At 42.5% G+C, this 71,340-nt stretch overlaps 2 protein-coding genes across 2 annotated transcripts; both read left to right on the forward strand.

Annotated features, from left to right (window-relative positions):
- Positions 1–488: 488 nt before the first annotated feature.
- On the forward strand, positions 489–8,587 carry C13H5orf47 (chromosome 13 C5orf47 homolog). Its single transcript, XM_030459404.1, has 5 exons — positions 489–765; positions 1,701–1,789; positions 3,241–3,343; positions 7,038–7,121; positions 8,454–8,587. Exons 1-5 carry the CDS (start codon positions 489–491, stop codon positions 8,585–8,587), a joined length of 687 nt encoding a protein of 228 aa, XP_030315264.1.
- A 7,076-nt stretch (positions 8,588–15,663) lies between these two features.
- Positions 15,664–52,317, forward strand: NSG2 (neuronal vesicle trafficking associated 2). The gene is made up of 5 exons (XM_030459034.1): positions 15,664–15,704; positions 16,224–16,374; positions 30,489–30,608; positions 50,436–50,546; positions 51,850–52,317. Exons 2-5 carry the CDS (start codon positions 16,246–16,248, stop codon positions 52,039–52,041), a joined length of 552 nt encoding a protein of 183 aa, XP_030314894.1. The 5' UTR covers positions 15,664–15,704; positions 16,224–16,245; the 3' UTR covers positions 52,042–52,317.
- The last annotated feature ends 19,023 nt before the right edge of the window (positions 52,318–71,340 follow it).

Here is a 71,340-nt window from a genome sequence, read left to right on the forward strand (position 1 = left end):
TCATTCCGTGGCTACAAGGAACTGCATCAAAGAGATGCTACCTGTTCCTCTGCTGTAAATTGCAGCAGAGATGAACAGTCTGGCACTGCCTTCAGACTGAGGTCATGTAAGCAATTCGTAATAACTTGTATGAAATGTATAAATGTGTGACTTTGGGCAGCATATGTTGTGCTAAACCCCAGTTCTGGCCCAAAACAATCCTGTGGAGCAGGTTACAACCATGTGTGTGAGACACCTGTTCCTCATGAAGCTCCTTCTTCCTTCTCAGGAAATGGTTATTTCTCCCATCCAGCCCAGGAGCACTCAAATGGGATGAAGCAGATCAAATGGGACGATCTGGGGGAGATTGCAGGTTCCCCCAGACCATACCTGCCCAGAGGACGGGGCTGCCGGGGCTCTGCACCCCACAGAGTGGTGTTCCCGCCATCTTCCCCCTCTCCTCAGCCCCAGCCCTTGGTGGTGCCTCACCGCCCTCCTGCTCTTCCAAAATGGAGCCGGCCCGCAGCATGGGGAGGCCTCCTCTCCAAATGGTTTATGTCAACTGCTTCGGGTCCCATCGCTGTGGTTCTGTCATCCGCTATAGCAGGGGTGGTTGGCAGCCTGAGGTGGGCCGGGCCGGATCTTCTCCTTCCCAGCCAAGCCCCATGAGGGAGGCCTGGGGGCTGAGGGCAGCACCCAGGGACAAGGCTGAGCCACCCAGTGCTGGTGGCAGGGTGCAGGTGGTGGGGATCTGTGGCGTGGCAAAGCCTGTCAGATGCCACCAAGGTATGTGTCACTGAGACCCGGGGACCTTCTCTGTGCTTGGGAGTGAGAGAGCATGGGGCTGAGCCTCCACCATGATGCTCTCCTGTGGTGTTCTTCATCCTGGCACACCAGGATCTTCCCTCTCAATCAGTCTGTGCACACTCAGGGGTGAATGCAGCACAATTTTATTTTTTTTTCTTAATGTGCTCAGTAGAGTCAAAGTGGGTATTTAGGCAGAAGGTGGAAGATGGTGAAAAATTTTTTTTCCCAAACTCTTACACTGTTGAGGTGCATTCTCCACCCTGTCAGGTCTGCAGTGCAGCCTTCCCTGTCCCTTCGTGTGATAGCAATAAGGCCAAAAATAATCTGTGTTCAACAGGGCTGCTCTGTTACACACCAAACCTCTGGGTCCTTTTTGTCTCATCTGGGGAGATTCCTGCCTAACCCGAGAGCCACTGCACTGCTGGCTCCCACATTGCTGTGACAGCCCAAGAATGTTTCTTAATTTTCTTTAAAATGTGTTTGGGACCAAAGAAAGTTGGGGTGGGTGGGGGTGCCTTTTTTATAAAAGCAATCAAAAAAGATTAGGCAGTTTTCCATTGTTTGTGATCTGTTACGAAATACAGCTCTGCTGCACAAGATGAAATTCAGGGAAAATAGAAAACATGACCTGGCTTCTGAAAAAGAAGATGGGTGTGAGCTGGAAATTATGGGTGACAGTGATAGGGTGGTCCTGAATTTTACTGACTCATTGCTCTTAAGATATTTCCACTTTATGGTATTTTTTCCTCTTCTTTAAAAACATTTTTCTAAAGATAACAAAGTGAAATGTTACATGGGTCTGTAATTAAAGGCACCAATAATAGTAAGTATCCCTCTGGAAGATGGGGTACCTGAACCTTCCTCAGGAATATATTGTAAACCCTTGGAATGTGCTTTCTGAACTTTCTTCTTAGGTCATCTTCGAGAGGATAAGGCTGATACCTTTGACTTTCCCTTCCCTTCAAGAAAGGTTGATAAAGTAATTAAACGGAAGAAGCAAAAGGTATTAATGTGGGTGCTGAATTAGCTGCCTTTGCATTTGAGAAAATTGCTTTCTTTTTGTTCTGTATATGTCTATGTGAGAGCATGAGGGAGATTAAAAGATGAAATTGGTAGTCTATAACTGAAAACCTTACGTACAGAAAAGAAAAATGGTATTATTTTCCCTCTTTGAAGACTTTTAAGATTCTGGCTCTCATTCAATAAAGCACTTAAGTGTGTGTGTACCTTGAAAAATGAGAGCATGCTATTGACTTAAAGCCTCCCCTGAAATGCTGTGCTGGATTGGGGCCAGGGAGCCACACACCTCAGTGGGTGAAACCTGGCAAGTAAAAGCTCTGCAGCTCCTCTAACTCTTATATTTTAAGCAAAGAAATCACACATCTTATAAATAAACAAATGCAATAATCAGATGTTTTAACACCATTGTATCATCAGCAATATGAAATTACTTTCTGTTTCACAAATGTGTATTTGTTCCTGTTCAGTAGTTCAACAAATGCTTGAAATTTTAAAAGGCACATTTATTAAAGCAATAACTCATTATGAGGTTTTGTAGTGTGTGAAGTACAAGTAATCAGGTAGACTATAATATAGTAATGTGACAGATACTTGATTTAAGACCAGCAAAATACTTCTGACTTCAGAGAAACAGCTAATAATATATTGTTCTTCTAGTACAGTAAATGGTCTTGAGAAATAATAAGGAATATGTATTATGCTTTAGCCATAAATGTCCATGAGAAAGGAATTATCTTTAGGTTTAAACTACTTTCACAGATGGGGTCCAACAAAAGTCATACCATTAGCACATTAACAGCCATTTATATTTCTTAGTCTGCCCCTCTGTCTGAATGCCTTTCTCAACAGGTCCAAGTCAATATTTTCACTGCACAAGTTTGAAATGTGCCCACTATAGCTGGAGTTTTATGCCTCAAAAATAAAGGTCTTCAAAATCTGTAAATAAGACTAATATGAATATGATATGAAGAATGAAAGGACATTGCTATGCTGAAATCGGAGCATGGAAGTCTCAATTATGTTGCTGCTCAGGGATTAGATGAGAGATTTTACTCCTGGAAAAAATCAGCAATCTTCTATTCTCATTTTTTCCCTATTTTCCCTATTTTGGATGACTTTGAAGAGAGTTTAATGGCTTTACACAAGTTTTCACAGTTCCTGGATAAGTAAGAATTCTAGGAAAAAAATGGAAGAGGGTATCTTGTGGAACACTGTGGAGTCATTAATGTGGTTTTAATTTTTAAATAGAGGTAATTCTTCCACTATGTAGCAAATATATATCCCTCCTCCACATCTCCTCCTCTCCAATCCTCAACAAAAGAACAATTGGACTTTATATTCATGCTGGAGAATTCAAAGTTCTCTCCTATAGGTGCTTATTTTAATGCAAACTTTTTTTATGTTTCATCTAGAAAGTTCAATTTTGTCTTTCAGTCCAAAGTCTGGCATAAAGTCTGGAAAGTCATTTCAAAAATGCTCGAAGAAAATGAGAACTACAGAAGTCGCCTCTTGACTTGCAGTCGCTTTGATGGAGCAGGTAGGTAATGAACTAATGTTTTGTTTTACTAGAGAAAGCAGATTATTAGTTCAAGTGCTTTGACTGAAGATCCTTAGGCTTAGGGTCTATTCAGCTGTTTGATAGGTTTTACAGTTCACAAATTATGGAACTGCCTACTTTAGACACTCCTAGTAATATTTTAAAAACCCTTGTATTTCATTGAGGGTATGATGTGTATTAACTTGAAAGCAAGTTGGCAGAGTGCTTGCTGCAGTCTAACATCAAAAACATGAACTTATAGGCACATGTTTATGTTACATTTCTGAACATGTAAAATATATAAATAAACTAATATTGACTTAGACTAATATTAAATCTCTCTATATAAGTGACTAATTTTGTCTATAGATAATAAACTAGTATTAGACTTGGTCTAAGGTAGTACTTCCATGAAACATAATTATATTTTTTTCACATAGGAAAAGTTGTTTGTTTCACACGGACAATAAATAAACTGGATGCTCCCCAAACGTAGCTGTAACACAATTTAACATAACCATCAACTGTTCTCACACTGTGCACTGAACACAGCTATTTCATTACTGGAAAATGACTTGGGAATTAAAACTGGTGCTCTGCATTGAAGCAACTTCAATTAGAGACATTGTAGTAGCTGCACAATTTAAGATGATACAGTGTATGCTTACAAATTTAATTGGAATTTCTGGCTGCACGGTCTCATGAGTTTTTAGGAAAAAGAATATACTAAACTATGAGTTAGTAGGCAAGTTTAAAAATGGTATATTCACCCGCAGCACTTCTGCTTAGCTTACATTTGTGTTGATGGAAGTTTTCCACACACAGGCATGTCAGGGTATATACCAAAATCTCTTGTTGCCAATATCTTATTTTTGTAAAACGCTGCATGTTGCAGTATGGATAAGATTTCCACACAGAGAACAAGAAAATACTCCCTCAGAATTTTTCAAAACAGAAATATGTCCACCCCAATGAATGTCTCCTGTGACCTACCATGGGTGTTATTGCAATAGGTAGAGATTTCACAATATGCTGCAGCAACATATTCCACAGTTATTCTATATATATATTCTACATTATGTGGAAAAGCACTTTTTCTGTTTGTTTTAAAACCAATTCCTGACTAAGTCTGGATTATGCAATGTTGAGTATTGGTTATGTGCTATTCATAGTCTTTATACCAATTAAGATTCCATTGGCCTTGGTCATATTTCTATGCTGAGATGTTCCAGTCTTCTAAATTTCTTCTCAAATAGAAACTTTTTCCTCTCTCTGATAATCCTCATCCTCTTTCCTTTGTGGCCAGTTAAAATGCTGTCTGCTTCACTGTAGGGCTCCTCCATGTTATTCCTCATTTGTTTGCAGAAGTGACAAGAGAATTATTTGCAACTCTAACACATATCTGACTTACACCTGTAAGACAGAAAAAATCCACAGGGCAGAGCATGGGTACCCTTCCTCCTGAACATATTTGTCCCTGCTGGCCAGGAGAGGTTGGGTGGAGGGGGGTTGTGTGTCCTTTGGATCTGTGATGTCTCAGGGCTTTTTCTCCTATAACACCTGTTGCAGAAGCCACTGTAACACTGTGCTGCTCTGCCTCATCTAAAGGCTCTGATCTTGCAGCTACTTAATACCTTCTCCTACAGCTGAGCTCATGGCAGAAGTTTTTTTACACAGCTACTCATGTATGTGTTGGTGCTACCCAATTAATCCTTGGAATGCTGCAATAAAGATTCAGTTCAGTGTGACTGAAAATAATGATGTCCCTCCATGTAATGTTCTCCCACAGGCAACGATCTGAACCAAAGCTCACAGAATGTGGCATCCTACTTGGACAGGGTATGTATGTAGCTAAGTAACTGCTAAGCAAGCTTAGATGCTGAAATAAACAAATTATCATGTAAAAAAGACACACATAGTATTTGCTATTTCAAAGTACTGAATGTATACTTCAGTACAGCTGACATTGGGCTCAAATGTTTTTCAAGATTTCAGTTATGCCTGGGAAGCAGAATAGCTCTGTCCCCAGCAGCAAGGGCTGTGTGTGTTGCCAAGGCTAGGGGGTGGATTTTGCCTGTTTATGGAGCTGAATCCTTCTGTGGTGCTCTAAAGTAAATGGGAAGATTGTGAGCAGTCTTTATTTGTCACACTTTGTGTCTGACTTTTTCATATTAAAGGGAATGTGGCACTTCTCTTTTATCATCTTCTTTTTTTCTCCAGGAAGAAGCCTTCTCTGGCTGTGTATAACCAGAAAACAAAGCAAAATTCAGTTCAAAAGGATATATGAAAGTAGTGGAAGTTTTTATTTTCATCTAGGTTCTTACTGAAGGCAGTGGAAAGACTGCAAGTGATTTCAGTCAACACAGGTTGTCTGTTATTTGTTTGGTGTGTGTGCTTCTACTGTTTAATGGTTTGTTTTTACAGTGGCTTAAATAGCTCTGTTGCAAGATATTTATTTCAAGACACTAAGTCTTGTGTTTCACTAAGCTATTGGTTTTCGAAAACTATTTAATGAGCATATTATTGTGACAGTTTGCTTGCAAAAGAATAGAGATATACATTTAGTGTTGAGCCTGTATTTATATCTATTTTTTTAAATTGTCAGAATCATAAGTAAATTCTGTAAGGCAGAACTCCACACAAGACATAAAGAAACACTTTTTTTTTTACTTGTTTGAATAAATTTGACATTATTATATGAAAATAATACACAATTACCCTTCTGTTCATTCATCCATTTATACATGAATCTCAGCAAGTATTTTGAGTATGAAACCAGGTGAATGTTTTCTGTCTGTTCATAGTGAAGCAGATGATAATGATATCATCATAATCAGCAGCTATTGTTTATCTAGCTGACTTCAATACCATGATATGATTTTCTTCTGTTATGAAGTTTCATATTTGAACTCTTGACTGACTGTTAAACCCTTTTAAACTAGCAAATTGTCTAAATAGAGCAAAAAGACTGCATTAAACTAACAGCTATATGGAGTTTTAAAAAAGCCATTCACCTGTCATAATTAGACATCATTGGTTTACATAAAAGGATTGTTTCCTCGTTGCATAATGTCTTAATGTTTTCAGACATAATGACTGGAATGCCAGTGTTGAGCTTTAGTAACCTGCTAGTGATTGTGTCATTAGGCTGCAAAGCATCTGGAGGGGTTTAATCTCTGTCTTCTTGAGGGTAAAACTGCAAGTACACAACTGGAATGTGCTTTTGGTATCAACTCTGACATCAAGGCTCTTTTGTGATTTGTGGTTGAGCAATATTCTGATTTTACTTAAAATTGTTGACATTTCAGCTTGGAAAAGGAAGTGAGAAACAAAGTATTCAATCAAGGTATGATCATTTTTCTGGCAGAGCAAAAATGTCATAGTTCTTTGGTATTTTCAAAATACATGTTTGAAGTCACACTTTTTCATTCCCCTCCTCCCCTCTCCCCCATTGAGTACACCTCTACTGATGAAATGTTTTTGTGGGGAGTATGTAATTTGGAATACTGGATTGTAAACTGTAGAACTGTTGCTGAAGTTTCTTTCCTTGTAAACTACAGCTGCAGTTGGTATCTTTACTGGCACAGATTGAAGGAGCCCTGGAAATCAAGCTTTTCTTTCAGAGGTAATTTGAAGGGGGACCTGTTTAGCCCCTATCCAACATCCCTCTGTTCTGCTTTTGCCTTGCTTCCAGCTCACTCCAGAGTGCAGTTCATGTTCAGAGCAGAGGCTGGTGGTAGCTGTGCCTTCTCGGCCTGCAATGGATGTGAAACTGCAAGTAAGAGCCACTGTGGTGGGGATGATGTAATTAACTGGTTGGGATATACTGCTAGAAAAAACCTTCCAGTTGGCAGTGCTTTGAAGGGACCAGATCAGCTGGTACACACACCACTACCTTCTACTCACAGTCCTGAGTAATACAGTCCTTCCTCTTTTTTTTTTTTTTTCTTTTACTTAATTCATATGATCATTTAAGTGTAAACTGCAGAAGATTAAGTAATTGTAGTGTTGCATTAAAATATGCTGTATGTTTCAAGTAAGTAACAAGAAAAAAAGAGGGTTGGTTTATACAGGAACAACTTTATTTAAACCCTCTATCTAAAAGGAGTCAGAAATAAGGGAACCTCAGAGCACTAGATCACATACTTGAGATTCAAGAAACAACTGATCCTCCTCTCAACTCCTTAAATTATCACTGGAGAACCAAAAGCCAAGTGTCATACTGTCCTGCTGTGCTTCCTGGGAAGCAATGTTGTTCTTTCACATTCTTCAGAATGCAGATCAGTTACCTGAAGTTTTTAATAGCAAATCTCACTTGGAGTGTGAACCAAAGCAGATGTGCAAATATAGAGGTCATACTTTGTCTTTGTTTTACCTTGTTCTCAGTACATAATTTACCTTCCTACACAGAACAGAATCCCTAGTTTATTCTAATAGTTGGAAATTTTTTCATCTCAACCCTGTGAACAGTTGCCAAGAGATCTGAGGAGGTACCTTGTGGTGTAGAGGTGAGAGGGAGCAGCCAGAGCACACAGAGTAGCTAAAAGCCTTGCAGCTGAAATTGTGTTATCTGTAAATAATAGTCAGCCACTCACCTCAAGCTCTTACAATGGGTCTGAAGAAGTCTTCTTTTGCACTGTGTTTCATAAACACACATGACTCTGTAATGAAGGTAAGCAGTGGAGGTTAAGGCCTTTCAGTTTTCACATTGCAGTTCCATGCTAGTTAGAGATTTATTGGTAGAACAAAGTTTAGCTAGAAATAGCACATCTGTTAGGCCTGAAACACTTTTCTTGAAGTTATCCTGTTTGGTGAGTTCTTGCCAAAGTTCCTGGTTCCTGGAGCACTTCTTGGCAGGTCAGCCCAGGCACTGCAGCCTCCTCTGTCTTGGAGTAGTCTGTCCAATGGCACCAAGGGGGATTGAGAGTTTGAAACTTCAGCCAACAGTCTTGGGCTACAACTTCCAACCTTCTGTGAAGCTACAAGCAAGAAAGTCCCGGGAGCTTGAAGTTCACTTTTATTTCCATGTCTGGATGTGCTAAGAGGCTTGGCTGAAGCAGGACTGCTGGAGCTCCTGCACTCCCTGATGAAGAGCTGTGCCTCTGGGCAGGCATCCTGGGGTCATCCAGCATCAAGGCTGTACTGGTGCCTGAGGTTCTTGGGAGCTCCCACAGCTACTTTGTGGAGCTGGCATTCACAGATGCTGCTGCTATTGCCAGAGACTCTGTCACTGAGCAGTCATAAGCTTGGGAACTTGGGAAATGTATTTTGGAAGTGTTTCAGTGTTTCTGAAATGACCTTTCTAGAAATTTCCAGTTTGTGGGCATTTTCAAAAGAGATTGTTCCTGCTTAATTTGGACCAAAGCCACCAATTCAGGTAAAACCTCATTTGCTGCAAACTGGATTCTTGGCTTACTGGGCAGCTCATCTGCTCATGCCCCATCTACTCTGATGTGATGAATCAGATTCCTCCGTCCTAGCAGCAAAGGTTCTGCAGGTCCTTTGCTGCAGGTTCAGCAAAGGTTCTCATGGCCTGTGAGGTTATCATAACTTGGTCATTACAATGTAATCAGTTTCCAGGATTAATAATATTTCATTAATGATCTGGGAAAAGATTTCAGCTCTTAAGCAAAACTTGAGAACAGGATGTGGAGTTTCTGATGTGGTCAGATTTCAGGAAAGTTAAAAGATAACCTTTGTCATTACTTCCAGTAAATGTCTTTGTCTTTAAGGCCTTCTATGGCAGTCATTGTGCATGTTTTAACTTCAAAGCTTCTCATACAATTTTGCATGGACTCTGACTAAGGAACTGTCTTCAGCAAGGAGTTCAATTCTGGGGTTGTTTTTTTGGGGGGAAAGTGACTGAAAGCAAATCTCTGTGACATTTTGTGTGTGCAGTAGGTCCTTAAATATAAAACATAAGAGAATGCAACTTGGATTTATAGCTTTTAAATAACTCTCAGGGATATAGGCTCGTTTGTGTATTATGTGTATTTTCATTGTGTAAGCACTTATGTAACCATGAAGATAGGACTTGGGATGAAAACAAAGCAGTTATACTTTGACAGGTATACAATTTGCTGGACAGGCTGTCCAGCAAACTGAAGTAGCAGGGGAAGCTATTGCTTAAGTAGATACTTTATGAGAAAAAGAGCAAAAATTGTTGAAGCATACTGAGGCCATAGTGAATGTTTAATAAAATATTCACAGGAAGTTGCTAATCAGAAAAAAAATCATATTTGAAAATCTCTCCTTGCCTTGTAGTTAGTGAAAATCGATGTGTGTGGCTGCAGTTTCATTTTGAGAGAAGCAAGACATGGAGGTCTCTAAGGAAAAAGGGAATATGTCTTGCTCCAGAAAGAGGTTGAATACCTCCTGGAAGATGCTGAGTTCTTTCACCTCCCACTGACTGTGGCCCCACTTAGAATGGGCTCTGTTGCATCCTTCTGTGTGCTATGTATGGAGCAGGTTAATGAGAAGATCTCCTCTTTAAATTGTGATCCCCCATGTGTATCTCAAGGAAGTGGTTCAGCTGAGCTGTGGATGTTGTTTGGCTTCTCCTGAATGTCTGATTTGTGTAGTCTCCCAGAAATGGTGACAAGAACACATTCATGCTGTGAACATGTGACATTTATTGCACGCCTGGAATTCCTGCAATAGACAGGGAATGGAGGCAGACTGAAAGAGCTGTACAGGAAGGTTCACTAAGGCACTGACAAATGTTCTTCCTCTTCCAGAATCTTTGTAATCTCTTGTATTTTGAAATTAATAATGAATTAACATGTTGGGGTTTCCCCCCATTTTAGCTGTATGGTTGTTTTCTTGTTCCTAATGTATGTGTGACAGGAGGCACCAATGGATATATATGTACCCCCACAGCAATGAATACAAGTAATTCACCCCAACTTAAAATGTACATGATCACTTTTTACACCCCTTGGTATTTTAAATTCCTTCAACTACATAGAAGGGAAAAATTCTTGACCATGGTACTAATTTCTCTGTGAAGCTCTCTCTCAAGAAAAAGAACATAAATGCCCTTCTTGCTGGACTCTGTTGTCCTAGATGGAGCAAAAACCACAGAAGATGAGCAGTGAGGAGCAGTTGGGGGGCATGGGCAGGGAACAGAATTGTTCTTTTATAACCTCTACAGGCCTGCAGTTCCCTCAGACAAGCATTTTAGTGGTTAATAGTCCCATGTTTTGGGTTTAGGTTGAGGGTGTGGTGTGATTTCTTCCCATGCTGATGTGCTTTAAGTTACTCTTTGTCCACATCAGGGTGTTTTCTCCAGGAAAAAAGCAGATCTGAATTCTCATAGTATATTTTTGTTACATCACAGGATTCAGATCAGGGCTGAGTTTGTCTCAGACTGTTTCTGGAACTTGTGTGCTGGTTTTCATAGATTTTTTAGACAAATTTTGAAATGGATTAACCTTGATGTTTGAGAAACAAATATGGTCTTTTGCTAAAAGAGTCTGAGGTTGAGCTGTTACTCCTAGGACTGCCATATCTTGATGGCTTTGCATAGTCTGGCTTCCTGAGACTTTGCCCTTACTTTGTTCCTTCAAATTTTGTAGTTCCTCTTCTTAGTAATTCCTATTGCCTGTTTACAATCACTTTAATTAAAACTCTGATCCCAGTTTTTCAAGGTCTGAAAACAGACAAAAATCATGATACTTACAAAAATCAGCAAGAATGCTATAGGAGAAAAGGCATGGTGTGTAGAAAGTGTATCTTATGGAGAGAGACAATGAGCATAAGAATTTCATAGGCCAAGTAACAAGTAAGTAAAATAATATCAATTAATATGTAAGTTTATATGTCCAGGCTTAGAGAGGGTAGAGGCTGAACTATTTGTGGCTGACATTTTGTTTACAAATTGCAGAATTTACAATACAGTGAAATGTTCTACCCAAATGCTACTACAAATATTATGCCCCTTAATAACTGCAAATTATCTTCATTGTAAGCTGATAATGAAGACAGTAATTCTGCTCTCATTTGTTTAACTGAAAATAGAAAATAATATTTCATGGGAGTCTTATTAAAAGGCTGAAAAAGAGATGTATTTTTGTTGACAGAAGAGATATATTGTTTATTCCTCTCAAGTCTCATGTTGCTCATATTGCTGCTTTGTCTTACTGCTCATCACTGAGCTGCTCTGTGTGGGTGGAAATGTCAGACTCTGTATTTGCTCCATAAGAAAAAATCTGTATGCTTGTCTTTGATTTCTCATATTCAGTTGGGCTGCTTTAACGTTGTCTGTAGAGAATGTTCACTTTTAGGATCTTGCTGGCAAATTTAGGCATCTGTTTTTTTCCAAAAAGTGTCCTGCTGCATAAATTTAGTCCTGGGGGTTTGTCTGTGAAAGAGGCATGTTGCAAAGAGGTGTTTTCATACTGAAATGAAGCATACTGACCCTGAGCAATTCCAGGGCTATTTCAGTCTCATGGAGGAAATGGAAGGTATTGGGTGTAATGTCAAGGAGGGTTTTGAGAGATCCAGGATCTCTCTACACATCTCCCTCTACCACAAAGCCAAAATTCTCAGATGGTGCCCCTGAAAGGTGTTGCTTAAAATGTGTTCCTAGCCTAATGACTCATTAAAAGCAGCATCTGCTCAGTTATTGCAGGTTCTTGCTGTTAGTACTTATAGGTACAAGGTCTTCTAGTGAAAAGGTGGCTCTACCTGCCCAGTGCTCAAGTACTGTCAGTGTTCAGCTGCACACTCAGGGTAATATGGAATATTTCCATCAGAGTTTAGTTCTGCTTAGTTACCAGTAGATTTGCAGCTGTGTGAAAGGTATTTTACAGGGGTAGTAATGCACAGTAAAGAATGTGACTCCATTTCCCCTCAGCTATGTTACTCTGAAGAGTATTTAAGTGTAACTGACAAAATTAATATATTAACCTCTGTGAGTACATCAGTGTGTTCAAATGAGCAGATGTACTGAACAAGCTGATTTTTCATTGTGTTACCACACTTTCCATGGGTTTGTGCAAGTGACTCTGGAGATTTAACATCAGTGTGTTTAAGTGTTGCTTAAGAGGTCTCTTAAGTCAGAGGATCTGCCTAGGTCTTGCTAAGGTTGTGGTTTGCTATTGATTACCAAACAATGAGAACACTTTGGGTTTCAGATCACAGGATGCCTTTGCACGATGTGAAGGGCATCACTTGGCTTTTCAACAAAGTGCTCTCATGTCCCTTGGCAATCACCAGGTGAAAGAGGAAAATCACAATGCCATTTCTATAGAGTTGCAATGCAACGTTTCCTTTGCATTTTTAAATAATACTTCCTAGTCCCTGAGATGCAAATAGTCATTTTGTTGGCAGAGGAACTATAGCAGTTTAAGTGGATGCATTCAGAGGAAGATGACTATAGAGACTGTGAATCTTTAGATGGCCAAATCACTTCAAATGAGATAATCTGTAATATATTGAAGTCAGGGAAAGAGTTGCTGCAGTTGCACTTTTTTTCTTGGACTGTGTGCCACAAGGGGAGAGCCTCAAAGAGTTGGAATTGTCCAGCCTGAAGAATACCCAGGGGGCTCAAAGCCAGCCTCTTCTCACTTGTCCCAGTGACAGGACAAAGGACAATAAGCCTAAACAGAAACACAGGAAATTTCTTTAAAAAATACAAAAAAACCTATTTTACTACAAAGTTGGATGAACACCAAAACAGGTCTTCCAGAGCATTTATGGTTTCTCCATCCTTGCAGATATTCAAAGCCCAACTGGGCATGGCCCAGAACAGCCTCTCCCTGCTGTCCCTGCTGTCTCTGTATTAAGGTGGGGATTTACACTGGATGGATTCTGCCACCTTCAGGGATGCTGAAAAGAACTGAGATGAAGTACCTAGCCTAGCCCAGTGCCCCTTTAGTGCCAGAGGGCTTTGGCTCAGGATCTGGAGAGCAGGCAGTAGCTGGGATGAGACTGTTCTTCTGCCACCATTAGGTGTTTTTTGATTTTTTTTTTTACATTTTGAAGGTCCTAATTTTTATCCTGAGCCAAAATATGAGAAAAGGACTTTGTAGGGTTTATAGCCTGTTATATATTTTCACAGATCCTAGTCCAGATGGGCATTGATGGTTGTTTTCTGGTATTACTATAATACTAAAACATTACATGGTAATGATTTATTCAATAATCTTTAGTGTTTTTATGTGCTGCTTCAGACTGCAAGTCCTACACTTTCCCCTATCTGTGGAACACAACCTGCCAGCTCTAGGTTGCATCTCTAGGTACCTCTGTAGGTTTCTATTCCTGGTCTATTCTACAACAACATGGAGTTGTAGTTACAGTGAAAATCTTGAGCTGTGCATACGTCTGATGGAATGTTAGGGGATCTCTGGTACCTGGATTTCCTGAATATGAACTCCCCAAACCTTATGATGTGATTGAATTTTTGCACATGACTCTGAGAACTTAAAAAGCTACCTGCCAACAGTTTTTAACACTGAGGAAAAGTTACTGAAAATTAAGTTTTTTAAATGAGAGAACCTTATTTTTAAGACCAGAAAAACTCTCTTGGACGAAATTTTCTGTGGAAGTTTGGCCTTATGCAAATATGTGGTGCAGAAAATTCCAACCCAAGTATTAAAACCTGTTGAAGATATCAGAACCAGGCTCTCTAATGCACTGTGTACAGTGATGTCAGTAGCAGGCAGTTTTTAGCTGCCCCATGTCCAGCAATCACCTCTCAGAACTTCTCACCCTTGACACTGAACCACTGTGAATAAGTGAACAAGCTCAGACCAAAGCATTCTGTGCTTTCACTTGCTCTGCTAAAGTATGGCTTCAAATGAGTTTTCACAAGTGAGTTCTAAAAGGCTTTAATATGGAAACAGTTTAGGCCTTTTAGGAATATATTTAGATCTTGTAAAAGATGCCAGTTCCAAGCTCTGGAAGCAAATTCTATATTTATAAACAAATCAGGCTAAAGTAGTTCCAAAGTATACCCTGTCTCCTAGCAAAGTTCATCCTGCAGGGCCTGGTGATTTTAGGGACACTGGAGGGTGGGACTGTGCTTTCTGGCAAGCCAGGCAGGCACTTTGTGGCAGCACCTCCTGTGGTGCTGGGGATCTCTTACCAGAGTGGCTTCTGGAGTATGATGTGGACAGCAATGTGCAAGCTGAGCAGGGCCAGCAGCTGTTTCTTGTCTTGCTGTTCCAGCGTGTGAGCAGGCACCAGAGATGAGTGACTGACCTTGGGCAGTGCCCTGGTGAGGGACATGGTGTTCAATGGCAACGTGGGCCAAAGAGGGGAGGGCAATGGGGTGCCCACCAGACCCACCAGCAGCATTATTCCTGTCTCTTTGCAGCACCACAGCCAGCTGGGACCTTCTCCAACCCCTGCCCTCATTTGTGCCTGTGCAGGGTGCTGTGGAAATGTCACAGCTGTGGAAGTGTCACAGCTGGCACGTGCCCCTCTCCAGCCTTTGTGCAACTGTGTTTTGCATCACACGTTCCTGTTAGTGCCCTTCCAGCCCATGCTGTGCCTGTGCCATGCCTACCGAGAGGTGATTCTCCCCCTTTACTCCATGTTGGTGAAACCCCACCTGCAGTCCTGGGTCCAGCTCCAACTCGGAAAGGCCATGGAGCTCCTGCAGCAAGCCCAAGGATGATCAGAGGGCTCGAGCATCTTTCCTTTGGAGACAAGGTGAGAGGGTTGCGGTTGTTCAGCCTGGAGAGGGCTTGGGGGAGACCTTATAAGGGCCTTCCAGTACTTGAAGGGGCTACAGGAAATTTGGGGGAGGGCTCTACAAGGACATGTAAAACAACGGGTAATGTTTTTTAGCTGCAAGGGGGGCAGATTAGGTTTGATCCTAAGAAGGAATTCTTCACTTTGGGGCCGTGAGCCACCGGCACAGGGAAGCTGCTGATACCCCTGGTCTCTCCGCCCATGCCGAGGGCTGTGGGGTTCTCACTCCGGGTCCATTCCGGAGCCGCCCCCGCCTCACTCCGCGCGCTGCCTGCAGGGGGCGACACCGCCCGCCGGGGGGTGCGCGGGGCCGTGCGCGGCGGGGACGCCAGGGGGTGCCCGAGGCCGCGCGGCGGCGCGCGGTGCGTGCGCGCGCGTGTGGCGGAGAGGAGGAGGAGGAGGAGGAGGGAGAAAGGAGGGAGGAGGGGAGAAGGGGGGGGGGAGCCGAGGTTGGTGAGGGGGGGAAGGGAGGGAAAGGGAAGGGAAAGGAACAGGAGGGGAGGGGGGGGGAGAAGCTGCCGCTCGCTCCCGCCCTCAGTCGCGCTTGCGGAGCCGCAGCCGAGCGCAGGGCGCAGCGCTGTCCCTTCAGCACCGCGCGGCGGAACCTGCCCCACGCCTCAACCCCCGGGCCGGGACCCCGACAGTGACCGCCAGGTTTGCAGTAAGTAGGGGGCTCGGGGGAGGAGATAGGGAGGGGTTCGGTGGTGGGGGTTGTGTGGGGGGTGTTGCCCTTACCCCACCCCACCTCAACATCATCATCACTCACAGCGCACCCCCAGCCCCCCCCGGCCTTGGTAATATGGGGTCAGGGGACCCCCCAAGCATCCCCCACCCCAGGGCGTGGGGTTTGCACGGGAGGGTTTCTGGGTTTCTATTCCCTCACAGCGGTCGCTTCGGTGGGAGTGGGGATGCTGTTCGGGGTGTCTGTACCTGGGGAAGGAGCAACTCTGAGCTGACCACAGGGGGTTTGAGGGATATTTGTGGGGTGTCTGTGTAGGGCATGACGAAACCCATGTGTGAAGCAGCATCGCGGTGCGATACGTGTATGGTGTGTTTAAATCCTGGGCATCCATGCCCGGGTAACAGATGTGCCAAGCATAGCGGGGTACAGCAGCAGTACCCCCCCCCCCCAACACCCTTCCTGCTCCCCTTGTGACATCGATTGCCTTGCTGGTTTTAGGTCTGGAAAGCAAGGTCCAAGAATGGTGAAGCTGGGGAGTAATTTGAATGACAAGAACAACAAAGCACCATCCAACGAAGATGGTTTTCAGACAGTTCCTTTGATCACACCTTTGGAAGTAAATCACCTGCAGTTCCCAGCTCCGGAAAAGGTAAAAGAAAATATCAAACGGTGCTCCTGCATGATTATGCACAGACGTGCCCCGAGGCTTTCACTGCTGTGGTAGTTATTGGCCTCTGATGATATGAGCTGTGTCATAGTGTCTGTTCGATACATAAAAAGGGATTATCTTTGGTAGTGTGTTTATCTATTTTAACATGGCAGTTAAGCACACAACTGTTTCTTGACACCTTTCCTTCTCAGAAAAATCCCAAATCTTCCTTCATACATACAACTGGAGATGTCTTCTTGTGTTTCTCTTGCAAGTGCTGGAGAAATTGAGAAGCAGTTTACAATGCATTGTTGTTATTAATCAGTAAGATAAGTGGCCTGTATGGAGAGTAATGTGGCACCGCCTCTAAAATAAGCACCTGTTTAAATTATTGCACTTAAGCTTTGTTTTCTTCTCCATGGCTTTGCAAAGCTTATTTGGGCACTGAGGATGCTGATTTCTCTGAAGAGAGCGTCAGAGTTCTCCCATACCTGGCGTGGTGATGGAGCAATCCAGGGCCTTGTTTTCCCCATGGGTTCCAGCCAGGGGCAGCTCTCTCCCCTGCCCACTCAACACTCAGAGCTGAATGCAGCACTAAACCATCCAGAAATTGCACTGGTGATTGGCTGTGGTTTGGTGGCTGGGGATTTGTATGTACCAGGAAATCTTTTGTCTCTATCAGTGCAGTGATGCTGCGTATCATTATAACCTGATGAGGTCATGATGAGACCATAGAAATCTGTTTGCCTCAACAGTCCTTACAAAAGCAAAACCTGTCTACATTGGAGTTCCCAGATGCCACAGAGATAGAGCCAACTCACCAGAAAGTACAGACAGAATCATTAGATTTCACAGGAATAGTAGTAAAATTAACACTGATGATTGTGGAACATATATCCTGTTTTTACTGTAGTACAAAATGAGTTTTGTCTAAATATATTCAAAGAGCATCATGATGGATGTGATAAAACTGCCTAGATATAAAAGTAAAATCATAACATGATTTTACAATATTTTACAATAGAGCTGAGTCTACTGCCTTGACAGTCTGGAAACCACAACTGTGCCAGCCAAAGGAGATTGTTTCATTCTCCATGCACCTCATGGCAACCAGGAGCAACTTCACTGAATTCAGGAGAGTTATACTTCCATGAGTTGTTGTGAAAGAGAGACTAAATTGGCCCTTATCTATCACTCTGATAAAAAAGATTAAGGAAAATAATTCAGACAAAGCTGCATGATTTATCATAAACATCTGAGAAGTTCGGAGGGAACTACAGATGTGTCAGTCATTTGATGCCAGTACAGATGGCTTGTTGAGATCACACAGTGTCACACAATTTAAGTGAAATTTAAATGACTCCTGTATCAGGTGAGACATGGACAACCTAACAAAAATCCTTTCAAGCTAATAAAGTGATAACAAGTGTTCTCACAACCACCGAGCTCCAATTGCCTGTTGGTGAACAAACACTGGAGTATAGTGAGATTCTGGTGAGATTCCTTGCTGATTTTTCTGTTTAAACATGCCTACATCAATAATTCACACATTGTCAGGTTACATTACCTTCATTAGCATGTGTTACTGTCGATGCATCCACTGAAATCCATATTTTTCTTTCCTGAAGAGTGGGATGTGTCTCCAAGAGTGTTAACCCTGATTCAGAACTTACTGAAGTCAATGGTATTGATTTTTGCAGGCTGGGGTTCAGCTCCTTTGTGCGTAGGCCTGGAGTTAAGAGGGAGTGGAGATCTGCTAGCAAGAAGGAGAGGTTTTTTAACGATAAAAGCAAAAGAATTCACAGTCTGTTTCCTTTGCCCTTTGTAGAAGAGATTCTGTGGGGGTGTTCACCCTAGGGCAGAAGGTCTCTTAAAAGACCTGCTAATAAGGCACTGAGCCTCAGGTGAAAAGCTTTCCAAAAGGTTAAGTGATGGGGAAAATTTCAGCTTTAAACTTAGGAAAGTGAAGCTGCTACTGAATTCAGTCAGACTGAGCTTGAGGAAGAGTAGACATGGATTTCAAGTCTTTCAGACTATTCTTGTTCGGACTTGCCTTGAGGCCAGGAGGCGCAGGGCTAGAAGAAAACCTCTAAAATCAATTTGACTTGGGTTTTTTTTGGGTTTTTTTTTTTCTATTTATTCCTAAAATCTGCCAGCAGTTGATCGGTACAGTGAAAACATAAGACAAGATGCTTTCTGCACCTCTAGCGTGGGGTGCGGCATAAATGACCGTACCAAAGCAGGCTGGGTGTTGGGGGTTGTGTGCCCCAGCTCGAGAAGGGTTTGCTCTCTTGTTTTCTGAAAAACAAACGTGTTGCTTGCTCACTCTTGCTGATCCACAAGGAGGCAATCAATGGTCCCAGGCCTGCTCCCTGCCGGCACATCCCCTGCCCCGAACCGCATCGCCTTTGCTATTGCAACAAAGACCCACTGCATCCTCCTGTAAGTGAAATCTAAACAAAAAGATAGATTAAAAAACCCCACCCTGCTAAATATTCTGGGCTTCTCTTCAGCATTAGAAGGTATCTTCAGTTGAGACAATGTGAGCTTTCAACCTAGATCTAACCTTGGGTCTAGGGCAATCCAGGGTGCATCAAAACCGGAGTGCAGAGGGTTTGGCTGCAGCCTGGGGCTGTGTGTGTGCTTGCTCTGGGTTCAGTGTGTCTGGAAAAGGAGTGGTACAGCTTTTGGCTAGTGATCCAAGAGTATTTTAGGTCTCTGCAAGGCACCCCAACTTCTATTACTACCAGTGTGCAGCTGTGCCTTCACCTGGTGCATATATGTTGCATGGCAAAGGTTTGCAGCTCTGTTAATTTATAGGGTTTTTTCCAGTTGAGTCTTAGACACCTGTGTGCAAGAAGGATAACAAACCTGCTGTTTGTCTATATACTTACCTTTGCAGATCCTTAAAAACACCCCTCAAAGCCAATGGAATCTACATACTGAAAATTGGTTTAAGGCCATCAAATAACCTGATTTGTCTTCATTTTAAGGATATTTTTATAACTGGATCATTTGAGGGCCACTCGAAGTGATTCTCAGCATTAACGTCTGAAGGTGTTTTGCTACAGCTTTATCTCTTTCAAAGTGGTTTCTGTGTCTGGCTCCCTCTCCTCTATCATCAAAAGAATTCAAAGAAAAAACAAAAATTACTTTTGCTCATGTGATATAATCCCTGAATCCCATCTCTTTCCAGATAGTTTCTTAATTATAAGAAATCATGTGAGGGGGAAGCAATTTCTTAAAGGTATGCTTAAGATTACTGATTGTCCTTTTGGGGATGCCCTCTTAACAGTATGTTTTTTCAAAGGGCAGTGAGTTTAGCAGCTTCCTCTGATGTCCACCTTGATGCTGCTGGAAAAATTCAGGCAGAAATCCAGGAGGCTTGGATTTGTCAACCTTTTTTTAAGATTATTGGCTGCTGGACTGGCTGTTTCTTTTTCCACCAAATGAGGATTGCTATTCCTCCTGCAGTGTCAGCCTTCTCCGTGTTCTGTCAGCAGTTCTACAGCTGCAAGGGGAAAAATGTACTCAGGACAGTAAGATCTCCCCTAGGGTGTTAAGCCTGCTGTGTATTTATATTTACTGACTATCTTCAACCATTCCCCATGCCTCCTGTCCTCTTGCTGGGGCATTTGCAGAAGGCAGAGTCAGATGCTTACGAAGGATTTTTATGTGGCCTTTTTGCTGAAATCACCCATGTAATAAGAATAATAGCCACCACAGGTTACAAGCCCTTGACCTGGCTTTTTTTGTCTCTGAATTTAATTTCTTCTTATTGAAAAAGCAAACAAAAAAGTATTTATTTCTTTTAGGACCAAAGAGGAGAAGGCTAGCTGTTCACTTGTGTTCCTAGGTGCAGACAAAGTGCTTTGGCAGATAATTTTGTGTCTCTGCAATGATTACAGTAAAAGATATGCAGTTATGCAGCTTTTCAGGGACCATACTGTTTCACTGAAATTTTAAACATGACCAACAACAAGGGACCTCTTTGTCTCATGGGCTCACTTCAGTATAATCCAGCAGGAAGTGCCTCTTTTCTGGCAGTAGAAAATCTTCATTTTACATGAGGCAGAAGGGCATGCAAGCTATTGACAGGGCTGAAAACAAACATCCGGCATCTCTTTTGTGAGGGAAGCTGCAGAAGTCTCATCATGTGGCCCATTGTTCTTTATTTTGAATGCACCTGGAGGCTTGAGAAATAATTTCTGTCATGACAAATTCCTGCTAGCCAAACCAAGGCAGAAAAAACCAGATGTAACTGATCTCTTCAGATGCTTTCCCTTCCCATCCTATTGCTTCTCTCCCTCCCTGGCTGCTCTGAGTGGTCAAGGCTGAGCTTTTACATGGAGTAATCAAGAGTTCCTGGAAATCCGGAGGGTCCCTGTATTGACAGCCCTGTTCCTATTGGTTTAACATAAAAAATAATGTTTTGTCCTGGTCAGCTGAGCAGGCATAATTAATAGTACTCTGGATGAATGCTTTTGTACCTAGGGGACTAATTACAGCTCTGTCCTGAATTCCTGGTGCCAGCCTTCCCTCGGTGATTTTAGCCTGAGGGCCCATAGTCAGGGCAGCAAGGGGATGGTTTTGGGGTTCTGGTGCAGGTGGTGGAGCCAGAGGCAGCTTATCCCCCCCGGGCCCTGCTTGGGAGGGGAAATCTCTGTGCCCGTGAGTTCAGTGGGATGGAGCAAAGGCAAAAGGAGAGATGGGACAAGGAGGAGGAGGATGCAAAAGAGGCAGGGTAAAAGAGATGCAAAATTGAATATAGCAGGAGTAAAAGAAAGGAAGGGAATAAACAGAGCATTGCAATCACAAAGGCACGGGCAGGCTGCCTTGCATTTCTTCATCCTTTCCTCTCTCCCGTTAGGGTACTCTGCCTAATCCCCACACATACTGAAGTCTGAGCTTTCCTCTCCTGTGACATTTGTCCTCCTCCTGCACAGTGTAAATCTCTTTGTCCTCTAAATGTGTATCTGAATGCAAACAACGCCTCTTCTCATTAAGCTGTAATAAATATTTGCAGCAATATTCACTCTGGCAGTGCAGGGCTTCTGGGGAAACCTTTTAATTCTCTTAGCATGTCTTGGACAACCATACTTGATGTTCTTGGCAGTTTGTGGTCCTCCCCCTTTGTACATGGCTGCTGTCAGGCTGCCTGCCTCTCTAGCACACTGAACCCCTCTTGTAGGGCTGAGCAGATCTTTGCTGCAATCCAAATCTGTGCCTGCAGCCTTTGCAGATGCCTGGGGTGGCATTCAGCTGCCTCACTCGCATACAGATACCGGGAGCTGCTGCAGCTCGGGAGTGTGGACAGTCCCAGGATTTGTGTAGCCTGTAGCAGAAATTTCTCTCCTTAACTGCACTGCTCTCAGTGTCTGGGTTAGGTTGTTTGAAGCTTGCTCAGGTCTGGTTTTGTGAGCTCCATTGCCTCTCTGAAACCCAATTATATCTGCATTGCAATTCCTAGAGCTGCATTCTGCAGAAACAGCAGAAATGGGCACAGAAGTGTGTTAGGCTATGGATGTTTGGCTAAGCCCATTGCAATCTATTCCTTATTCTAACATGAAAGCCCATTGCTGCAGGTGTGGGATATTTCAGCAAGACTGTGAAGTAAACCAAGCATACCAGTTACTTACTGGTCTGGAAGGTAAGTCTGGGCAGTGTTCTTGACTAGTGTAAATGGGTGTAGTTCAGATGAAATCAGTGAAGCTGTGCTAGGTTACCCTCGCCTGTTTGCCATCACTACAGCTGAGCTGTTGGTTCTTTTGTCTGGTTTGTTATGCCCTCTCTGGGCTGAACCTAGTGAAATCAGTTTTTGTCACCCTTTTGCAACCTCTTGTGGGTTCCTGATGGTTTTGGTCACCTCGGGATTTGTAGGGAGACTTAGCTGAATAATTTCCAAGCTGCCTTTGTGCTTGCAAGCTCTGCTTTTTCCTCCTCAGCAGCTTTCAGCTCCTAATGTAGCTTTTGCATTCTGTGCTGCCATTCATCAGTGATGCCAGAGCTGATTACATTTGCTGTCTTTGTCCTTTTGTGATGTTCCTTATGCCTGGAATATCTTCCTGGCACTGATTCAGGAGACTGATTTTTTCCTACCTCCCTCTGTGAAACTCATTCCCATCACAAAACCCATTGGATGAGCTGACACAGTGAAAAAAAGAAAAAAAAGTCAAGTGTTTCTACTGACTGTGGCTTTCTCCATTGACTATGAATTTGATCCCTGAGCATCTTTTTCTTAAATTTTCTGTGTTCTTTTTGGCTTTGCTGCTTGATACTCAGGCATTTTTTGTATTCAAATAGTGACCAGGGGACTGCCATTACTTATATCCTGTAGATCTGTCAGGAGTATTAGGTAAGATGTATTCATCCCATAGATTTGTAAGCATAGCTGCCTCTCCCATGGGATAGGACACAGTCAGAACTATTTGGGAAAAATTTTCAAGACCTAATTGTCAAAAAATCTGGAAGTCTACAGCATGGTTTTTGCCAGATAGGCTCAGAATACTAGACCATCCTGTCCAACATGTCCTATTTCTAGCAGTAGCCAGTGCAAGAGTCAGAAGGGGGCACAGGAGATGCTGCAGTAGGTGTGGAGCAACTCACGTCTCTGAATGTGTCATCCTAAACCTGCAAAGAAAGAGATTGTTTTAAGCCCTCAAACATGATTTTCCCATTTCTTTTCCCATACCCTTTTAGAGCTGAGTATTTTAACTTCAGCTACTGTTGGCAGTGTGCACATCCCATTTGCTCTTTGAAGCTGGCTGTGTGTGAGGCTTAGAGCTTGTAACTCACTGGAGAATTCTGTGTGTGAGGAGGTGGTGACTTGCAGCCACCCCTTGGGTTGTAGCACGTAATCCTAGAAACCAACTTGTCACAGCAGATTTAGTGTCAAGTCTGGGGATTTCCATCTTGCCATCATCAGTGACCTGGGCAGCATTCTGCAGCTGGGCTGTGGTCTGAGCCTTTCTCAGCTGTTGATGCTCAGTTGAGTAATGAAGGCAAAGGAAAGCAAGAGATCAGTGCCAGTGACAAGTGTGTATTTTCTGCTGTCTTATCTGCAAGGCATGAGGAAAGGCCACATCTGTGGAAGCCAAGAGTCTCATTTTTATTTAAAAGTGAGCATGAGTAACCTACATGGAAACTGCTGGATATGTTACAACCATTTTGTGGGCCTAGAAAGTCCAGCTTTGAACCCAGAGGAAACCTTTCTCCTTGGTAGGAGAAACACATTTTGTTCATCCTTTCTGTTGATCTGAAAGCCATTCTGAGTGAGAGACTCTTCATTATTAATAATCCTGGGAAGTAGTATTTTAAATGTTTATGGTTTGCACTTTGCAGCACCTGAACCTCAATATATTACATGCATGGTGGCAGTGAAGTGGGAATTATGACAGAGCTGCATGTCCTTTTCCAAATGAATAATTTACAGTTTTCACAATGCCAGTTACATTAAATATTACTACTCATTTCTTCAGGGGAAACCGTAGAGCTCAAATGCAAACGTAAAGTGGCAAGAAATGATGTTACATTTAGTCAGTCTCAGACAAGACTCACAATTCATATCAGTTAATTTTCTGAAACACTTACTTCATCCCTCTGCAGGAAAATCCTTTTTTAAATTTCCATGCTTAATGTGATTTTTTCCCATTTGTCATGTTTCACGTCTACTTTGCTCCTTCCTCCTGAAAACAAATGCTTTTAATATGGTCCACTTGTTTAGAAGCTGGCATTTTTCTTTTTGGCATCCCAAATCTCTAGATCTCCCAGCACTCTTCTGCTGTTTACTTTCTCAAGGTTGTCGATGATCAATTTCCTGCTGTTGTATGCAGACTCTCATCTGTTGTTCCTCACCTCAGCACACCTATAATTTGCCAAGGCATCACTGCATAGAAAGGTGCCTGGTGCTGCATTCATTAAAGCTGAGGGAAAGTTTCCAATTGATTCCAGTGGTGTCACTAGCATTAAGCCTAGAATAATAAATGCATTTAGGTTTAGAACTCGATAAATGTATTAGCAAACAGCATCATTAGAAAAAAATCTTGCTTGTGTGGGGCAGCATGATAGATACAGCTTTTTCTCCTGGTAGTGTTTGGGATCTTAAAAATTTATAGGCCATTTTATATAGACTGCTTCCTGCAAAGCATTTGAGGGAATGGAATGAGGAACCAGAAGATGCAAGACAGAGAACAGAATGTAAGAACTTTTCAAGACATGGAGATGCTACACCTGCTGGTTTACGATGGTTGAGGACAGAGAGCTGTCATTTTCCATGGAGTATCTGACTTCATACCCACCTCAGCCAGATCTCCTGCTAGCCCCTAATCCCATGAATGTTACATTTATATGGAGAATGTTCTGATACTGCTCAGTTAATAAAAACCAGGAAATACAGTGCTTTGTAAGTAGCAGCAGGCTGAGGTCTGTCTGCCTGATTGAGCCACCAATGCTGATGTGACTCAGCACATTACTAAGCCTTTTGGGTTTTTTTTTCCCTCTCTTTCTTTTTTTTCCCTCTACTCCTCTGGCAGTAATATGGTGAAACTGGGGTCATGCTGCTGTGTAAAATGCTTTGAGCAGTGTTGCTGAGGAATGCTTCAGGAGCCCTGAGCATCTGTGTTACAGGTGGCTTTGGGAAGGTGATTTAAGCCAGTTTAAACTCTGATCTGGCCAAAGCACTTAAATGCATATTTAACCCTGAATATCTGACTAATCCAGCTGATGTTAATAGGACTACTTGCATGCTTAAGCTGTTCACTGGATTGGAAGCTAATGAGTTCAAATGCTAGATAAACTTAGTTTTGGAAGAAGATGCAAGAGCACTGTAATTAAATGTGTCTTTTGCAGCTCCTTGGAAGCTCTTTTCTCTTTTCTTTTAGTCCTACAATCAGTCTGCAGATTTCAGCTAGGAAGCAACTTTCAAAGAACAGTTCTAATTTGTATGTCTAATGAAGAAAATCCCAGGTAACTTATTTGAGTCTCTTTCATTGCATCTGTCATAAACAGCACAGTCTCTCTGCACTTTAAAGGTGGAGGCTCTCTGGGAAAGAGTGTGAAAACTTTAAGAACAGGTTATAGCAGCAATGAAACTTGCAGGGAGATCCCTTAAGCTAGGATTCCTCTGAACTCCATCGAGAGTATTGGCTTTAAAATGCTATAGATAGGCTGGACTGAGCTGGCAGGGATGCTGCACTCTTTGGTGGATGATCACAATGAACAAAGTGAGGCACAGGCATAAGTTAGTGCTGAATCAGGGCCTGGATAATGAAACACAAAGGCTGACAAGAGTCCAAAGAAATTCAAAGGGTATTTATCCAGCAGTCACAAAGACTTGGACAATCCAAATAGCTGATGGGACTGTTTCTGGTTTTTAATATTTATTTGCAGGTGTGCAGGCTGCTTGATGGTGATGATAAAATAATAAAAAATAAAAATGTGGACTGGCTTAGGGATGGTTAGGGATGCCAATTTAAACAGCCAATCTGTTCTCACCATGAGGAGTATGAGTGAGGACAAACCTTAGGGAGCATAGAGGAGTGGAGGGCTCAGAGGCAAATGCAGACAATGGACAGAATGTGGTTGCTGCACTAGGGGTGGGGAAGGGGCTAATTGTCTTTTTTTTGGTAGTAGTCAAGAGATTACTTAAGCATTGCTGCAGTTGTCTGCATTTATTGTCTGTATTCATGAGGCCAGAGCAAGCCAAGCAGTGCTGCCAGCTCTGGAAGCTGCCCCCTCAGAGAGGTTCATTTCCCCCATAGCAACACTGCAGAAAGGGAATGAGGAGCTGGGCATTTCTTTTACTTCAGATGCCTTTTTGCAACCTATGCAGGACCCCAATTTTATACTCCCTTTCACCAGTTTCAATCAAGAGCTCTGCTGAAGTCAGCAAAGCTGCATAGCAGACAAGAGGAGGGAATGGGAATCATTCTGTTTGCTGTGGTTTGTAATAAACACCAGAGGCTCTCCTAGGAAAGCTGTCATGGTGTGAGATGAATGTACCTTGTTTGCACTGAAACTGTGGGATCCTGGGCTGTGCTGGAGATCCTCTGGGGCAGGCAGTGATAAATAAGTGCTGACTGTGGATTCTGTGGGGGTTTTATTACTGTACAATCAAAGATAATTTGGTTAGAATATCTGGAACACTTTACTGCCAGAAATTTTTTCTTGGGGATTAAATGTGAAGGAAAGGTGAAAAAGGAGTGATGGCAGTGAGTGGGGAAGGCAGACCTTTTTCCCACCCAAACCAAATCAGCAAACTGGAAAATGAAAATAGAAAACCAAGCAGAATACCAAGAAACAACAATGCTAAACAATATAAAATTTTTTTTCTTTATAAGATTAATTATTCATTTTCGAATTTTGCAGAATACCAAAAACCAACAATGCTGAACAATATAAAGATTTTTCTTTATACAATTAATTATTTGTTTTCTAAATTTGCCCTTACATTAATAGTTGTTGCTTTAGAGAATTATTTTGGGTTTTGACAAGGTCTCATTTAGATTTCTTTCAGAGAGACTCACAGCTGATCACGCCTGGGAGGCTGTCAGCATAGCAAAGGCTCTGCTAAAAACTGGTGTGTGTCTGTGTGTCTGTGTGTGTCTGTGTATCTGTGTGGGTGTGTGTATCTGTGTGTCTGTGTGTGTGTGTGTATCTGTGTGTCTGTGTGCGTCTGTATGTCTGTGTGTGTCTGTGTATCTGTGTGTGTGTGTGTATCTGTGTGTCTGTGTGCGTCTGTATGTCTGTGTGTGTCTGTGTGTGTGTATCTGTGTGTCTCTGTGTGTGTGTGTCTGTATGTATCTGTGTGTGTATCTGTGTGTGTGTGTGTGGTGTGTGTATCTGTCTGTGCGTGTGTATCTGTGTCTGTGCGTGTGTATCTGTGTGTCTGTGTGTCTGTCTCTGTGTGTGTGGTGTGTGTGTCTGTGTGTCTGTCTGTGTATCTGTGTGTGTCTGTTTGTGTATGTGTGTCTGTGTGTATCCATGTATTGCCACCTGAGAATGTTCTCTCCTGTCTCTGGACACTGCCAAGCTCTCCCTGGCTGGGGTGGTCTCACTGGTGCAGGAGGCTCAAGGGGTGTGAGGATCACAACTCAATTTCAGAAGCATTGGTGTGGGTTCCTGATGGCAGCTTGTTGCATGGAGAGGGGGTGAATGTTGTTGCAAAGTCAACATCCACACTCAGGCTTATTTATTTTGACTGCATATGACTGAACAAGGGGTAGGTTTTTTTCTTCTGTATGTGCACCCCTTGCCCTAAGCAAAATTACATTCTTATCATTCCTGCCACAGTGTTGCCTGCTATCCCCACACTACAAGTTTTCAGTTTTCAGTTTCTCCTTTTATTTCTGTGCTCTCCTTTAAGGATGAGACCTTACAGCCTGCCCAGTCTTCTGCTGAGTAATTCCATCAGGTGGCTGACAAAGATACTTCTGGAGAGCAGATACTTAGCTTTTGCCATGCCAAAAGGCATTTAGCAAAGGTGCTTCTCACCTCCTCTGCTAAAGCTTTTTGGTTCTGCTGCAAATTTCTCTGCAAAACACTGACCAGCAGGTTGGCTGTGGCTCTGTGCACACACATCTCACTGCTGGCACAGTCAGCAAATGGGGTTTCAAGCAGCTTCTGGTCTGGCTGGGGACTGAGCTCACTTCTTTATTCCCAGAGGTGACAGGCATTGGATCTGATGCCTTGTGAAGGGCTGGGGGGAGGAGGGGGGTGGGTGGCTTTTAGACTCTACCCCTGTAGGCAGCATAATGCAAACTGTCTGGCTTGTAGGATATTGGCTGAATGTAACAGGTAAAAAATACTTGTAAGAAACCTGCCATTAGTGAGCAAGAATGAAAGAATATTAAAGTATATCTAGAAACAAATAAAGCTTTTTAATATTTTTTTTCTGAAATTCTGGAGTCATGGTCTTTCATTAAGACATAATGTTGGAGTTTGTGAAGATCTCATGTATATTTAAAGATTCTGTCTGCAGCTGAGATTTATACCCAGTAGGAATTATGCATTTGGGAGAACTGGATATTGGGACTGGTGGGCTTGCAAACAGAATACACACCATTTGTGAACACGTCTGGCAGGTGCTGGTGGCTCAGGCTCTGTAATTTAATGTACTGGGCTTACAATAGGCCAACAAGGAGGCTGGAAATCTAGGGATGAGCTGCATGGAGTGCTGACTCTGATTGCATCTTTTTGGGTGAGGTGAAGTCATTGCTTGTTCCTAACACAGAGCTAAGCTTGGCCAGTTTGTCCTGGCTGGAGTGAGAGCTTTGCTTAATTTGGCAATGACTGGGCTGCATTTCAGAGCATAGTGGGGTTAGGTTCAGTAGTGGGTTCAGAGCAGTGTTGGAGTCCATCCCAAGCCTGCCAAATCAAGGCTGTCCCCATGTCCCATCATCTAAATTGTGAGGTCAGAATCCTGAGTTCCAAAATGTTAATATAGAAATATTTGGATGGTTTTTTGTCCCCTCTTCTTCCCAAGTCTTAATGTTGCAAATGCTACTGTAGTAAGTATTATTGAGAGGGATTTGCTGAAGGATGTAAATATTCATCAGTCTAATGATTTGCATTTGAATCCAGAAAATTGGCTTATGACTCCATGCTGATATTCTCTCACTCTGGTTTTCACATGGCATTAAATGCAGGAGGATTAAATACCTGGGGTTTTCTTTCATCCAAACCAGACTTTGCTGTCTTCATTTGGAAATAAGTTCTTCATTAGCTGGTAACTCAACCTTGGGCATCACTTAATCTTTTTCAATCCTGCATGACTTTTTATTTCTAATGAAGAGCTTTAGGATCACTCTTGTCACTCTGAGACGTACTTGTTACTGCTCCTGGAGTATTTAATTTTCACCTTGGCAAGTCTGGCAGCTCTGTAGTCCTGAATTTCAGAATGGGAAGCCAAAAAGTGGAAGTGTTGGCCCTGGGATCAGGAGCTTTGATGCTCTTCCTATCATTTTGTGTCTGCAAACCACACCAAGGCATTGTTCTGGGTTGCTAATCCTGTGCAGGAGTGCAGGGATGGTGCTTGCTGACAATCACAGCCCCTTCTCTGGGGATGAGCTCTGGGTTCTGGCTAGGGCTGAAAAGACTCTGGCAGTGCTGCTGTGCTCTCTCTGCTGATTCTGAAATTCCCATCTATAATGGAGTGGATTCATTGGCTTCTCTGAAGGGCTGTTTCTGAGTACAGCCCCAATACTCATCCTTTCTGGGAGCAGTTGGCATGTTACCTTTTCTGTGTTTGCAGTGCAGGTATTTTACCCCAAATATTTAGACTCATCCTGGGTTTCAAATAAATGTAGATTCACTGGTAATTTAACCATATGCTTTTTAAGCTACTTAGGGCTTTCCCATTGGCCTAAGACATCTCATTTTTATAAGATTAGTCAGGAAATGACCCTGAGATCTTCTGGGAAAAGCCCAAGGTCATTTTTATGAGATTAATATTGAGAATTCAGAGCCTGAATAAATGAGACACCAAATAACCTGAATTCAAGTTGGTTTCAGTAGTTCTTGTTAGGACAGGGCTTTAATAAGTGAGGCTCTGCTTTAGGATGGGTTGTTCTGTGTGTTCTGCCTGTTGAATACAATATAAAAAATACTTGGTCCCAAACAAAACTGTTTTTGAGACTATTTTAAGGCTCAGTGTGATGAGCTCACTGTCTTAGATCTATGAAGTACTCATCTGGCTCTTTTCGTTCCTGAGTGCATGATGAGTTTGTATTATTATATGGTTCTAAGATACTTGTGTAGGTTCAGGTAATGGAGCACAGGAGGTTCAAATTGAATATTCGAAAAATTTTTTTACTGTAAGGGTGACAGAGCCCTGGAACAGGCTGCCCAGGGGGGTCGTGGAGTCTCCTTCACTGGAGACATTCAAAACCCGCCTGGACACGTTCCTGCACGATGTACTCTAGGTGGCCCTGCTCTGGCAGGGGGGGTTGGACTAGATGATCTTTCGAGGTCCCTTCTAACCCCTAGGATTCTGTGATTCTGTGATTCTATGATATAGAAAAGCTTAGATTAAAAAAAAAAAAAAAAAAGAAAAAGAAAGAAAGAAAAGAAAAGTATTCTGTCTGCAGAAACCTTAAGAGTGCGTTGTTATTTTCCAGGTAATTGTGAAAACAAGAACAGAGTATCAACCTGACCAGAAGAACAAAGGAAAACTCAGAGTGCCCAAAATTGCTGAATTCACAGTCAGTTTTACTGATGGTGTAACAGAAAGACTAAAGGTAAGATTATTCTGCTGGCTTCTGATGCAAATGCCATTTATTTGAAAATAACAGAATAAAAGGGACATAAATTCAAACTTCACTCATCACTAGGGTCAAAGAGAGGTTTATCTGTGTGAGTATAAAGCTTTTTTGTATTTTCAGAACAGGCATGGAAATAACTTCAGAACTAGATCTAAAGTAAGAAATGTTTTGCTTTTCCCAGGAAGAGTTCTGAAAATGTTTTCTAGCCCAAACTGAAAGTAAAAAATGTTTGAACCTTTCTTTCTTCTCAAACATTTGTGTTTGAATCACAGTGGAGACTGATGGAAACAATTTGTTTCCTTTCTTAAAAATTATTTTGTCTTGTAGTCAAGCAACCATTTTAATACTTGAAAAATTTAATATTTTATATGTATCATGGATACATGTATAAATTAATATATATCTGTATATCCATTTAACACCTGATAAAAGAAGAAATGTTAAACAAGTATCTAAGCCTGTCCTGTTCTGTAAGCAGTTTTGGTTCACAGAAATTGGAATTTTCTGATGAGAAATGTTTCCCTCACAAATTTTCAACAGGCTCTACACAGACATGGAAAGAAACTCATGAATTATTGAGTCCCTTCGGTTCCTGTTGACTGCAGCATATTAGACTGATACAATTCCTCCTAAAATTAGACTCCAAGCATGTAGCTGTTAGTATTTTCTCCCTTTTCATTGAGAAGATGTGATGCTTTTCCTAAACCACAGAGCATGTGCGTGAGAAAAATGTGAGATCTGATTTCACGTTTTTGAAGTCAGAGGAAATATCAGTGATAAAAATAGAAAACATGAAGAGTAAACAGTGCCTGGAGGTAGTTCTGCTCCTTGAAAAGCTGGGATTTGGCTTATAAATTTTTATGCAAGGGTATCATCCTCCACAGCTATCAGGAATTGACTCAAGGAACTGAATAGTCTTTCAGTTGTCTCACTTGTTCTTAGTTTTGCAAGAAAATGAAAAAGTGTGTTATAATTATTTTCTAGTAATTTAGAAGAAAACCATCACTTGTAAAATACTGAGTTTGTTCAGCCTTGAGAAGAGAAGGCTTAGGGGAGACTGGATTAAAATGTTCCAGTACTTAAAGGGAAGCTACACAGAAGAGGGAGATTTGCTATTTACAGGGAGTCCCATGGATGAGACAAGGGGCAATGAGCACAAGTTACTCCTGGGGAAATTCCATTTGAACACAAGAGGAAAATTTGTCACTGTGAGGACAGTCAGACATTGGCATGGTCTCCCAGGGGAAGTGGTGAAAATCCCCACTTTGGGAAGTTTTAAGTCTCAACTCAATGGAGTGCTGGGACATATCATATAAACCATAATATGAGGAGGGTTGGACCAGATGATCCTTGAGGTTCCTTCCAACCTGAAATTCCATGATTCTATGAATATTCTACTGTGATCCAGGAAAAATTGTTACCATTAATCCTTGATAAACTTCAAGATAAGGCTTGTTCAGCTTACTGAGAGGAGAAATGCTTAGCTACTCTCTTCTGAAGCAGTACAGAATAGCATTGTTTCTATTTTTTCTAGAAATTCACCAGCATATATTTCACAAGGATGATTCTATTGCTTTCATCTGGGATATTTAAAGCCATAATTTATTCTAAAGAGGTGTATGAATAAATGTTTGGAGCTTCTTGGGGTTTTTTTTGTGTGTGTGTTGTTTGAATACAATACAAAAAATACTTGGGTTTTTGTTTGTTTGTTTCTTAGTTTTGGTTTGGTTTTTGTGGTTTTATTTTTGTTTTTCACTGGTCATTACCTCTGGTGATCTAAATTACTTTCCAGGGTCTTACATGCTGTTGATTTTGACTGAATTCTTTGCTGATCTTATTGCATGTGTAGTACCTACTCACCACCAATGGTCACTCTCTGTTGGTACCACTGGCGAAATAAACAGCAATTTAGCCAGAGTTAAAAATCCCCAGTCTCAGAATCCACAGCAGACATTTTCCAGTGTGAACATACAAATCAGAACCAGACACCATGTGGCTGAGAAACAGCAGTAAATGTAGAGTCTCCTGGAAATGATGTGTTGGCTTGTGACCTGCAATAAATGGTGTTATTGTTGGCATTGTAAGCAACTTCATTGGGTGTTTAAAGCTTAATCCTGCAGCCTTGAACAATGTGAAGGTCAATGTGAGATGATCAAGTTTCAATCCCATCAAAAGATCTGTCTTTTTTACTTAAAAAAGCAATCAAGAACTCCTCATTCTTACACCCTGTGCATGCTGGAGGTCCCTAAGTCAGATGTGTAGCTCATCCACTGTTAGGGTTAAATCAATCTTATTTTTTCTCATTCTTCCAACCCCCCAACTTGCTGTTGCATTCAGGCTTCTCCTTCCTATTTTGGATGTTGTCTCCTGTTGCTCTCACCCCCGTGTGCATGAGGGCTGCAGGGATGGTGCTGGGCACATCACTGATGGGGCTTTGAGCTGCACCATGAGGATGGGGGATGCCTGTGGGAGCTGCACCTCTTCCAACGCAGACTGGCAGCATGAGCTTCAGTCTTCAGCTATTTCCTTTGCCTAAAGTCCACATGATTTGCATTGTCTGCTCTTCAATGTCAACTTATTAATCACTCAGCCTCTCATCTAATACTGGATAAGTCTATAAGCTTCTCCCTGCCTGCTCTTCATAAGGCTTCCGTGTATCATATTCAGTTCATAGCATTATTTCCTAACAGAAGTGAGTTAATAGGTGATATTTCATTACCTTTTGTCCTTTTTTTTATTGCACCACATTTTTTATGAGTGCATATTTTTAGTGAAGTTGTTAAAAATACTGCCCTCTGGTTATAAGCAGCCTTATTGCGTGGTACTGATGAAATAATTTCATATTTTTGTAAGAGGAAATTGTAGTAACTTTTATTGTCACAGTTTGGCTGCATTTTTAACAGCTTAAGAAAAAGATAATATAAATGAGATCATCATATTTTCTTTAGCTGGATGTTTGTTTTGCATAGCTTTTCAGTATGTGGTGTGTTAGCAACATCATCCACACCTTCTCACTAACACACTGATTAAAATTAAAGCATTCATCTATACCTGAGCCAGATGGCTGGGAGCAGGACACTGCCAGGAGCAAGGAAATCATCCCATTGATTTCTGCAAGAGAAGGAAAGGCCAAGAACATAGAAACATAGATGGTCTGTTGCTTTAGTGCCCTCAAAATGAGTTCTATTTCTGGTAGTTCTTGTGGGAAATGCATTTTCTACTCCCTGCACAACTTGTGTGAGTCGATGGTAATACTTGAACTCAGGAGTTTTTATGGAGAGCTGTTTTGCTACTACAGCTCTACTAATCTGTGTGCAGGGAACAATACATCTCAGCATGTGGTGCCTGTGTGCTGGGGAAAGAGACAGAACAGTAAGAAGGTGCAAAAAGATAGCAAGGAGGTGCTCTCCTGTCTGCTGCTGTGCTGCTTTAGTATCCTGGAGAATACAAAGTGAAATGTATTTTATTTTTCACCCAAAGTGTAGAATTATCATAAATTCAAACAGAAATATGGCCAAGTAAATATCATTAATGACTGTATGTGGGAAAATGCTGCTGGACTCCATATTTATGACCGTGCTCTCTACCCACTAATAACCTCTCTGTTTTAAATCTGTGAAGTGCTTTTCTGTCCTCTATACTTCTGATCACTTGGTATTGGAATGTTCTCAATGAAGAAAGAAACTCTTCCCAAGTTTTTTTTTGTTTGTTTGGGTTTTTGTTTGGGTTTTTTTGGGTTTTTTTTGTTTGTTTGTTTGGGTTTTTTGTTTTTTTCCTTTTTTATTTTCTTTTTTTTTTTTTTTTTCTTTTTTTTTTTTTTTCCTTTTTTTTTCCTGAGCCCCATAGCTGAGTGACACAGAAGAGCAGGATCTCTAGGGGAAATTTTGGAACCATACAAACATGGCAGTCGAATCCACAGATGCCCTTTATTCTGCCTTTTGGGTATCTTTTATTGAAGAGGCTAATGAATTATTAGACAACTTTCTCGCATGAGCAAGCCAAAGCCAGAACCTAAGGTTTATGCATGCATATTTTTCATCCATCCAGAATAGCTCTTAATTATCATAAAGAAGAGACTGTCCCTAGGCAACCGATCTTATTTCACACTACCTCTTCCAGGAATTTTAGATAGCTTCTGCAACTTGTCACATCTCCTAATGGATGAGATTATGATTCTCTGCAGCTCAGCACACTGTGTCCTGGAAGTTTGACCAATTAAGCTTATTCTTCAGCTGGATGAGTCAGCCCATACATACTTTATAACAACTACTTAAATAGCTAGGTGGAGTTGGGTTACAAGACAATGATGTCAAAATAGCTCATGGTTGAGCCATCCATACATAAAAGAAATTCCTTTTATCGTTTTACTCCTCCAGAGAGAAGCAATGACAACATTTTCTGTAAGCTGACTGGCAGTGATTTATAGACCTCGACTCCTCAAGGCTGTTTGTGCCTTTGAAGTGTGTTCTTTAGGAAGTTTTTGAACTGCAAAGGTCTTACTTTGCAGGAACGATGTATATCAAGGTTTCTAAGTCTGGAAGGAAAGAGTGCCTGGTGTTTACCTTCCTTTTTGCATGCTTTGAAGGTAGTGCTTGTTAGGATGCTTTGCCAGCCAGGTGCATTAGAATGGATCTGCAAATGTGATGACTCTGTCATGCTCCTTTCTGGGACAACTCTAAACCTTTGCATTTGAGATAGGGCTTATTCTTCTTCTTGTTGGTGATATCTTATCTTGGGGTTGGACTAGATGATCTTTCGAGGTCCCTTCCAACCCCTAGGATTCTGTGATTCTGTGATTTATGTTGCAGCTTTTAAGAACCATCTCTCATATGGTCTCTTCATTCCCATGAGTTTCTGCCCTTTTTTTTTTTTTTCTATCAATACTGAAATGAGTTCAAATCCTCGTGCTTTACAAGCAAATTATCCATTGAATGCAAAGTCTTGTTATGTCTGGAGAACAGGGATTCCAGTCTTCCAAGCAGTCCAGATAACACAGAAATCAACCAGAAGCATCTAAAAGGTGAAGAGTGGGTTTCTACCCACTTTCTTGACTGTCACTTAGCTGAAGCCTTTGTTAAAGACATCAGCAACTTGCTTGAGTAGAAACAAGCTGGAGAATAGTTGTGGATGGGTTTTGTGCTTGATCCAGTCAGACCCAGTAAGTGTAGGCAGAACTGTGCTAGCCCTGAGTTTGTTCAGGGTTTTCTATCTCAAATACCATCAGAAAAGCTATTAGAGTGACTTCCAGCATAGGCTTACAACCTGGAGCATCAGGGTGACACGTCACGTACTGGGTTTGCCCGAATTGCTTGTGTGCAGCCAGTTTCACCTCTGTTTTCACTAAATACCACAGAGCTGTTTATTAGTGCCTTTTCTGGGAGATGGTGATTTACTGTTGCTGGGTAGTAGCTGTAGTGCTGTGGTAGCTGGGTTATAGTTACTGCCATAGTTATCTGGCTTCTCAAGGCTACCAAAGTTCTTTTCTTCTTATGGTTAATTTTCATAAGAAAGTTAAATTTATTTAACTTTCAGGGTTTTTATAATTAAACTATGTACTTGTCTTGAACAGAACAAGATGGGAGTGGGTGTATGGGGGAGAAATTGAGATATTTAAGATGTTTTCTTGCAAGCAGTTTATCTACCTGGAAGAATAATCTGCAAGCATTGATCATTGCTTCTCTGGAGAAAACTGGGAATTTCACTTTTTGCTACAAGTTGGCAAGATTTATTTTCAGAGCCACTGCCTGTGTAATCCATTCCTGTTGAGTATGCAGCATGTTTCTTATCATTAGATCATCCCTCTTCTCCCTCCTCCCTGGAACCATTCTGATACACGCAGATCCAGTAACCAGTGGATGTAATTGTTCACTGCACTTTTCATCATGTTCTTAAAATATAGTGGAACCCATTCAGATGTTTCTGCTATTGAAATATCCATAGTGAAGCAATAATTTTCCTCTGACCTAATGTGAAAGACTTGGAACAGAATTGATTTGTCTGCAGCCACACCCTACAAACCAGACATTGATGCAATAATTGTACATTATCAAAAACAAGCCAGTATCTAAAATGCTTGGCTCCTAATTAAAAAAGATGTTTCTGGGCCAGGGCCAGGGCTTGATTCCCTGCTGGTAACATCTTTGCTGAAATGGGAGATGCTTCCCCTGCTTTCACCAGTAGAATCTCACCCAGTGAATCCCCAGGGTATTCAGCTGGATTGGAAGGACCTTCATGTGAAAGGCATGGGTGTTCAGAGGAAAGGAGAGCCCCGGGTTGGGGGAAGGTGGGGAGCAGGTCTTGGCCACCTTATTTCTGTGGGTAAGGTTTGCTGAGATGCAAGCACAAGGTCTCTTGGACAGTGTGGTGCAGGGAATTGCTGTGTGGCAGATGACTGAACCACGAGCATGGCTTTGAGAAATGCCTGAATTCCCTGAATGCAGACCCTGATCTACCTAAAAACCACCAGGTTAAAAACCATCCTGCCCTGGTTTTTAAAGGGTGCATCCCCATGGCAGCTCTGCAGCCGGCAGCTCCCCCTTGCTCTGCTGCATTTACACCCAGTCTGAAATGTGGCATTCCTGCTTCCCACTCTCCCCCTTCCCAAACTCCCCTTCCATGCTTCCATGTTCCTGCAAACTTCTCCACAGGATAATGTTTTCATCTGTAGGCTCTTGCTTTATACTGATGGTTCTTCCTCCAACCTGCAAAGGAATGAATTTCAGAACAATGGCATGGGGCTTTTCATCCTGCCCACTCAATAGCTAAATAAATTTAAAGATTCTTTAATTGTTAACTTACCACAGGGCAAGAGTAACTCATAGACAAAGGATTCCTTTGAGTGCGTGCAGAACAATTTTCCTTACTGCTTTTTAATACTAACAATAACAAGTTACCATGGCGACTGCCACATCACATTGGTTATCTGGAAGATGCAGAGTGGCTGCTGAAAGATCCCATTACACTGACTAATATCAGCTGTGCTCAAGGGAGGGAACACGCTCGAATACACAGATATTTTTCTCACTTTGGTGGTAATTGCTAAAGTGGCTTAGATGTTGTTTCCAGGCTGCACAGCATTTGGCTGAACTGCATGATCTGTGAGAACAAGAGACAAAGCAGAGGAAAACCAGGAAGGTGTCAGGCACAGGGGAGCAGTGTTCAGGCATCATGTTGCACTGTGTTGGAGGTGACAGAGAGGTTTCCTGTTGGGTCTGGAATTCAAAGAGGGACTTGGAGAAGTGTCAGTATGAAGGGGCTGATGTTACTCTCCAGGGACTGCTTTGGAAGCTTATTCACTCCCTTTGGGAGTTCTCAGCTATCATCAGGCAGACTCCTTTCCTAGTGGGCTCAGCTACAGTGGGTGTCAGGGTGTCAGGGCTCCTTCCAGGGGTGTCAGGCAGCTCACTCTGCCCCAAGTCTTTTCCACTTGTCTATTAAACTGAAGCTTTGCCTTGGTTTTGGAGGTTGAATATTTTCCATTGCAATGCTGAGGGGCACAGTTTCTCCTTTCTCAAAAATCCACTGCCCAGCCTTGCCTGGCTTTGCATCCACTTACATCTGATGTAAAGTAGCACTTGCACGGATTTAGACTCTCAGTTGTGGTGTGTGTAAAAGGAAGTGAGGAATGTTGCAGAAATCATTCTTCTTCTCCTCTGGCTGTAATGGCAAGAGAAAGAGGATAAGTCACATCCATCCTAGTTGGTCTCACAGTTTGCATGGAGGTAGATTGATGGAGCCATTTGTGACCATCAGTGACAATTCAGAGCTGTGAGGATGAAGTGAATGTGGATTTGTGGCTCAGCTGCCAGGAAACAGGTATTTCTGATCACATCACCATTATGCTACTATAAACCCTGCAAGCCTTCCATTCCCCTTTCTGGATAAAACTCTTGTGGTTTTTATAGGAGTTCCCAGCTAATACCTTGCTTTCTGGTACAGGTTTAAGTCTCAAGAAGGTAAAGCCAGGAAAAATTTCCATGTCTAAAATGCAGATATGAAAACTGGAATGCTCTGTAGGACTTGCCTAAGTACCACCCAGGAAAGTGAAGGTTAAAAAAAAAAAAGGGCTTGACTTTTATATTAAACAGATAAATGGATAATTCCTTAAACTGTATTCTTGTTTTATACTATTTCTTTTTACAAAAACACACACATACACTCTTTTGCCAAGTCAGAAAAAACACCTCAAATATATTTTATTTTTGCCGTTGTGAGCACTGAGAGAGTAATCATCTGAAGAGATCTGTTCAGGGTTATTTTTTTCCTTCAATTGATTTTTGGAGAGAAGTAAGTTAATTGCTTGCAGCAGTTGCAGAAAATGTCTAAAAATGGAAGTCACAGAGAATAGTCACATAACTAAGGGGTTGTGGGTAGATCTGCTGAATTCAAATTCTCCATACCGTGGTATATTGCAGGGAGAAAGGAATTACAGAACAGAAACCCTCACTGACCCTTTGCTTTGGAACAAAATTCTCACAAAAGATTTTCATATGCAACTGCATGGATGTACCTGTTGTGCTCATTACAAAATGTAATTGCAGTTCCCATTTAGTCTGCATGATTCCTTACATGGCATCTTTGTCTTTACCAACACAATACTGTGTTTCATTCTGGTACCTCTGCCACCCCACAGGAAACCTTGTTTGTTGGGTAATTTTCTTGTCAGCAATTGAGGTGTAATGAAATATGCTTAATGCTGGTTTGGCTAATGTAGCAAAAGGGGCTGAATGGGATGGAGAAGGAAAGAGTTTTCAACTGACTGAAGCCAAGGCAAAGTTTATTGACTGCCATGAAGTGCATTTTGAGTCTTGTAGCCAAACCACAGAATGTTAAAAAAAAAAAAAAAAAAAAAAATCAGGGAAATGAAATGCTTCACTCATACGTATTTTTCCATGTAATGTTTCATTCTTTCTATTTATAAAGCAGCACAGGCTGCTGATAGAATGTTAAACAGACCTGAGCTCCCTCTTGTTAGTACTTGCAGATGTATTAAGCCTGTTGGGCCAGATCCACAGCTAATGGACCTGGCCTTGTGCCTCTGAAGGCATCATAATCAGCTAGATTATTCATTTTTGTTGTTTGTTTTTTAAAAGCGAAGCTTTTGCAAGTCATTTGCAGCAATAAAGCTTCACGTTTCTAATTTAAAATGGAAAGGCTTTTAATTCATATGTTACCCAGGGGACACTTTGCTCGCCAAGTCCTCACTTTGTCCTTCTATGAAGCACCCACATAATAAGTTTTTTAAGAGAAATGGGTGCACTGAACCATGACTGCTGCTATATTATTACCTTTATTTCCTGACCTGTGATGGCTGAAATAGATGCTGAAATGCATGTGAAAATATTGACCTTTGTGAAGGAAGAAAATTCTAGTTGATTCTTTATTTTTTTTTAGCCACCAAAGTGCACTGAGTAAAAGTATTTTAAACTTGACTTTTGATTTCACTTTTATTGAAGAAATCCATGGGACTGTGGAATGGTAGGGAGAAGTTATCTTGTGCTCTGACATACAAAGAGCTTAAGTTGTTCTGAGGATTTTTAAATCTTAGCTGAAAGGAACCCATTATATACTTCATCTCCTGTTGTGAAAGCTGATGAGGAAAATGGTAGTATCATATGTAAAATTAATTAATAATGATAAATAATTTAAATCAAATAAAAATACTAAGGAAGTGTTTGGAGGCACATACATGGGAAAACATGCCTGGAGGATTACCACTTTGTACCTTAATCCAGTATATAGATACTCAAGTCTGAAAGGTTTGCCCTGTGTGGTAATTTCATAAAGCAAACAGAGCTCAGCTTTTCCTTAGAACCAGGCTGATCCGTGGCTGTGGGATGGGGTTGGTGCTTGGGGTGGTTTTGCACACACACTCCCAGAGAAAGCCAAACTTCTAGAGATGCAGATGTTTGCAGCTTTGGGTGGATCTTGCTGGAGTGTCTGTGAGTACCAGTGAGGAGCAGGGAGTGGAGCTGGACCAGAGTGTGTGTCAGATGTCAGGGGCAGCAGCAGAGCAAGGAGCTCAGGATTCATCTCCCAGGTCTGCTCTTGTGTGCTGCTCCCTGGACCTGTTCTCACGTAGGGCTCCTCATGCATCCTCTGCACCAAAGCCAAGTGAAGTGGGCAGAGGGGATGATTTTGTGTGTATGGGACTCTGCAGAGGTTGTGTCTTGGCAGACAAAAGGTAGGCAAGGAAACGTTTTATTGATGGCTTGATTTATCTTGTGTTCCTATTAATGCATTTTAAAAAGGGCCCTTGATGAGCTGAGGCATCTCTTGTCATGTTCCGTGTGAAGTGACTGGAGAAAATGTCACAGCCAAGACTTTGCACAGTGTGGTGAGAAATTGCAGCATGTCAGTGCTGAAGGGTTAGCTGTGGTGAGGAGGTACCAGCCTGCTGCAATCACAGTAATTGAAAAACCATCTCAAATAAGTGGTGTGGAAGGAATCCTCTTCCAGCGTTGCTCAGCTCATGAGTGGTACATCAGGACCATGGGTTTAGGAAGAAAAGCACCTTCATTAGCAGTGTTCCTGAGTCACTTATTTAATTGTGGGCCTTTGGAGGTTGTAGAGGCATAGAAATAAGGAGGGAATGTTTATGATAGTTGAAAAAGGAAGAAAATATTCTTTTATAGGAAGAGAGGGAATAATGACCTTTAAATATCTGTATCATCTGCAAAAAAGGCAATGTATTTATTCAGTGTTCCTGGAAACAATTTTTGTAGCATCTCAATATACCAGCTTATCTTGGTGATTTTTTTTTTAATGGCATTAAATGGCAGAAAAGAAAAAGCAAACCAAACAGTGTTTTCTCTTTGCCTAAGTGGAAATTCATTAATATTCAGTGATGGAAGGTTCCTCATGGAAAATGGCATTTCCATAAGAAACAGAGGCTTGGAAACCCAGCCATGAATTTTCCATTCAGGCAGTTTGACTTGGCACAGAAAGACATCATGCAGACTGCAGCTGGCACCAGACACAGTTAAAAAGATCTGAGGCTATTAGTGCCTAAACAGCCACTAGAAATTATATTACATGATGGAGACTGGCTAATATAATTGAGCCAGCTAGTTATTGTGTGCATAATTTAATTATTTGACAAATTGCTTAGAAACACGGTGGTTTTGTTCCACACTTGTGGTGCACTCACATTATTACAAGGCACAAAGCAGAGGAATTGCTGATGGGTCCACAGTCATCTGGGCAGCCACATGGTTTTTTCTTTAAGATGTGCAAACTTGGGCAGGTTCAGTGGGGAAGTGGTGGTGGGATGGTGTATGCAGAGATGTGTAGAGCCAGTGGGGACAGGGCTGGGAGAGCAAACTGGCTCAGGGATAGCAGGTGAAGTCTAAAGAGGATACATTTGAGGCCTTAGGGTTGCTGGAGAAATGACCCTTTCTTTCCTCTGTGAGTCTTTTGGGCTTTGGTTGTGTGGACTGAAAGGAATCCATGATATAGTGAAGCAGATGTAAGATGATTTTGGACCCCAAGGTTGTACACCAGCCTCATGTATGGTGTTCAGTGTTCTTAAGAGAGCTGGGGACAAGTTGGTTTATGGTTATGAATTCTAAAATAAAAGAAAAAAAATCCCAAACCATTAAGCTTCATGTAGGAAGCCATGCATCACAAAGGAGTATTTTCCTATAGCTCTGCAGATTCAAATGAATGATTAAGGACATTTCCTTCTTACATGTACTAAGAGATATGCTACATAAGAGTCTGGACACTATCTGGAATAAGGCTGTGCTGTAATAATAATGGACAAATCCTACATCTTCTTGAACAGCAAAACTGAAGACCCAATTGTGTAATTATTTTTTTTTTCAGTTAGCTTTTCAGAATTTCAGAGGCTAAGCTGTTGCTGTAAAATCAGCAAAATCAGCACCTTAGTACAAAAATGATTGTTAAAAATCAGAACTGAAATACCATTTTTATGAAGAGCAGCCTAATCATTCTTGCCAGCAGAGCAGATCAAGCTGGGCAAAGCACCACACCATTTATTTGGCTGAGCCTAAACAGTGGAGCAGCTCTTCCTGGGGGGCATTTATCCCCCTGGCTGATTCATCTGAATGGCCTGTCAGGCTGTGGCTCCCTCCCTGTCTACATGCCTGGGTTTTCTTACATTAGCAACCTGGATTTAAATACTGGAGTGGTTTCATCCTGGCATAGAGGTGGGAGGCAGGAGAGCCAGCTGGATCCAGGAGCTGAGAATTGCTCCCAGGTCCCTCACTTCAGCTGTAGCTTTCCTGTCAAGATCTGACATTGTCAATCTTACATCTCATTATCAGCTGGAAGTAGTTATGGGTTGAAGGGAAAATGAAAAATTATCCTCCTGAATTTTTTACTGTTAAGCAAAAATCTTTGTAATGAGATCATGAATCTATGAATTTATGCTGAGTGGCCCTTGCAGCAGCTGAAACCTTTCTACTGAGCATTAGGACCTCTGGGATTGCCTCTGTAGCAAATGGATTGATGATTTTGTGATTACTTTTTGTCTTGCATCTGTTTTCTAAGCTGTTGATGGATTGATAGGTTTCCAGGTGTAACTATGGAAAGAGCCTTGTTGCCTATCCAAGCACAGTTCTTATGCCCTTCTATGAAAATCATCTTGACAGAATTTCTGCCAGTTTTGTTTATAACAAATTTTGCTTCATTCAGACTCTTTCTTCTTCTACAATGGGACAATTAAAAGCAAGAGTATTTATTCAACTCAGTTGCCTATTAAAGGTCACAAAATTTCCCCATACTTGGCAACACCAAAGGTATTTTGGAGAACCAGACATGGCATCAGTGGGACCATCCTTTTCTGACAAAACTGAATGTGAAGAGGCTGAGACTGCAGTGCAGGAACAGGAAGAAGTATCAGGCTTCTGAGGTCCCTTATTCCCATTACAGCTGCTTAGACTCAGGAAGCTGCAGAATTTTGTAGGGATTTTTCCTGGTAAATGATCTTTGTCTGAGAATTAAACTCTTCTCCCTCACAGTGGGACAAAACTGAGGGCATTAACTCTTCTCCAAGTGCTACTTGTCTGGCTGGTTTTTCTATAGATAGCAATGCTTTTTGCTGGCTGTGGCATCTTCTTGGCTGTAGGGCTATTTTGAGTGTATCTAAGGATGTATATTGTGTGCTCTCAGCAGTGGGAAAGGTGTCCAGGGTCAAACATTTATTTTCCTGGATTAGAAAAAAAATAATCATGCTTGGTATCTAAGAAGTGCCACCCACACTGATGAAAGTGCCTGCTTGCCAGCCTTTCACAAGAGCTGCATGAGCACAGAAGAGAGATTCTGTGCAGTTTTCTTCAGGCAGATTGATAGAGATCAAATCATCCCTGTGCACCCAGAGAATTGTTCCACGTAGGAGGCAAATGGAGGTTGGTGCCAATCACCTGGGCACCTGGGGCTTGTTCAGTCTCACAAACAGCAGTTGGTTCTCCCTGAGTTCCTCCACAGCTGGACCCAATGCAGCTGTTTTCTCCCCAATGAAAGGGCAGCATCATTATTTTCCATATTAATTTTAGGCAGCAGATGATAAGACTGCTGCCAGAGTATGTGCAGTGATGGGACTGAGCTCTGGGAGTGGAGCACAAGGGTTGCTGTGCTGTACCAGATGAGCTGAAAGTCATTGAAACAACCCAGAGACAGATGTGTCAGAGCAATATGTGTATGAAAGCCAAATGGACAGTTTCTTACGCCTCTGAGCACATAGGAGGTGACTACTGATTTTAGTGTTTGGTGTTAAACTAAAGGATATTTAGACACCTGAATGCTTTTGTGGATCTGGATCTGAATGACTGGTTCATGCCATCAAATATGAGAACTCAGTGGGAGATGAAGGGGTTGTGCCTTTTGTTCTGTTGAGCCACACTTCAAGCCATGCAAACACTCTCTGTATGAATGTCTGATCTTTTTGGAATCTTACTCAGCTCCTTCTGCTGACCTTGTTGCACAGAGTCAATCTGTTAGATAAATTGTGATGAATTTCATAGAATAATTGTGTTTTGGGTTAGAAAAAACCCACCCTTCTTCAAAAGGTGTAGTTTCACAGTATAGTGGGATGGTTCCTTCTGTGTTTCACTGCTCGGATGTGAATGCCCGTATTATTTTTCTCTTCCTATCCAAATTTTTTAGCCATTTTTATGCTGAGTCCTCACCGTGTGTGACACCATCAGCAGAGCCTGTGAACAAAACATAAAGGTGGAGTTACAAGCCCTGACATCAGGGCTGTGATGATAAGTTATGTTCTTCCAGCTGCTAATGCAAGTAATGTGTGGCATCAGAAGAAACAAAACCACACCCCCCATCTCACCAGCACAGGTTGGATGCTGAATACTAATAGAGATCTGACTGCATGCAGTCCCAACTGGGGAAAAAAAATAAATTGTCAAATCACTTCAAACAGTGCATAAATTTGAGGGAGCTGCCATCTGCTGACACCCTTCCCCCACCCACAGTGCCTGAAAATCCTTCCTTACAGATGCCTCTCTGTGGAGTAGTATTCCTATCAACATCCATCTGGGATCTTCCTTTCTCTTCTTGCTTTTTTTCCTCAGGTATTTCCAGGGAGCTCAGGTTTCCCATGACTGCAGGGCACCTCAGTGCCTCACTGCTTTGTGGGATGCTGCTTTGTACCAGCCCAGCAGTCAGCTGCAGGCTCTGTAGCTCATCAGGTTTTCAGAAGAGCTGTCAGAGCTCTGAGGGTATTTCATAGGGACCAGCAGCTCCAAATTCTTGTTGACTTCCATAGGGGTCGAAGGGTGCACACCCTTGCTAAAAACTAAAAGCATAAACCAAAAATACTAAGGGCATAAACGAGAAAATTTTTGCAATAAGGGAAACAATAAGGAATAAAAATGTAAAAGCCTTGCAATGAAAAGGCTATTAAAAAATGCCCTGCTGTTTGGATCTGGCATTGGTCTCTGGTTTGTGTTTAAATAAGGCTTTTCATGTAGCTAGAGAGCATTTTGATGGAAAAAAAAAGTATCATGGGCAACTGTTGAGGTCAAAGAGAGTAGGAAGAATACTTTGATGGACAGCATGAAAGCCAAGTTGACTGGAACTCCATTGTAACTGAATGTCATCTCATTACAACAAAACCTGGAGACAACTTATGTCCTGTTGCTTGATGAGGATATAACTATTTTTTATCCATGATGCAACCTGTACTTCAGCTGTGGGAAAGGTGGAGAGGAATCAAGCCAAGTGCACCACTGCTGATGGGAAGCAGATATTTTTCATGATACTAAGGGCATCTTTCCATGTTTTGTGAAAGATAGGGAGGTTTTTGGTGTGGTGACAATGTTTGCTGTTCCAGGAGACACTCCCCTCTTCGGGGAGTTTTTGGGAGCCATGTAAGACTTTGGGGAAGGGGTGGGGAAATCTCCTCCTTAACCTTCTAATCTCCTCCTGAACCACTGGAGCAGTCATATGTGACAGGTTCGTGCCTGCAGCACTTCCAGGTTTTATCTGCTCACTAAATTTTATTTCCCCTATGTGAGTGTTTATATTGCTTAGAAACTGCCAAGGTTAATCATAAAAAAAATTAAAAAGAATAGAGGTTTATTAGATATTGCAGCTCTGTGATTCTTGTGTTTGAATATTAATAAGACTTTATATGCTTTGGCATAGCTAGAGAGGTGGATTTTACCCCTGGCGTGGCAGAATATCCAGGGGTGGATTTTTCTTCCTTTTCCTCTTGAGTTTTAATATCTCATGTGACATTTCATCCCAGAGCAATTTTACACCATGTGTCATCCTGTGTAATATTGTATCATGCTATAATTTTGCAAGTACATGAAGCTGTAGGAGGAAGTGAGAATGGGCTCAATTATACCCAGGAGGGAGGGGAGAGCTCAGCAAAGGGATGAGGGACCTGCTCCTGGGAGGTAATGAATTGGGTGTCAGCACTTTGCTGGAGCAGAGCAACAGAGCTGAGGGGAATTTATTATTTTTAGGGGCTCAGTGTGCAGACAAGAGGATAGGAGTCAGTCAAATCAGATTACTAATGGCCATTCCCATAGGCTGTGCATGTACATGGGATTTAACAAAAGAAGGGACGTTCATTCTCACTCCAGAGAGTTTGATTCTTTCTTTTTCTGAAGACTAAAGGAAGAGCTTGGCCATTTTAATAGGCTCAGAGTGAGGAGTCTTCAAAGCATCTTTGGTGGCAACTCTAGGGGAATGCAGACACAGTGAATGGAAATCCCAGCATCCAAGGATATTCCTCTTTGACAGCATCTTCTCTGGGTGCAGTCAGCCAGGATGGAGGAAACAGGACAGAAAGGAACCAGGTAGACATTAAGGCAGGAGGAACAGCAGCACAGGGTGTATGCATCCTGCTGGTGTGTGGCTAATACTGCTGTGGGTGATGGAGATTGTATTTACTAAAGAAAGCCAGGATGAGCAATTTCTTATTTCTCAGGGGCAAGAGGTATTTTCTCACTGAGTTACACTCATTCCCAGGTCACACTCAGTGTCATTTCTTTGTCCTTTGGCTCTTCATTTCCCCTAAGCACAAATTTGTTCCTTCAGCTTACCCCAGGTAAGATTTTTTTTTCATTATATATTGTATTTAGGACAGAGATGGAGAGATGAGCATTTCTTATTTTCTAAATTTCCAGCCAGGGCTGCCTTCTAAGCATTGGCATTGGTAGAGCAAGATGTACATCTTTAGAGCCTTCGAACTAACCTCAAAGGGGACTTGTGTCATCGTCGTCTTGGTATTACTACCTAAATTGTCACTGGAAGGACAATGCCAGGCTTGGTGTGCTCCCCTTTGAAATGGGGAGGAGTTGATGAACATGTATTCTACAGGTGGAAATGGTCTTCCACACTGAGCTGCCAGAGCTGGGTTTTGATGGGTCTTTTTTGAGAGGAGATCCTTTCCCCAAGTCTTCTGTTGGATGAAGTAAAGAGTATTGACATACTTAACCCAGGAAGCCTGTTCTTTTTTACTATACTTTTTTTACTACACTTTTTTTTTTCTTTTAATTTTTTCAGACATAATCTTAACTATATTTTTTTGAGGTAGAAATTATGGCAAATTCCATTCTCTCTCTCTCTCTTGAATCCAACTGAGGCTTCTTTCTCTTCAATACTGTGAAAAGGGATCTGTCTTTCCCATGGGCTACCATAGAGCTGCTCTGAAATATTTCTGGTCAAACTTCCAGACAAGTGTCCTGAGATGGAGCAGAGGTGGAGCCCGTATTTTTTGGTCAGTGATGTGGTTCATACAGCTGCACTCCTTTTCCACCAGCTACCTTTTCAGCACACCAGGGCTCTCTTATACATGTTCTTTGATGAGATCCAGCAGCAAGTGCTTCTCCCTCTGCAGCTGCCATTTGCTTAATTGACCCATTTTGCAGCAGATTAGGCCCCAAGGAGAAGGTTTCTATGAGCAGTTATTCTAAAAGGCAGGGCAGGACTTCAGTGAGCTGTTTATCATTGGAAAAGCCTGTGAGCCCAAATCTTCTTACCTTTTTACACTTTCCTCTAAAATATTCTGACTTAAAAAAGAACTTATGAATCTCTCCTGCTAGGTGGAGTCTCCACGTCTCTCCTGAGTTTTGAACTGGATGTGTTGGGTCAGATTTAACACCATACATGCAGATTTACTTTTGCTGCTTCTTTTTCTTAGAATAGTCACCAAAATTGTAGCTCTGAATCTTCCAGCATTGCAGGTGGCTTTTTCAGGGCTGCTTTAGCTTCTCTGAGTAACATTCCCAATGTGCTGTGTGCAGTGCAGGAACACATCTCACACCAGGCAATGCTTCTTTCTGCAGGATTGATGAGGGTGAGAAGCCTTTTCCTGCACTGCAAGCAATTACAGCTGCCCCTTGGAGTCTGTGCAGGGTTTGCATGTCATGTCTCAGAATTAAAAGTGCTATGATGACTGAAGGGGAGAGAATTGGAGCAAAATTAAGTGTGAACCAATATTAAGTAATTATTATATCTTTATTGGCATAATATTACAAAAAATTCATAGTATTATAATATGTTTACAAATTCTGCTACATGGCAAGCTTGTTTTTTATTAGCTGCTGCTCCTGACAAACCTGTCCACTATACTGTAGGAATTATCACTGTATTTCCCCACTGTCTGCCATCACCAGTCTATTAGTCAAGAAGCATTTTCTGCCCACACCTACTGTTCAATTCCTTGAACTCCTCGAATGTAAGAAAATAAAGACTCTGACTGTAGCAACAAAAGGGTGGCTGAACCCTGAATGACTAGATGGAGATGACAAATTTGTGGATTTTTGATTGCCTTTAGTACAGGTAGGTGCAGCCCTGAGAGGGGGACAGGAGCATGATTTGGAGGATGAGCACATGTATGGTATGGTGGTAAGATGACTGCAGGCAGGGGCAGTAGCTGGGGTCAGGCACCCAGTTCCTGCCAAGTCCCACCACTGTGGTTCTCTCAGGGGATGGCTTTTGATGTGACCAGGAAAAAAATTGCAGCCTTGGGCTCAGCTTCTGGTGCCCTGATGAGAAAGTGGGATTCAGAAGCAAAGAGCATGAGACTGTGTGTAGGAAGAAGCCTCATTGATCCCTTTCCCTCCTGTAAACCCATGCCTGACCTCAGCATTTTGCTGAGGACCTTCCTCAGTGTGAGCTCTCACACAGCAACATTGGAGCCCATTCCCCAGGCTGGCAAACCCTGTGCTGAGGATGTTGCTGGTGCTCAGTCCCAGCAAACCAGAGCAGGTTGTGGAGCTGCCACTGCTCACAGGCTGAGCTGCTGGCCATGCAGAAGCTTTAAATGTTCCCCTCCCTCATCATCTCCATGAGTTCATTTGATTAGGAACTCAGGTTTGCATGGTAACAATGAAGCTCCAGGGATTATGATATTTTTTTCATGCCAATCCAGATGAGTGTGAGACAGCAGGATGGGCTGCTGTAATTTAGGCAGTAGAAGCCCAGAGACATTTATGCTGCATTTGTGGAATCATCATCGGGCACCAGGAAAGCTTTGGGAAGAGGAGAACAAGAGTGTGTTTGGGACCCTTGCTGAGTCCTCAGGGAGAAGACAGCTCAGATAAATTCAAGGATCAGGGCCTCAGTCCAGACATCTGCATGGGACCAGGAAACTTGCTGTTGAATGAGATAATTAAGAGCAACTTGGGAGGGCTGGATAGAAGGGAGCTAAGGCAAAGAAACAGAATGGTGCTTGGGAGCAAGGAGAAGGGGAATAATTGGGCCCAAAAGAGGGTATGTGACTCCAGTACCACCATCTGCTCTTGGACACGCTGCAAGATGCTTGTCTTTGTCAGTAGTTGGGATATTATCCTTTCACAGCTTTGCTAAATAGGGAAGGATTCCCTCTCTCCTTCCCCCCAGGTACTCAGGCACAACTGATCCTCACACTGCCAGAAGGCACAAAGCAATGGGTGCTACAAAGGCTTCATCCTTCCTTCCTGCTCACTTGCCTCTGCTGTCAGAAATGCAGGATCTCACCATGGCTGTGAGGCAGTTTATCTGCTCAGTTTAGTCCCAAAAGTGAAGTCTTGCTTCTGGTGGGTACTGCTGGGCCAGTAGCTTCCGAGAACACCAAATGCAAACCCCATACATCTGCAGGGGGTGAAACAGGAGTCTGCACTCCTGAAGGTCTGTGAGGGGATGGAAATGATGTGAAAATTCAAGGCTATTGGATCTAGCATTCATTCAATTACCATGCTTAGTTAAGTACTGCACAGTGGAGTGAAGACTGCAGTCTGTGAGGATGGCTATTACTGTAAGTCATTTCATTATGAGGTTGCTCCTATGCCACCTTAACATATGTAGAGTAACATTATCCCTCTTTTGTAGGTCACTATTCTCATAAGCCTGGCTCTTGCATTCCTTGCCTGCATAGTGTTCCTTGTGGTATACAAAGCCTTCACTTACGACCACAGTTGCCCAGATGGATTTGTTTATAAGGTAAGAAACTTCAGACAGATGAATTGCCTGAGATAATGATAGACTCTAATTGACTACATCGTTACAGTCTAGTCTGATTTTTTTGACCAGGCCAAACACAACATTTGGCAAGAACGTGTTGAAATGGGAAAAGCGTTATGGGAAATGTGGACTTGCATCTGCTTCCATCAGCTACTGTTACACTGTAATTGTTGGGATTAGCATTTGGTCAATACTTCAGACAGATGTTCAGGAACAATCCCTCATATTTGTGAATGGATTGATTGCAGCTGGAATCCTGCATTTGCTTCCCACACGTTCAAGTGACTGAGGTTTAGTAGCATACATCCTAATGCAAAGCAAATTCCTGGAGTGCTGGCACAGCTGTCCTTTATAATATAAATCAGAACTTGCCTATGTAGATCACTTTTATGTGCTTTTGAGCCTTCATCAGGAACAAAACCAGGTAAATTAATTGCCAAAACCCTGCTGCCCAGTGGTTTTATACTGGATATTCACAGAGAACTATTTGCCTGGTGTGTTGAGATTTTTTATTAAAAAAAAAAAGGTTTGCAAAATCATTCACTGACTCCGTACTGTGAATTAACTTATGAGTCTTGACACACTGGGGATAGTCTATGGAGCCTGAAAAACAGAATAAGCATGTTGGTGCATTGGTCATTATGAATTATTTGCTTTAGTGGTTACATAAAAATGAAGTTAGGATTGAGTAAAGCAAATTGTTTTATCTGAGCAGTTCTTAGCACAGAGGAGAGGCTCTGGCAGGGGCTGCCCAGTTGGCCCACACTTCTACCACCCCCAACCAAGGTGGTCGTCCTGCAGGTCAGAGATAACTCAGTGCAACAGAGCAGCACATAAGCAGCTTACTCTGCCTTTGCCTGTCCTCTGCTTGTCTGAGGATTAATTCTGGACTCCATTCTACAGAGCTTTCAGTCCAGCACGTGATAAGAGCTGCTCAGCCAGCCTTGCTAGGACTCCAGCAAGGGGCCTCGGTCTCTGTACATGCCAGTAATGTACCAAACCAGTCAGACCTGCATTTTACAGTCCCCATTTCCCATCTGCAGATTAAATCAGCCTGCAATCAGGGTTGCCAATAGCAACAGGTTTTGAAGGCTGCTGCCTGGCTCTAAACTTTGTGCATTCCCCTGGCACTGGAAGCCTCTCAGGGCTGCACAGCAGAGGCTCTGGGCTGCGGCAGGTCTGAGCCAGGCATCACCCATGCAAACAGCTGAGATTTTGAAAACCAGAGCCTGAGGCTGATGGGACCACCCTTTACTCCTCTTGCTTTCTCTCCTTTTTCCAGCACAAGCGCTGCATCCCAGCCTCACTGGATGCTTACTACTCTGCACAGGATTCCAGCTCCCGGGGCAGGTTCTACACTGTCATCAGCCACTACAGCATGGCCAAGCAGAGCAGCTCCCGGGCCGTATCGCCCTGGCTGTCCTCAGGGTCGGTCAACCACGAAGCCAAGGCTGCCAAGACAGAAGGTCATTAAAGTTAATGAGGGGTGATGTGGAAAGTGGGAGGGGAGGGGACAACACCGTGGCTATACTGCATTGCTCTAGCTGAGGGTGCTGGGCTAACAGCACGACAGGAATAAATAAATAAAAACCCGAGTGCAGGAGTCATCTTAATGGATATTTCTTTTCGTGCATTGTTCTCGTTGATTTGTAACTGAGTCAAGCTCTTGTACAAAGGCATGTTTGATGTTAACTGTACCTTACGATGTAAAAATATTTTTAAATCATTGCTTAACTATTTGTTAGAAAAAGAAATTAAAAAACAAAAAAAGCAAATTAGGTAAACGGCCAGAGAGGATAAAAGCAGCAAAGAGAATCCTGCAAAGTTTTATCGTTGCTGGAAAGCAGTGACAAAGGGTTTACGTGCAGTGAAGGAACAGCTGAAATCCTTCCAAAAGAAGAGGTAGAGAGAACCTGTTACAAAGACATTGTGATGTGGTTTGGCTTGCCAAAGGAGGGATATTTTGCTGTCAAATTGGATCTAGCATCAGTGTTCAATTGCTGAAATACAAGCGTCTTCTCTTTCCTCAAACATACACACGTGCAAACACTCCTCTGCACAGTGGCCTAATTAAATCCAGAAATATCCAGGCATTTGTAAAGAGCTGCCACTGTGCTGGACATCTTGGCTGAAATCTTGAGATCTAGGACTGAAATCCTGGTTGCTGTTTGGGTATGGGGCAGGATGGAAGCAAACAGAGGCTGCTATAATGAAACTGTGAATAGCCTTCTGAGCACAGGACTAGGAATCAGGAGATCAGGCCTTTTTTTTTTTTTCTGCTGCTGGCACAGTTTTTCTGCATGGCCTTAACAAGTTGCATGAGGCTTCATCCTTTGGGACCTCCCTCAGGAGGGTGACCAAGAGACAAAGAAATACCATTATAAATTGAGAAGCCTCTCAAAAGTTGTGATAATACAGAACGTGTTAAGGCCTAAACTTTTCAGCCCTTAATTTTCCCTCACAGGGATGCTCCTGTTTCATTCCTTCAACTTCAGATACTTCAGTATTTAATGTCATTCTAGGTAATTAGAGAGGGATGGCTGTAGCATGCTCTCAGAGTACAAGGGTCCCACCAAATCTCTGCTTGCAAACACATACCAGACCCCAAGCTTAATTCAGTCCTGGCCAATGTAAAACATCCTCTCCCCAGAAATGACAAGTGCAACTAGTGCAGCCTGGTGGGATTTAAAAAAAAGAAAAGGATTCTCTTTTTTTTTTTTTTTTTTTTTTGAGTTGGAAGCTGTTGCCACAAAACAGTTCTGCTCCTGGGTAATGCTCAGAGAGACTGAGCAGCAGGAGCAGAGTGCACAGGGAGGGCAAGGTTCACATTTGACTGAGGCTGCTTTTTTCAGTTTGTGGTTAGACTGGGATGGAAATTAGGAACTGGCTCTTTCTTCCCTGCATTGGGCAGTTTTGTCCTCCATTTCGCATACATAGATACTAGAGGGTGTAAATGAGGGCAGAACTCCTCAGTCCTAACAAGCATCATGATAAATAACTGTATAGTGTAGCTAAAAATGTAGTGCCAAATGCCATTGTCTGATTTCCAATCCTACCTTCCCAATTCCACCTGTAAATTCATTTCTCGCTCAAAATGTACAAACCACCCCCTCCACCAACAATCCAAACTCCAGCAAACCACTGAACAGTTTATAATTTTGTGGTGTATTTTTTGTCAGTAGCTAGCAGAGACTGAAGTATTTTTTGGTGTAATTCTTGAACTTTTCTGACGGGATTAAAATAAAGCTAGATGTGACTGAGTGTCTCTGTGCCTCTGGTAGGTTTCTTTTTTTTGCTTCTTGTGCTGTGGGCTGGGAGGTGGTGGTAGCAATGTGGGTATTCCTGGTGTGACCATGGGTGACTGCATCTTACCACAGGACTCAAGGTGACTCTTGCTTTCAGGAGGCATTTTCAGAGCTTGTTATTTGGCCCTTTAATCACTGGGCTTTTATTCACTGTGTACTTGCCCATTTTTCAGTTGCAAATAGAATAATAGCAATTAAACCAAGTGTATCTTCAAAGCAAGTGGAGATAATTTCTCTTGGTGATTCTTGACTTTATGGAGGGACTTCCCCTCCTTTCCCATTTTAAAATCAACAAATGGTAGAAACTTTGGCTGTCAGCAATGTCCCCTTTCCCACCTGCTCCTGATGTTCATGTGTGCAGGAGCAGCTCCCTAGGAAGGGCTATCAGATAAAAAGTGCTGCAGGGAAACACAGCCAACAAACCAAGAACCACGGCTAACTAAGAACCACGGCTTAACTTTGAAAAATTTTAGTTCTTTATCCAAACTCTGCAGCTTGGTTTCTAATGAAACCACAGCTATTTTCATCTCACATTGTTCAGAAAGCAGATTGTATTTCCTCAAATCCTTCAACTCTTTGAAATGGAGTGATACCCTAGCATTAAATTGACTTATTCCCAAAGGCTAAAGAACATTTTATAAAAACCTTTGGATGGCTTTCCTTAAAAAAAAAAAAAAAAAGTGTATTCAGAGTTGTGAAATTGAGCTACCATCCATAGGAGAGAAACCACTCTGGTGTTAGAGGTCACCACCAAGTACTTGTGAAATGTATTAAAAAAGGATTCATCACACTTTGCAGAACTGAGTCACAGCATAATTTGACCATGGTATTTCTATTGCCTCTCTCCCAGTAATAGTCTAACCAGATGTTTAATCTAAAAAACCCAGGAAACAGATCATTTGAATTAAAAGATTCTGTCTGTTATTAGGTAAGAGAGCCAGGGGAGAGAACCATTCCTATTTAATAAAGGAAAGATCAAAATCTGTATGGAGCAGAATGGGAAAAAAAAGACCCAAGAAGACTCATGGGACAGCAAAAGAAACCAAACAACCCAAGTCCAGCTGCAAGTTCCATTACTGTGAATACTATGGTTTTGTACAAGCTGCAGTAGATTCCGTGATCAGTCACGTATTTTAATCACCATAAGACACAGAGAAACAGAGAAAAAAACCCTGAAATAGTAGGACATCTTATTTCAGTCTTTAAAAGCCTCCTTCAAGGTCAATCATCTGGTTTCAATGCTGATTAAAGTGGCACATTAGTGATAGTACAGTCTAATCCTGGCTGTCATCTCTGTGAAGTCTAAAGCTCCTGACTGGCCCTGCAGAGCAGTGTTTTTGTCAGCCAGAGCCTGGGCTGGGGCTCAGGTTTAGCTCTGGATGGTTCCTTGTGTTTCTCCCAACATTTCTGTAATGCCCAAGTCAAGTCAGCCCCAAACTCTTCATCTGTGACTCACCTGGGTACAGGCTGAGTCCCTTCAAGTGAACTTTTGTGTTATACCAGATTGCTGTGGTGGGCTCAGATTTTCAATTCTCCACCAATACCTGATTTTGGACCACAGGAAATGGAAAAGCTGATTTATTTTCTGAGACAGTTATGCAGGAGATGGGTACCTGGACTGTTCGTTTGTCCTATCTGGAGAGTTAGGAAGAGATGAAAAAGAAGTGTCAGTACATGGATGACCTCGTCTTTCAGGGACAAGGCAAGCAGGCAGCAGTCCCATGGAATGACTGGCAGCACATGTGGGAAAAAAGTGAGTTTATTACAGGTGTGGTGATGCTGTGATGGGAGCCAAGCTGCCCCCAGCCTTGGCTCAGGAGGGGCAGGAAAAAATTGTGGCTGTTGCAACCTGAGAAGGATTGAGAGCAAGGGAAAAAGAGATGATTGCTACCAGCCAAGGCATGGAACCAAGCATTGCTTTTCTTTGCTAACCTACTGACCCCAAAGCACTAGATCCTGCTTGACTAATACAGGCTGTTTTGTTTTGGAAAAGCTGCCTATTGTTGTAACAATCATTTGCTGAGCACAGTTTGACTCCACCAATTGAAATCCTCTTGGACTGCTTGCCAAAACAGTGTGAGAAAAGGAGGTGCCAGGGCAGGACCCTGTGGCTGGTGGGACCCAACGCTGGCCAAAACAGAGGTGTCCTAGCCAAGGTCTTTGAGGTGGCTTCATGCATTGGATCCCTGTTGTAGAGATAGCTGAAGGTGCTGCCAGTGCCTCTCTTACAAGACCAGAAAAGGAACATTCCCTGTTCTTTTGCATGTGATTTTTCCCCCCTTTATCCTGCTCTGTACTTGCCAGCTGTTTCTGGTTAGTAATAAAAGCTCAAGTGATAAGTGTAAGGGTCATGCACTGAACTGTCTACAATCACGTTTTATACGATTAGTCAGGGTTTTTTTTAAAAGCACCCTAATTATTACAGACAAACTGGATTAAGCTATTCCTCTAATAGATTTTCAGTTCCTGTAAAGTAGGACAGAGAAAATGACTTACAAGAGGGGATGGGGGAAGGGAAGGCTCTTTGCTTCTGTCTCTTTTACTGTTCCTTTTTTTGAATGCCAGCAGTGCCAGGGGAATTGTAGGGATCCCTCTGAGAGCACGAGATGAGTACCCAGCAAAGTCAGAGGTGTTTGGAACTCAGGTCCTCTTCTCACCTGGACTGGTGCCTTTTGAGAGGCAGAGAAAGTAAAACCCTTTTTGTTGAGAATGTGGGTGGGTTTGTTGGGGTATGGGTTGCTCCATCGTGGAAAATAATTCACAGCAAGTTGAAGTACAGGCAAGGGATGCTGTGGTGGTATCAGGTCTCTGCAGGGACTGATGCTGGGGGGCTGAACCAGCAGCATCTCCCAGCTGGGTAAATGCAGAGCTACCAGTGATCTCTTCACACACCAAAACCCCAAGCTCCCAGCCCCTCGTACTCATGAAATATCTTCTCCATAAGTGTTTTTTTGCAGGCCCATGAGTGAACCCTGCTTTGTCTGGACCACAGCCAGTGCAGGTAATTACTTCACCCTGTCACTCAAATGGAAGCAGCACTGCAGCATTGCACAGATTTGGTTTCTGCTCACCCTAAACCCCTCCACTTGTGGCTACATTTTAATGGTGGGTAAATTGATTTCTGTGTGTATTTTGCAGGCCACATTATTACAATTACTCTTCAGGATCCTTGGGGATAAAAGGCTATTATAGAGATGAAAGCTCACTAATAAATATAAAGGGTCAAAACTCTCTATAAAAATGTATTGGAAACAGATTCTAGTTTGGGAATATAAATATAGCATTTGGCAGTGGTCCGACCTGGCTATTCTGGTGTGCAAGACAGCTTAATCCACTGGGAAGATGTGGCTATTTTTATGGCAGCCAGTGGAATTACTGTGTGAATTATGGAACTGGGGATCACTGGAAAATCAACTCCCTCCCAGCATTAAGAAAAAAGGAATGGTCAGGGTAGAGTGAAATTAGATAATTTCTTCTGCTCAAAATATAATTTTTGTAGTGGAGCTGGAGCATCTTTGCAAATTTACAAGTATAAACATGAAAGAAAAAATAAAAGGTGAAAGGATTTTTAAAACTATAGTGATATGAAAGTACCTAACCAGTGAAAAAAATCCAACATCTTTTTCAGATTTGTTTTTACATATTCAAATTTGAGCCACCATTACTTCCAAGAGTTTCCTTTGAGCAGTCCCCACCTACCTCATATGTGCAGGGTTGTAAATGAGCCCAAATCATGCCAGTTTATCCACTGTGGGAATCCCTCAACATACAGAGCTTATTGGAGGAGCCATTTTGCTTTGTAAAGTCTCAGCTGCTGCTATAGAGGAGCTGTGGCTGTTTCTGTATCCTCAGAACAAGAGAGGATCTCTGGGGACTCTGCAAGGAGTATGCAGACAAACACCTGGCAATGATATGGAGGTAGGAACTGTTCCATACATTTAAGCAGCACCAACATTTCAAACACAACCTCAGTGTTGGTGCTAATGCCTATGAGCAGGTTCCATGTTGCACAAGCTCAGCTGAGAAGAGTTTTGGTTTGATGGTGCAAGTAATGGATATTTCAGAGGAACATTTTTCTCAATTTGATCCTTAGCCTGAAGGTCTAGAAAAGAATAGCTGGAGAGAAGTGAGTTTGATATTTGCTGTGGAAGAGCCTGTGTTAGCAGAAGGGGGGGGTCCCATGGGGCTCCAGCATGAGCTGACTCAGGCTCCAGTTCACAGAGGTTGCGTTCACTTGACCTTAAAAGATGTAGCATTCCCTCCTCACTCTCCCTTATCACTTGAGAAGCCATTTTTCTGATAGCTTTGATCAATTTTCGTGATCACTGACACCTTAAAATGACTAATTAAGACATTAAAAGTCTTTGGTTCACAACAAATGACACTAATCTGTGCAGGCTTCAAGTTCATGCTGCCACCCTGCCTTGCAGTGTACCCCATGATCTATTTAGTTTTGTGTCTTGACCTTGCTTTATAAAATTACAATGAAGCTTTTTTTAAAAAAAAACAACTAAAACCAACAAGGCATGCCACTTTAACCTTCTCAAACTAAATAAACAAAGGGGAGAAAAATCCATTCTGTTCCTTATTCAGCACCAGAGTTTTGTTGCATTTTCCCCACTGCATTCAATCTGAGCTGCTCAGTGGTGACTGCCCATAAGAAAGAGATCCCTTGCCATCTCTTCAGCCCTTATATTTCCAATCAATTTTGGCATGGACAGGATGAAGCTGTTGATTTTTGCAAGGACATGTACTACTAGCACATGAAGCACAGGAAAGGGCAGGAGAGTATGAAGGGGAGGAAGAAATAAAACATTTGTTTCCCTACAACAGCTGATATTTCAGAGTATTGGTGGCTGCTTCTGTGAAAAGTTGTGTAGCCCATTAAAACCTCAGCAGGACTGCAAGATTCTGAGTGTACCACCAGAGTCTGAGAGACTGAAAGGATTATAGGGCTGCTGTCCTTGGAGGGAATAGGGAAAGACAGAGCCAGGCTGGCGGGCAGGACCTCTGCTTGATGTGCCCATCCAGGCTGCAGACATCCAGTTCTATACTCGAGTGCTCCCCATAAAAATCCAAGCAAGCAAAAAGAGGCAACTCTGGCAAAATAAATGTAGGTATATTTTCAAGAAAACACCTCCCATTCCTATTATTACTACTTTAAGGGACATCCAGCCATAATGCATCTGATTCAGTGGGGATTTACTGCTGTTAAAGAAATGGGCCTTACACTGCTTTCTGTGGTCCCCATATATGCTTTATTGCTGCAGAGAGAAAAACCTGAAGATCTTAAGTAAACTCAGGCTTTCCCTCTGCTACAGCCTCAGCAAACATGCTGGAAAAAGACAGAGCTGCAGACAAAATGATTGAAGAGAGCAGGTGGGTGGCTGAAGGAGGCAAGAGCAGAACCTGTACAGAGGTGAAATAACTCACCAAGGGCTGAGCAATTCCTGAGCATGGTGAGGCTGGGAAAAAATAAACTCCAGCCTGAACTGGTCACTGGGCAGTGAAGAATCCTGCTGGGGGTGAACTGGTTTTAAATCAATTAGCCAGAAGGATTTGGAGATGCAGGAATGACCCCCCAACCCCACTTGCCAGGGAGGAGTGCAGCAGCAGCACTGGGCACCCACACTCCTGGATTATCCAGGGAGTCTCAGCAAGGGTTGATTTATCTCAGTTCCCTTTCTCCAGCAAATGGCAGTCACTGTGGTGGTGATGCTATAAGGAGAAAATAAATTCTGCAGGAACAATGAGCCCCAAGTACTCCAGCTCATGTTGTGTCTGTGGGCAAGCACTGAATGGAAATGTCAGTTCAGGAAGCAAAGGGTGTCCAGGACTATTTTCCTGTCACCCCACCTGCACAGCTAATATTGCGTCTGATTAAAATGCATAAAGCACAGTTACCTGCAACAATTTGCTCCTGTTTATTAAGATTAATTAATGAATAGCACTGGATGAGACAGATCTGACTGCTAATTGGTTTAGAATTGCAGCAATTTTTTTTTTTTTTTTTTTTTTTTTTTTGCAGCTGGTAACATCCAGATAAAGCATTTTAAGCATCAAGAATACAGGTAATTCAGCTCACACTCCACCTCCAATTTTATGACATCTGTGCCATGTAAATTAGAACAGGGTTTTAAAAGACAAGTTGAAAAAATGAGAAACATTTCTTCATCCTCCTGTCAGGTCGAATAGAGAGAGGGAGATGCTAAGTGGAGCCATGAAGAACTTATTTATCCCCAAACTTGTTGCCTGTGCACACACTTCTGCATGAACACCCAGGCCTGGACTGCAGCACCATACTGTATAGCCATGCATGGCCTGGTTACTTAAATAGAGCTTCCCCTCCTCTTTAAAGTCTGCATGTCTAAGAAAAAAAGGCACTATGTAATTGCTCAGACAGCAGAAATCTGTATTTCCCAGTTCTATCTCAAATCCCACCATTGGCTCCCCTCAATCAGGCCCTCAGGGAGAGCTGTACAAACAAAACCCACAGCCCTGTGGGGGAAGAAAAGCTCTTCTGAGAATCTGAGTGACAGCTTAAGATGAGTGCTTCAATCTGCCTCTGTCCTGCCATGGATAATAAAATTGTTCCTGGGGGAAGCCTTCAGAATCAACATAATAGCAAAATGCAAGAGAGTGGTGGTAAGAGGAAAGTTTGTGGGATAGAGAGAGGAGTGACTGGAGAACAACCAGGATGGTATTTACAGCTTTACATTTTAGCAGTGTATATATTGGTTGGTAGATCCATAGCTATGATTAGAGAGCAGAATGTGCACAGCCATCAGCAGAGGGCAGATCCTTGAGCTTAGAGCACTGTGTGGACCCAGTTGTCTGTTCAGATGAGTCATGTTTGGATTTAATGGCAGGTCTGGACTCAGCCCTCTCTCTCCCTCATCTCGATTCTGCCTTTCTCCCTGTGCATTAACCTGGCACAGGGCCCTAAGTCCAGAGGTGTGTTTCAGAGACAGGAATAAAAAAACCCACTGAGCTGTGCCAGCTGAGAGCAAGGAAGCAGCCACCTGGGCATTGCCAGGGATGCTGGCAATCTGACAGCCTTCAGCTGTATGGCTCTTTAAGTCAGATTTGCTGGCTCCCAGGAGAATACAGGCATTTAAATGACAGCGTGTTACTTTTTGGTGGGCTTCTACCTTTTTTATTACTGAATGGCAGTACAGCTACCTTCTGCTTATTGAGAGCTGCCAAGGCATAGAGGTGTTCCTGCAGTGTGGGCAGAGCAATGTGTTGAAGCAACATGAGCTTAAGCTTTGGTGTCTATTTAAAATCAAAGAGCACAAATAAGCTCTTGAAGAGCACTAAGGCCATAGCAAGGGTGCTTTTATCTGGGATGTATCTGCTGTGAGTAATTCCACCACTCACAGGAGTGAGAGTCTCTCTATAATCACTTGTGCAGGAACTAAACAAGACAACCTAATTACTTTCAGAGAGAGCATTTTACAGCATGTAATTGGGTAGAAAGATGAGAGAAAGTTAGTTTATGTGGTTAGGTCTGGGAGCCCTGATTACTTCTGCCTGCAATGTGTTTTGTGTCTGGGAGCTGCCTGCTGTGGGAAATAAAAACCATCACAGTCATTTTAGGGGAAAAGCCTGATGCCATGGTCTTTCTTGACTGATAGAGAAACAACACCTCCAGGTTAAAGGGAAAGGTAGAGGCTACTGGAGGTTTTTGCTTATCGCTCTCAGGAGCTGTAAGACCTCTTTTCAGGGGCTGATGTGAGCAGCATGGGTGGGAGCAGAGCCCAGGGTTCAGCCCTCTCCAATTGCAGCAGTGGGTGCAGCAGGGGAGAGAAAATTTCAAATTGAATTCTCTTTCACTGGACTGTTTGAAGACCACTTGATTCAGCTTCCAGAAGAAAAAAAATGGCATTGTAATTGAGATTAAATATTTCTGGGTTTTATTTATTTGTTTTGTTTGTTTATCCCCCTTTTTTTGTTCATTTATTTCCCTCCCTCACTACAGCAGGGCTTCCTTTACTTCAGCAGAAATCTCTTCCCTGCTGCCCTCTCCTCATTTCTAAAGCCTGTTCTTTATTTCATTTCCCTGTATAAGGACTTGATAAGAGCACAAAGAACACAAGGCAGATAGTATCTTTTGGACCCAAACAGAAGGTCTCCTGCTTACCAATTCATGCAGACACATGGAAATGTTAGAACACAAAATCTGTGGCTGATACAAACCCTCCTTCCTGCAGGGAAGCCAAAGGAGTGGGAGCTCTCACTTCTCTTTCAGCCCATGATCCTACCCACTTGGACAGGCTTTTCCACCACCAGCCACAAGAACAAGGCTGGGCTCCATAACTGAAAAAAAAAGCCACTTAAAAACACACATCTGGGTGTAACCTCACATTGACTGTAAAGTCTGGCTGAAAGGAGAGGGTGTGAAGTTTAGGGAAGGTTTCACTGTTGCTGTAAGACAAGGAGTGGTGAGGTGTTGTGTGGTGTGCTAATGGCTCCTTGCTCAGGATGCATGTTCCTGGGAGATAACAGCAGACATGGAGGCATTATCGGATTAATTATCAATGTAATGAGCCTGTGCTATAAAAAGGACCAGATCCTATGGAACCCAGAATGGCTGTGAGCACCTGCTGACAAATGGCTCTATGGAGAAATAAGAGGATGTTACTGCCTGATCCTCCTGCATATGAAGTGTGCCAAGGCTATCAGACGTATCCCAAACTAATCCCACCTCCAAATTATTATGATGGCAAATGGGTGGGTGGTGACTGCTGAGGCATGTAGAAAGGAGAGGAGTGTTGGTGCCCAGGGATTTTCAGTGATGGTCCTTACACACTCCATGAGCTGCCTCGGTGCTGATTTCTAATTTGAATTCAGTCTGGCAGCCCCTGAGGAGTTCCCTTTCCTATATTAGAAACCAGCTGAGAGAAGCATCTCACTGCCCTGTGCTCTTTGGGGAACAGTGATCAGTCCCACCCTGCTGAGTTCCTCTGGCTGGCCAAGGAAGTTGTGTATGCCCATTTCTGCCCAGAGCATCATTTGGGATAGTTTTGCTGGAATGGTAACTTGGGTGAGGAAGAATCAGCCCTTCACCAGGAAATGGTGCATTTTCTCCAAGAAATTCCACGTATTTCCATGGAACTACCCCCAAGATGTTCCCAGTTTTGAACTGGGTGTCCACAAAACATGAACAATCACAGTTAGGTCTGATGCCACAGGAGAACTGAACTTGTTGGAAAGAGCATCCCAGTAGCTCCATCCCAGTGGGAAGGGAAAGTCTCAGGTTCTCCAGGAGCTAACAATCACACCATGCCAGGTACCCACAGTGGAAAATGTGACCTTAAGGCCAGTTTTTGAATGTGTTGAGATGGGCAGCAAATCTTCTGACTGAAAACCCCCTAGATTTCTACTTGGGAACTTTCAGGTATATAATAACAATTTTAAGGTAAGCTCAGGTGTTTCAACTGCTTTTCTCTGAATCCTGCATGCTGACAAGAAACCTTGCTTTAGAGTTTAGTAATGAAAAGCATTTTTAGTTTCTAAAACATTTTTCAAACTGGTTTTGGTAATATATTTACCATGCACCATATTTATGATGTAGCAGAGTGGCTTAAGGGAATTTTCAGCTTCTTCTTGTAACAGTCACAATGATTTGCTCCCAGCTTCATGTCTAATGAATACTACACTCATCCCAAACTATAACGAGACAGATTTTTTGTCTCATCCTTGAATTGCCCTTCAAAATTATCTTGTTAAAATCATTTGTAGTTCTCTCTATATGTTAGAGATGCTAAGGCCCAAGCTGGTTCACATTAATGGAGGATCTGGCCCTCTGTTTTTTAATAATTCACACTATTGATTTTTTTTACCCTATCTGTATTCCTGAAATCTCCTACAGGTTTTGCAAATTACATTGTAAACCCAAACTGTTGCTTTTCACTGGGTTGCACTAAGATCTATTTTTCTAATACAGCTGTATCATTTCTCTCCTTGGAGGTCTGTTTAGGTGAGCTATAACTCTCTTTAATAGTCTTGTCCGTTTTCAGCAATTTTCTCACTCAGGAGCTGAGAAAACAGAAAGGAAATTATTTAATCTGGGGAGGTGTAGCACAAAGGCAACTATTTCTTCTCTTCATTAAAGTACTTTTTTCTCTGCTCTCAGCAGAGAAAAACAAAGAGTTTTGTTTTGTCAAAACATTTACGTGAGTTACCAGACTAAACACTTCTATCCTGTATTAATTAAACTAATGTTCAAGATTAAATCTCTGGCATTCCAGAGAGAAAGTGTATTTAAAGGAATGCTGGTGATGCCTGAAGCATGACACATTTCATTTGACCTTGCTCTGATTGGACTGAGCTTCATCAATTTTGTGCCCCAGAAGAGAATCCGCAGCCTGCAGAGCCCTTTCTTCCCAAATCCTGGTAACATGGCAAACCAGGATGCACAGACCCAGGCTTTGTGTGTGATAATGAAATACTAGGGGAGAAAACCCCACTACTTATTTTTGAACACTAGCTCATTTTTTCGGTCTAAAAATTTGTAAAGATTATGCTGAAGAGAGTGTGTGCAGGGAGGAGGTGGTGAAGGGGAGTACAAAGTTGGAGGAGGAGCTGGAAATGGAGGATGTTTCTTTGACACATTCCTTTTCATATCACCATTTCCCTCCTTCCAAGTACTGGAAAGTTTAGCACTTCCACCCACCCCTGGCAGGGGGGTTAAGAATAAGAAAGATTTTTTTTTTTTTTTTGCTGCCTTTGTTGCAGACTGTTCTGCCATGCAGAGACTGTATCAGTGTTAAAGTCCCCCAGCTGTTAATCAGAATGATATAGAGGATATTAAAAAGTGTTTGTGATGCTCATAACTACAGGAGCCTCTGAACATCCTCAGACTTCTGCCTCTCTCATTTAGGCTCAGTGGCAGATCGAGGCACCAGCCCCAGCTCTCACCCTTGGTGGAGAGTGGTAGACAGGGCAGAGCCTGAGCTCTTCTCTGGGTATAAGAGAGAACTGGAAGAAGCAGCTGTGCAATGAGTCTCCTTGATGGCTTGCCAAAGACAATGAGAAACTTACTGCCTTCTGCTCCTTTGAGGCTGGATGTGATCTCTGTGAAGGTTTTATTGCATCCTGGTGGTATGTGGGTGAATCACCCTCGACAGTCAATGGTGGAGGGTTTGCATCCTGGGCTACAGTGATCTGTGAGGAAACAAGAACTGTGACATAACTTGCCTTTAATCCTTCAGATGGTGTGAGCTAAATACAGACGTTTACTAGAGGGGACCAAATGCCTCGATAACACGTGGTTGTGGAAACATCAGTGAGGTAGAAGGAGCAAACAATCCCCATGATCTGTATTTGCAGCATAGCTCCTGGACCTGCAGAGAGGGTGGAAGGTGGAAGGACCCTGGAGCACCTGAGAAACAAGAGTGAAGATGGCCTGGCAAGGATAAGTAGTCTGGACATGGCTATGAACTGTGTCAGTGCAGAGGAGAGAAGGGGGGGGCAATTGAAAATCCTATCCCTGAATTTCAGTCCCAGGATGACCACATATGGAATGCTGAGCAGTGAAAACTGAACAGGAAGTCCATGGGGCATCTCCATCCCCAGGAAGAATCAAGCCCAAGCTACCCTCAGAGTCCTGACCTGGCCTCCAGTTACTCTGCATGAGAAGGTGACTTTCCCTTTAGGTGAAATAAGGCAGCTGTACAACAGTCCCATTTATTAACTCAGCTTCTAGCAAATGCCTGCCGTTTTTATCAAAGTACATTTATAATTTCATAGAGTCCCACTGAAAAAGGAATGAACAGTGGGAAGCCTTGACCCCCTATATCACTTGGTTGATATTTATAATTGAAACAATGGATACACACGAGCTGTGTATTTGTTTACAAATCAGACATTTGAGTACCTTGCACATGCTACTAAATGTGGGTTTAAGGATAAGGCTGCAATAAAATGAACCTGTCAGCAAAATCTGAATTGCTGAGCATGGTGTTCCAAGCTATTGAAGCAGTGGGTCTAATCTAGAGCAAAGGGAATGGTTATAAATGTGCAGTGTGGTAACACAACTGGGAGAATGAGATCCTCCAGTGATGCTGTTCTTGGCTTTCCCTGTTCCCAGTTGGTGTCACTCCCATGACAGTCATCATCTGTCACTGGCTGTTACAGGGGCACAAGCAGAGGGAATTTTTCCAAAGGCTTTTCCTCCAAGTGTTAGACACTGCTATCATGACAGCTGCCAGAAGGGCTCAGTGATCCAGTTTCTTGGTCAGGTGGTGCAATACCTCCTTCCTGAGATCCCAGCTATGTGCAAATAAGTGGTAGAATATTTACACTTCTCATCTTTTTTTTACAACCCTTACCAAGTTACATTCATAGCTGCAGATATATGTATTTTTTTTCTGTTTCCGATGAAACACACTGAGTGGCAAAGTCCACAGTAAAGCATACTTTGTGGTTATGCTAACCATGTCAGGACCTTTAGTAAATATTTTAAGAAAAGTATTGAATGAGAAATTCCATTATTCTTATCTTCTTATTTCCCTATCATTTCATTAGGCTCATGGTGTAATACATAGATGGTGCTGGCAGAGTGTCCTATCTAAGGACCCAAGGAGCACCCAGAAGACGTTGCTGCCGTGTGGTCCATGAACCTGGGGAACTCAGCTAATTGCAGAAGTTAAAATTACCATTTTAGAAGGTAATGGGCAGTAGATTGGTCCAAAGAAAATCAGACAGTGTCATTGTGTTCAGAGGATGAGAGTGAGTGCCTTTAATCAACTGGTACTTCATCCAGGCAGATGAAAGACACTGATAAAGGGGGAACCTCCAATCTCTCTGGTCTGTTTGTTGGAATGCCATGTCACCTATGAATGGGCTGTCCATTACAGAAATACCATTCATTCAAAACCTCCCTTTGCTTATAACATGTCCTCAGGGTCAGGAAGAAACAGGATAATGTTTTACCATTTCAGTTCAGCTGCTACCTGCTGTTCAGCCCTCCAGAGAAAAGGACCAAAACTGTCCTTACAAAGACTGGGAACGTCAAAATTAAGCACAGTGCTTGGAATACAAAATGGAAAATATAAACCATTCTCCTGCAACTTTCAGAGTGATTAGTGATGAGAGCATGGGTTTATCTAATAGGCCACTTTGATAATTTACTTCACACTCTCTCATCCTGCAAAGGGCTGAACACATCCTGCAATGAACGGAGGATCTTACACTCCCCATGAGGAGATGAGGACACCCAACATCACACAGATGTGATGGATCCCCAGAACTAATTGAGCCCTGACAAAGAATTCTTGTAGAGAAACAGCCCTATAGAGCTTTGCTTGCAGTAAGGTAATTAACAGATCATAGAACCACTTGGGACATTAAAGACTCAGTATACCCAGTAGACCGAAAGGGCTGCAAATTCTGCCAAGGCTAATTCAACTGTGATGCTCTAAAATAAGAAGTGAGGGAACAGAAATAAAAAGGTTCAGGATTTCTCACACAGCAGCTCTGAGCTAATGCTTTTTCTAGCATCTGAAATCTTATTAGCCTGCAAGTAATGTTTTAAGTTCTTTTTTTATATTTTTCTCCACCTTTTTCTTGATTGCTTGGTCTGTAGTACATCCAAACAACCCTGGGTGTATGGCTTCCAAGAAAGCTTTTGAAGTAGTTCACAAAGCAGTAGAAAATAGTTGTAAACAGTAATTGAAAAAGGTTAGAAGAAAGCACTGTCTGCCTTTTTTGAATGCATTGTTCACTAGAATATCAAAGATATTCCAGAAATGAGGAAGAGGAAGAAAATTCCTCTTGGTCTTTGTCCAGATGAGATCCCCTGCCCTTCAGGCTCTGCTGCTTGTTACAGGTACAGAGGGCTGAGCAAGATGGAGCTCTTATTTGCCTTCTTGGCCTAATCAGCATAATTTCAGTTAAATAAACAGAAAAGTATCTGGCTGAGATCATGGCCTGTAGAAGAACCACTGCAGAAAGGAAGGCAGTGATCTGCCCCAGGCATTAGAGGTAAGTTGAGGTGCCTTGAGCAGCCAGGGGGGGTGTGTGTGGTGATGTCCTCTGCAGCATCTGTCCCTGATAAAGCCTCTGACATGAGAGCACCACTTGGGTCCTTTTGCCACCAGTTCCCATCAAGTCTCCCTTCACAGAAACAGTGCCTCTTGTACCCCAACTAACTTCTCCAGCTTGTCTCCTGCCTCCCATCCCCCACCTCCTGTCATCTTCCAATCTTGCTATTCCTTCCTTCTCTCTTCCCAACATCAGGGCTGTAGGGAAGGCACAACCATCCAGACCACATGCTGTTTGAAGGCCACTGTTGCACAAAAGCACAGTTTAGGTCACAAAGATGCCATGAACTGCCCACAGCTGTTAGGAAGGTGCTGTGCAGTGATGTATTGCAGAAATGTCAGCTAACAGAAGCTGTAAAATAATGTTTTAAAAGGGGTTAAAGGACATTTTTCAAAGAAAATCTCCATCAACTCTAGACCCAGGTTATAAAGTGGAAATTCTGCTCAAGACCCAGATTTCAATTTGCCATTGTTCTCATTTAACCCTTTTTTAGGGACTAAAAGGTCTTCTTAGTTTCCAGCACAAGCACTTGCTCAGAGCCTCAAGAACCCAGCGACCAGAGTCACGGAAGGTTACAGAAAACCTCAGGAGGAAATACATGGAGCTGTCTTCTTGCTATGTTACAGCAGCACTGAAAAGATTCAGATTTTTTGTTGCTAGGTACCTCATGCATATGTAGTATGATATAGCAGGGACAGAGAAAAGGCGTTTTGGTTATTTCTCATTAATAAGGCTGAGAACTTCATCTAGATAGATGCAGTGGCTTCAAGGGTCAGGACAGGGGAGATATGAAGAGAGAAGGAAGAAGTGAAGACAGATCCCCTAGGTCCCTGCTCCAGGATTTCAGTTTGTCACCCTGAATACACTCTCAAGATGGGTGAGGAAATCAGAGAAGTTCCTGTCTCATCTCCCCCATGTTTCCAAGTATATTGAGAGAAAATGCTCTCCCACTGGTAGTTTTCTGCAGGTAAAGCAAGAAGTCATTAACCAGGATTGCTTTGCAAGCAGCCATCAAGCTCTGGTGGCCAGATTTGGCAAAGCTTCCCTAGGTTGCTCTCACTAGTATTTCCACTTGAGTGAGGTAAAAAAACAAAAACAAACAAACAAAAAGAGTCCTTATGTCTTCTCATTCATTCACTGACATATTGCTATTTTTGTCACAAAAATATTCTCCAGCTCTTCCTCACAGGCCTCCTCCTCACAGCCCCAGAGCTGCTGCTGCTGCTGCTGCCTTAGTGCCCTTCAGATGTTGACTCTTAAGTCTGGAGGTGTGAAGAATAGCTGCAAGGGCAAATGGATCATGGAGAGAATGGTTTTCTTTTCCTTACATCTCTATTTTCTCGTAAGAGGCTCAGGCAACTCGGTGCCTTGGCTGAGGACATCTGTTTGGATGAAATACTGCAGCCCACACCTGGCTCCTGGCACGCGTGGGCACGCAGGTGTCGTGCAGCCTTAGATTTGCTCAGCATCAGAGATGCAGTTTGTCATCTCCCTGGGGATGAGCTATCACTTTCTTCATGTTAGAACATACTGGAGACTTGGGGCCATATTTTATACTCTTTTTTTTTTCTTCTTATGCTGTTCAAAATGATTTTTACTGTGGCGTAGCTTTCTTTTAGCATTTGATATAAGTTCCAAAAATGGGACATGGGAGAAGGGCCAGTTGGCAGGAGAACAGCTGCTTTATCAGGCAGTGTGTTTTTAATCTGACAAATAATCTGATGTCCCAAATTCCTCCTGCAGAATGAAGATTAAGACATTTAGGATCATTGCTAAATGAACATCCTTCTTTAGCTTTTCTAAACTTCCCATCACTATACTGTCTGGATGCCAACATAAATAATCCTTTCTCCAGAGCATCTTCATAAGACTTCAAACATTTATGGAAATAAAGAAAATAAAACTTGTTACTGTCTGAATAATCACTTGTTTATTGATGGAGACAAGTATGCTAATTTTTCTTGCTCTCCGGTGATTAGATTATAATAAACTGTGACATTTAGTGATAAACTTGATATGGTTGGTTACATACAGCTTTAAAAAGTGGCTATCCAATTATTCTTTCCTGTGCTGGCAGAGTGCAGTAACCACCTGTGAAGGATATTGCAATGGTTATAAAGCAAACAGCACTCTCTTCTCTGAGTGGCTGTGACAAATGCAAAGGTCACATATGTTCCCCAGCCTATGGATATCATTTTTGTTGTGTCCCTTTGCTTTCCCACATTCCACCAAACCTGAAGCACAAGTCAGAATAGGAATGAAGACTGCACAGTAAGTGAGTAGAGGATGAATGCAGAGACAGCCAGGACCAAACTGGGAACTCCAGAAAAAGCCAGTTTCCTGTGGTAGGCTAACAGGTATACTCTACTTCACATAGGTTTCACAATGTTTCACAAAACATTGCTTGGAAAAAGCTCATTCATTGATCCCAAAGAAAAATTCTTCAAATGGCTGCTTTCTTTAGTCAGTTTTTAAGTTTTTACTTTTAACCCCAAAGAAGGAGAAATTTGGAGTCATGCATAGTTTGCAATGAGGATTGCTGGACATAAACTGCACAATGGTCAAACCCAAAGCAATTCCTGTGAGGAATGAGTGTCTCTGAGCAACACTGGGTTACCTGCATTCAGACAAACAGTAACAAAGCAGCTGTAATCCATCCTCCTTCATTGGGGACAGCCCCAAACACTGGCCAAGAAGATCTCCCAGATTGCTTTCATGTCAAAGATTAATTGTGCATCTTTACCCATATCCCTGACACTGCACACCCAGCCCCTCATGCTGTGACCAGCAAATCGTCACAGTTGGCAGATGCTCACAAGATGCTGTTTTGTAGCAGCTTTGGAAGGATAATGTCAAAGCTCCAGGAATGGAATGCACACACCCCTAATCATGAATTCTGTTTTACCTAAATAACATCATTTTCACACTGGTCCTATATAAAAATAGATACCCAGTGACAGGTGATCCTCTGGATTTACAAGCCATTAAACACTTCTTTTTCCTTCTGGTAGGTCCTCCTCATTTCCCCATTGTTCTTGTTCATTGAGCAACTTCATCTGTATTGTCAGGAGTCTTCAGTCATGAAACATGAATTTCAGAATGCAACATATTTTGGCAGAAGCAATAAGGCATCCAGACCAGCCAAGGAGTTAAATGATCCAAACAAGGTGATCAGGATTAGTTTCAATGAGGAAAGAAGTCAGCAGGCCCCTGAGGGAGCAAGCTATGGGACAGACTCAAAAGCTGGAATGTAATTAAATTCTTGGCTGCTTCTGTGCAAGGTTTAGAGAAACACTTTCCTTTGTCCTTCTCAGCACCTTCCCCTGGGCAAAGAGCCTGCATGGGTTTGTCTGCCTTGACTGATGCTCTGAGATGGGAGAAGGGGGCTGCTTTGACGAGATCTATGGGTTTTGGGAGAT

The sequence above is a fragment of the Calypte anna genome, chromosome 13 (assembly GCF_003957555.1).
Source record: "Calypte anna isolate BGI_N300 chromosome 13, bCalAnn1_v1.p, whole genome shotgun sequence".
NCBI classification, from domain to species: Eukaryota; Metazoa; Chordata; class Aves; order Apodiformes; family Trochilidae; genus Calypte; species Calypte anna.

What these genes read in the sequence shown, in the direction of transcription:
- C13H5orf47 (XM_030459404.1), top strand. Translation starts at nt 489, where the DNA reads ATGGAGCCGGCCCGCAGCATGGGGAGGCCTCCTCTCCAAATGGTTTAT. An exon ending in GCCTGTCAGATGCCACCAAG is followed by an intron (nt 766 to 1,700) that starts GTATGTGTCACT and finishes CTTTCTTCTTAG; the next exon opens with GTCATCTTCGAGAGGATAAG. An exon ending in CAATGGATGTGAAACTGCAA is followed by an intron (nt 7,122 to 8,453) that starts GTAAGAGCCACT and finishes GCCTCTGGGCAG; the next exon opens with GCATCCTGGGGTCATCCAGC.
- NSG2 (XM_030459034.1), top strand. Translation starts at nt 16,246, where the DNA reads ATGGTGAAGCTGGGGAGTAATTTGAATGACAAGAACAACAAAGCACCA. An exon ending in GTGTAACAGAAAGACTAAAG is followed by an intron (nt 30,609 to 50,435) that starts GTAAGATTATTC and finishes CCTCTTTTGTAG; the next exon opens with GTCACTATTCTCATAAGCCT. An exon ending in CAGATGGATTTGTTTATAAG is followed by an intron (nt 50,547 to 51,849) that starts GTAAGAAACTTC and finishes TCCTTTTTCCAG; the next exon opens with CACAAGCGCTGCATCCCAGC.